Genomic DNA, 72,089 nt, shown 5'->3' on the forward strand with positions numbered 1-72,089 from the left:
AGGACAACAGTGTGACGACCGGCAATGCTAGCCACGGGCAGTGCACATTCCTATCACTTGAACAGCACCACCATCGGCAACACGTATTTTCTGTGTCGTAGGCAGCGTTATAATCTTCCGCAGGTGGTGGCGTGAACTGAGGGTCGCTCATAACAGATAGGGGTGCGCCATGTACCGATGAAGGTGGTTTCAGGAACGTTCTCGACTTTTACTTCTTGGAGGCTATGGTGAGCGGGAAGCGTCAGCAGAGGATTTGCGGGAGACAATAGCATTGCAGCTTCATTTCCATCAGCTGAACGATCTAGTTTTCGGGCTGCAAACGCCCAGAGAAGGTTGGCGAGGAACAGCGGTGAGGCTGCAGTGAGCGAGCTTGGCGGCGTTGAGACGACGGGAACAGGAGAAGCGGCGAACAGCAGGAGTGGCCTCAGAGGTAAGAGACCACGCGTCTCTTAGGGCGCATGGAGGTCGGGAAGGTCTGGCAAGGCGTGTAGGTCCAACGGCGACGGCAATAACGAGCAATGTGCCCGGCCTGATGACAGAAGAAGCAGATGGATTAATCGTCGGGCGTTCTCCGTTCCGTAGCATTGCGGAAGGGCAAAGGGTACGATCATCGAGCGGTTCGTGTAGAGCAAAGCTGAGGATCTGGACGAGTCAGTGGGTACGATTGACAGAAGGTCGAGATTGGCGAGCTCCTGTCTGACTACAGCCTGGATAAGGGACACTGATGGCGGAGATGGGTCACTGGTAGGCGTTGTGAATACGGAAGGATGAAAAGGTGCAGGGCAGGCAGCTTCAGTCTCGCGACGAACAATGTGCGTGACGTTGTCATAGGTGGGCGGCTGACGAGCGGCATCACACGATGAAGTTGCGGCCGTATTTGGCACCCGTGTGAATCTCTGGGATATACGGCGGCTATTGGCTTGTTCAAACCGCCCGCAGTCTTTGATGGTGGTGTCGACGGTATCAACGTGTATGTAAACGAGCAGGTTAAAAGCATTGTCGGCGCTATCTTTCAGCACGTGAGAAACCTTCTCGGAGTCAAGTGTGTGCTCGCCAACATCGGCAGCAAAGAGCGATAGCGTCTTGAGTGTAAGCGACGTGTGACCTGGTATATATGTCTGAGTACGAGTCGCCAGTTGATTCCGCGCAGCAAGCTGCTGACCAGTGCTGTCACCGAAAAGGTTGCGGATCTCTTTGAAAGAGTCCCAGCTTGTAATGTCGGCCTCGTGCGACTCGACCCATACCCGTGGTGGGCCATCGAGGTAAAAAAGCGCGTTGGCAAGCATAATTATGGGTCGGGTCCCGCTTGCAGATAGCGATGATCCGTTCGTAAAGATTGAGCCATTTTTCGACGTCAACCGCATCCTTGCCGGAAAACATGCCAGGATCACGAGCAAAAGGAAGAACTATGTAGGCGGGAGTCATAGAACGAGCAGATGGCGAAGACATTCCGGTACCGAGTGACATACTCGGAATCGTGATGAGGCAGCCGTTGCGGAGCTCCGTGATGGTAGGGTGGCTAGAATTCCAGCCACCCTAGTGATGGGTGCAGGTAGCGTGTTTCTATTTACGCCCAAGCCCAGCGCTCGACCGCTGCGCCACCATGCGCCACTCGCGCGTACCACGTTTCTAGGTACTTTTTCCCCGAAGCGTCACGGCGAGCGCTCCCTAGATCCATGTAGTGTTAAGAATGGCGAGCTGCAAGGCAAGGTTGCCACCCAGTTACGACTGGGGGACACGACGCGCATCCCCCACTCACCGTCGCTGCAGCTAGGAGGCGTTCGAAGAAGCGGCCTTTGTGCTGAAAACCGCCTCCTTCCACCAGCCCCATCGACATTGTGACGGAACGAGTTCGGTATGCGAACAATGGTTCCGGAGTTCTCCAGCGCGGACCTGATCTGATACGCATGAACAAGCTGCCGCGGGAAAGCCGTATTTTGGTGCTTCCCATGCCTCGGCCAGACGCAAGACAACGAGCTACCCACGATTGGCACCGATACTTCCCGGAACGGCACCCCTCCAACGCCATCGTCGGGCATCGGAATGTGTGTGCCTTTGTGTACGTAAACTGTTCTGCGGAGGGGCGGCAGGTTGGCGATGAGTAAACCAACAGTCGCCGCCTCGTATGGCCGGCGGACCGAGTGTATAAAAACTATTAATGTGCGAATGCTGGACACACTTCTCTTGAGCAGTCATGTTAGACTGATACACTTCTCTCGTGCAGTCATGTTGGACTGACACTCTTTTTCTCAAGCAGTCATGTTAGACTGATTTAATTTCTGTAAATAAACCCTTATTCCTCGTTCTCGATGAGAAGCAGTTCTTCACTTCATCAACGTCCTCAGCGTAAATAAGTTGGACGACGGCATGGGCCAGCTACCTTCGAATTCATGCCGTACTCCAATCTTGGCAAAGGACCACGGGCGATAGGGATTGAGCCCCCAATCCTGACAGTAGGTACTCGACGCGGGACTGGGGAGATGTTTTGCCTGGGCGCACAATCTGCTCACCCAGCTGTCACCAAGAAAAAAATAGGTTTTTCAAAACAAGCCGCCTAGGCTGTTTCGAAATAAGAGTTGCGTGCGGAAGCTGACGCAACACTGGACGAAATTTTTCAGTTTGGGTAAGGGGATAAAGGGATGTGATAAGAAGTTGGTCGTGGTGTGCGAGGCGCTTCGATCTACAAAAGCTGGGATAATCGTGGGGCATGGAGGGTTTGTCGCACCACCAGCCACATCATCGCTGCGCTCAAGCTTCCTTTCCTTCTTGAAATCACTATCTCTCTTCCAGCAGAAACAATAGCAAGGCGCTGGCGCCATACATGCAGTACGCATATTAAACGTCCAGGAACAAGAAAAAAAATCACGCAGAAACTCCTCTGGGAGTTAGACTATGCTTAAGCATTGTGTCACTAGATCTCCGCGCAGCCTGGTGTCGTTACCAATGTTATGTAACTTGATTAGGCCATTACTAACGACAGCTCAGTGGCGACACGAACTGGTGCCGACGGTGGCACAAGGAGCATTGACGACGCAAGCAAAGTATTGCAGGTGGAGGCCCGAGGTGTGCTGATGACGGTTCCGATCATTTTATAAGCCGTTATCGCTCTTCAGCGCCTTATTCATCCGCGTGAAACCATTGGAGACTTTAGCGTTTCCGCTATTCCGCCAAACGGGGGTGGTTTGGGCGGATTGCCGGATGAGCCAGGACAACGTGAGCGGCCGGAGTGGTGCAGCCGCCGTGCTGTTGTAGAGCTCCACCAGACAAACACAGAGGTTAAATTGCATTAAGCGACTATCTTCTGCTTCACTGCTGGTGCAAATTTTCGGCAGTTGCGTAATTGTCCACACGAGCGCGCCGCTGTCCAAAATTTACACCAGCAGCTGAGCAGAATATATCAATTGGCTCCGTGTTTCTGTGGTTGAGCTTTGCACCAACAGCTCGCGCCACCAATCTGGCTGCTCACGTTTACGCCCCCCCGTTCACCCGGCAAACCACCCGCGCTTGTCCGAATACTGGACGCACTCAAATTCTGTTATTGAGCCATGAGCGTACTCAGGCGGCGGCTTCTTATGGCAATGCCGCGTGGGCCGCAGCTTGAAAGCGATTTGCGATGCCCACAATATACATGGGTTGCACGACGTGACGTCAGTTCCGGCTTGCAAATCGCGCGTGCGCCATCTTTAAGAACGACCGCGTCTGGACGCACGCTTATACCGCCTACCGCCGCGCCTGAGCTTGATGTCGTTCGGTTTATCTTTGCGACATGACGAAAGAAAATTTGCACGCGCTTTGTCCATCATACTCTGAAGAGCTCGTAGGACCGACTCGTGCACGTTACAGAGCGGAGATCGAAATGTGTGACGGCATCGACCCTTATGAACTGTGCATCGGCAAGGACGCTACGCCGAACGTCGACTTGCTGCCCACTGTGACGCACGCCGACATCGTCAATTACTTGGTGCTTTCAACAAGTCACGTTACTTTGCAACAGATGAAGGCGTACAAATCCTTAGAAGGCCATAATTATTTTACGAGCGGATGGGTCAAGAGCATCGCAGCAAAGCAGCTGGCATCAGAGCGCGTCATCGTTTTGAGCGAGGTTAGTAAATGATCGATCGTTAAGCTCCGCATTTTTTTTCTTATTTCTCCAAATTTACGCTTTGTGTTCCTGTATACAGTCTGATTTGTTTCTTTTTTGTTTTTGAGCGAAACCATTTTGTTGCCTAGCACGCGTACAGCGGCAACTTGAGAACAAGTGGTTAGAAAATGGTGCAGAAATTGTTAACATATGACCAGCAAAGCATCACAACTGTCACAACTGTTAGAAAAATTACTTTCACAACTGCTTACTTTAGAGCGAGCTTTTCTGAACCTTGTAAAGCGCAAGTGAAACCATGGTGCTCCTGCCACATTTTGTGGATACAGTGGCGTACAACCACACAACAAACTGCTGCTGCTGCTCAGCAAAGTGGTCGTATGAAAAAGAGTATTTACTGAGGTCATTTTATTCGACATTTCACATTTCGAAAACAGTATTGGTGGAAATCAGTTTATTTGACATTTCAAAAACTGTATTTCCTGAAATCATCTTGTTTGACATTTCAGGTCAACCACTCTCAGAGCCTACGGGATGTACCCCTTAAAGTGTGGATTCTTGCCAAAGCAGATGGAACTGCCGGGACAGTGCATTGCACGTGCATGACAGGTGTAGGCGAAGCATGCTCGCATGTTGCTGCTACACTTTTTGCCATAGAGACAGCTGTGAGGCTGAGGGACTCCGTTACTTGTACTGAAAAGAAAAATACATGGCTGCCAGCTCATAGCCGGAATGTTGAATTCCGAAGGCTAAGGGAAATCGACTTTTCTTCGGCAAAAGCAAAGAAGAAAAAGATGGACAACATTATAAACAGTACTATTCCTGCACATGTAGCCCCTTCATCACATAGGCTACTGCCAATCCCAGCTGCGACAGATGCAGAGCTTGAGCAGTGCTTTTCAGCAATAGCAGATGCGGGAGTGACGCCAGCGTTGTTTACTCTGCATGAAAAATACAGCTCTCTTTTTCATCCACCACGAGCAAAAGAGCCTTTACTTCTTCGAACCCTAATGTGTGAAGAGGCCGCCTCTGAGGATTTGCCTGCTCTGGTGAGCCGAGCCGAAGAGTTTTTGAATGAAATGGTGATAACAGAAGATATGGTGCAGCATGTCGAAGCCGTAACAAGAGAGCAGCCAAATGTGCAAAGTGGTTTGCATTTAGAGCTGGACGAGTAACAGCTTCGGTTATGAAGAGTGTGTGTAAGACAAACGTGGACTACCCGTCAATAAGCTTGTTGAGAAGAATCTGCTACCCAGAGAAAAACAAGTTTTCATCTGAATCCACAGAATGGGGACTCAAGCATGAAAGTGCTGCCCTCTCCAAGTACCAAGCAAATGCAGTGCAATGCCACAACAATGTGACACTAAGAAGGGCCGGCGTTTGTTTAAGTGCCAAATATCCCCACCTTGCAGCATCCCCAGATGCTATTGTCAGCTGTCTATGCTGCGGTGAAGGCATTGTTGAAGTAAAATGCCCTCATTCACTTGCAGTACAAGGACTAGAAGCAGCATTGAGCAACAAAGATTTCTGTCTGGAAGCTAGTTCAGAAGGAGCTCGCTTAAAGAGGACGCATGAGTATTTCTACAAAGTCCAAACACAGCTGGCAATGTGTGCGGGGAAATACTGCGACTTTGTCGTTTGGACGCCAACCTCTGTACATACTGAAAGAATAGTGGAAGATTGTGCTTTCTTTCAAGGAATTCTGGAATTGGCAACACGATTTTTCACACATGTTGTGCTACCTGAAATGTTTTCACAATACTTCACCCGAAAAGATACGCCAAAGGCTGGCACTAGTGCTAAAAGATCTGTGTGCTGTTATTGTCGAGGCCCAGAAACAGGAAAAATGGTGGCATGTGATGGGGAACACTGCCCATACAAATGGTTCCACAATTCGTGCATTGGAATGAAGCGGGCACCAAAGCAGAAGCACTGGTATTGTGCAGACTCTGCTCAACTGAAGAAATCTGAGCAGAGTCCCTGGAACAAAAGCCCCATGCTTTCAGAAATATGTTACCATGAGTTCTGTGTCAGCAATTGCAGAAGATACTTAAAATCAGACTTGTAGCTAATGAAGGATTTATCGCATGGTGACAAGCTCTCATCAGCTACATACAAATGGTATGGGAAAGATCACATGTGGAAAAGGAAGAAACTCCTAAAGAAGTTTGGCCACATAACCAGCCACTGCTACAATGCTCTACTCGAGTGGCGCTATGCATTCCGAGATGGTGTCTTGTGATCTGCTGTGCAATGTCTCTTGGAACACACACCGAAACAGACGGTCATACTCATCCGTCACACATGTGGGGACCAATCAAACCATTCTATGCCCTAGTACAAGCTAGGCGAACGACAGAAGGATTGAAAGACAACTGTAACTCTAAATTTCCATGGACTTTCCCCTTCAAGTTGCAACGGTGGTATCAGTTGCATTTGTCTTTGATGTGATGCAGATTTCAGAGCTCATTAGGCAAGGCTGCTTTGTCAGTGCGGTATAAAGAGAAAGCTTCAATCAGTATATCACACTGCCAACAATAAAGAGTTTGGGTAGTTAACGCCCGTCCTGTGGTATGTTTCTTTTGTGTCCTTGTTCCTTAGTGCTGAATGAATGTTATTTATTCATACTGTCAGCATTGCCAAGACAGGAGTTGCGATTACATAGCAATATAAAATATAAATACAAGGTGGAATGCAAGAGGCTCGTGTAGTGTACGCTGTCAGTGCACGTTAAAAAAACCCCAGGTGGACGAAGTTTCCTGAGCCCTCCGCTACGGCGTCTCTCATACCCTGAGTCGTTTTGGGACGTTAAACCCCATAAACAAACAAATAGTGTAAAATCAGACATTTGATAATTCAGGTCATAGAATTTAGGTTAAAAAAGTACAACTTAACAAAACATTTGAACAAAATTGGTTTCCTTGATACCATTCACAAATAAAGCCATACTTTAACCAGAAGTAAGATCCAAAACATCAACGTATCATCACATCAGTAGGAATACAAATAATATTTCAAGCGAAGCAACTAGAAACAGTATAGTGCTCCCAGTCAGGTGCAAACAGCAAACAAACAATTGCAAGATAGATTCCGATAAAATTGCATATTATATGGGTCACAAACACAAATTCAAAACAGTCAAAAATATTACGCAAGGGCGTTTTCAAAACTTCTAGGTCGAAACACTGAACAATCTCTTCTGATAATTTCAGTCATTGATAGTACGAACCAGAAAAAAATTTTTGAAAGAGTCTGTTCTAAAATCAAGCAGTGCGATGTTTGGAATGTTTTGTTCTGCTAAGAGAGAACTGGCAGCCTCTATGCTGAGTACAGTAAAAAAATTACAGGTAAAAATTTGTTACAGGTAAATTGCACAGTGTATGCAAGAATCGTGATCAGCCTGGTTACGCCCACTGCAGGGCAAAGGCTTCTCCCATACTTCTACAAATACCCCGGTCATGCGCTAATTGTGGTCATGTTGTCCCTCAAACTTCTTAATCTCATCCGCCCAACTAATTTTCTGCCACCCCCTGCTACGCTTCCCTTCTCTTGGAATCCAGTCAGTAACCCCTAATGACCATCGGTTATCTTCCCTCCTCATTACATGTCCTGCCCATGCCCATTTCTTTTTCTTGATTTCAACTAAGACGTCATTAACTCGCGTTTGTTCCCTCACCCAATCTGCTCTTTTCTTATCCCTTAACGTTACACCTATCATTCTTCTTTCCATAGCCCGTAGCGTCGTCCTCAATTTGAGTAGAACCCTTTTCGTAAGCCTCCAGGTTTCTGCCCCGTAGGTGAGTACTGGTAAGACACAGGTATTATACACTTTTCTCTTGAGGGATAATGGCAACCTGCTGTTCATGATCTGAGAATGCCGGCCAAACGCACCCCAGCCCATCTTTATTCTTCTGATTATTTCCGTCTCATGATCCGGATCCGCCGTCACTACCTGCCCTAAGTTGTTGTATTCCCTTACCACTTCCAGTGCCTCGCTACCTATTGTAAATTGCTGTTCTCTTCCGAGACTGTTAAACATTACTTCAGTTTTCTGCAGATTAATTTTTAGACCCACTCTTCTGCTTTGCCTCTCCAGGTCAGTGAGCATGCATTGCAATTGGTCCCCTGAATTACTAAGCAAGGCAATATCATCAGCGAATCGCAAGTTACTGAGGTATTCTCCAATAACTCTTATCCCGAATTCTTCCCAATCCAGGTCTCTGAATACCTCCTGTAAACACGCTGTGAATAGCATCGGAGAGATCGTATCTCCTTGCCTGATGACTTTCTTTATTGGGATTTTGTTGCTTTATTTATGGAGGACTAGGGTGGCTGTGGAGCCGCTATAGATATCTTGCAGTATTTTTACATACAGCTCGTCTATGCCCCGAGTCCGTAATGTCTGCATGACAGCTGAGGTTTCGACTGAATCAAACGCTTTCTCGTAATCAATGAAAGCTCTATATAAGGGTTGGTTATCTTCCGCACATTTCTCTATCACCTGATTGATAGTGTGAATATGGTCCATTGAGTAGCCTTTACGGAATCCTGCCTGGTAACGGACAGTAAGCTGACCGGTCAATAATTTTCCAAGTCTTTGGTGTCCCCTTTCTTATGGATTACAATTATGTTATTCCAAGATTCCGGTACGCTCGAGGTCATGAGGCATTGTGTATACAGGGTGGCCAGTTTTTCTAGAACAATGTGCCCACCATCCTTCAACAAATCTGCTGTTACCTGATGCTCCCCAGCTGCCTTCCCCCTTTGCATAGCTTCCAAGGCGCTTACTTACCCACTTCCACTTCTTACTTACTTACTCCCACTTACTTCTTCCGGCGTTACTTGTGGGAGTTCAAATCCCTCTAGACTATTCTCTCTCACATTATCGTGCAAGAATAGCCTTTTCCAAATACCACGCATACTCGGCAAGCTTAGCTACATGGCACTGGATTTGCAGGAACAACAGATTGACAGAAATTTGTCAGTGCACAGCAAACGTTGACGATTTTATCTAGAGGTGTGAACTGGTGTCCCTGTTTGAGAGTCGCATACTCTAGTGACAGAACGGATTTCATCATGACAAACTTGTTACGAACCAAGCCGATCACCCTCTCAACATGAATTCTGACATTTGCAATATTTCTCGTTGCCTCGACATCCACTGCTGACAATTGTCTTTTGCCTTTGGTGAATGCAGGTATGTGGAGCTTTGCACAGTACAAGCCTACACTGTCGGCAATATCAAAGCCTCTGTCGGCCAATACCACATCACAATGAGATAAATGGTCAAGAATGCATTTGAACCATAGACTTTTTCTCCCGGTATATTTCCCATTTACTGTTTACTTCATCTTGTGGCAACTGCGCCTTCTTTGCCTGCCTGTGCTCTCAAGATGCTTTCTGTCGTTCGGCGATCGCTTCTCGTACCTCCTTGTTCCACCAGCTTTTCGGTTTCTTTTTAGAGCGCAGCTCTTTGGCGTCCGTTCCTGGGTTTCGCGTCGTCGTCGGCGTTGTCGTCGGCCTCGTAACCAGCTCGCCGACGAATCTGCTCCGCCGCCGCGCATGCGCGCTGTCGGCTCTCCGGGCAAGGGAGGATGATGGAAGGGAGGAGGAGAGACTGTGGAGGAGGGCTGGCTACACAAATGGCTCTTTGGCGTCCGTTCCTGGGTTTCGCGTCGGCGTTGTCGTCGGCCTCGTAACCAGCTCCGCCCCCCTTTCATCCCCCCAGCGCTAGCAGCGACCGACTGATACCGCTTTCGTGAGTCCGCTACCGCACTCACGAAAGACGTCGTGCACTTCCTGCAACTCTCATTAACCGTCCATCGATCCACACCGATGTTAGTAGTGGGGGACTTTAATGTTGACATAAAGACAAACAGCAATTTCCTAACACTTATGCGGGAGAACATCCCGTTCCTCTCGCTCGTAACGCGTCCCACGGCTGTGACAACCTCGCGAGGCACTTGTATAGATCTCGTCTTTGAGAATCAAGCATTGGTGTACCAAGTCGAACATATATCAGTCTATTTCTCCGACCACAAAGCTTCCTTCATGACTGTCAAGAACTGTTAGTGGAGTCTTTGTTAAAGGAATACGTGTGAAAAATAAAAAAAATTCTCTGATAGCGCATACATGTGTTGCTCGATTTCTTTGCATCAATCTATCGAAAAGGTGAAACAGCTTATTTGCTGCGCTCAAATTTCGCATTAGGAAGTAACGTAATCGTCGGTATTTTTTTTTTCCTTTCCAACGAACATGGTGTTTCTCTTTCCGTATTTCTGTCGTTATTACACTTAGAAGCTCACCATATTCCCACTCTTTACTTGGCCATTTGCCAAGTTCTTCCTCAACTCTAGTGACTGTATTTGCTATTTGTTCAGCGTTCAAATTTGGACTGGCCATTTTGCTCTCCTTGCTCTCTTTCCCAACTACATATCCCATTTTCAAAATGATGCGTTTATGGTCACTCCCTATGCTGTTAAACCCTTGCTCATCGATAAACATTTCTCTCAACTTATCGTGAATTCCTTCTGTCATCAGACAGTAATCAATAGTCGATTGCCGGTTTCCCACTTGTCACGTGATCTGCCCTTCACATTTAAACTCTGTATTCACGATCGCGAGGTTATGTTGCTCACAAAAGTCTAGCACTGAATTTCCGTTATTGTCGGTATAGTCATCTAAATCCTGTATGTGGGCATTCACGTCACCTAGTAGGACAATTTCAGCACCATTCCCTAAACCTTTAATATCAGTGCTTATGCACTCCACCAGCTCTTTTTTTCCCTGTCCATTTATTTCCGGTCTACAAATACGTAACGCCCAGTGAAGTTTCTTTCCCACTCATTGTACCTGATAACCAAAGATGCTCTATAGACATTATGAATTTACCCTTTTCCATTTGGTTCCCTGATAGATGAGCGTTCCGACTCCCCCTCCCTTTCTTTCCGACTTAGTTCTGTTGCGCCCTTCCCAAACATAATTCTGAATAACTGGCAGCTCTTCTGAGTCTCTAAGGTGCGTTTCTGTAACCGTATACACCCCTATTTGTTCTCTATGTAACTGCTCCTCAATCTCTGCCCACTTTTCCTTTCTTCTGCCGCCCTGCATGTTTATGTAGCCTGTTGCATGGCGAGCTCTTTTTCTTGCTTTCCTAATTTTTCTGTTATCGACGGCGATGCTCTTCTGATGTTCCTCTAGGGGACCTTCTTCATTACTATCTACTCTGACCTCCTGAGCGCCCACGGGCCCCCGAAAAAAGTAACAGCGCGACCACCAAGTCGCCAGCCCACTTCTCGTGCTAGCCTGTAATTGAAGTGGATCGCGTCTCGTTTAAAACCACCACAACTTCTCACTTCCTGTTTACTTCGACAACCTCGAAGCCTTTCTCTCGGCTCATTTTCCTTAGCAGCCACTATGGCTCTTTGTACATGACTGTCACGCACAGGCACCTCCGGCACCGTGCACACCACGATCTGCACATGAGGAGATAGCTCACGCAAGTCGTCCACCCCCTTCGCCAAGCGCTGGGCTAGTTCTGGCCCTTTCCTGTTTAGGACGTCATTTAGCCCACCTGCTACTACGACAAGGTTGCGCACGTGGGCATTTTCCGTGAGCTTTTCTTTTGCTTGCTCCATGACAGAACTCAGTGTCCGCCCTGGAAATGTGCCCACCGCCACTCTTTTGTCGCCTTTCACCCTCTCCACAATTGCTTTTGAGCACCCAGCCAGGTTTGAATCGGCAGCGATAATCACCCTTTCGCTCTCTCCTACCTCTCCCTGCTTCCCTTTGTCCTTTTCCGCGTGATTCGGACTCGACAAGGAGCATTGTCCCCTGGGCTCCTGCTTTTTCCGCGTAGCGGCTTCAAGGTAGGTGCTGCTCTTTCCAGCTAACCCTCATCACCCTGCCTGCGTTCCACGCATTTCTCTGACCCTCCCGCGCCTGTCGCGTCGGGGGTCTGCGTTCCTTTGTCACGCACATTCTCGTTCACAATGGCGGCCCTGTTCGGCTTTTCCTCGGCTGCTTCAAGTCTGTTTTCAACTCCCTTCCATGCCTTACGCTCTCTGTTTAGCTCATTTTTGAGCTCTTGCACCTGTTTAGAAGCTCTTACTGGAAAGCCTCCATTTTCTGCAGCCTAGTATCGACATCACATTGTGTGCCGCTTGATTCGACGCCCTCTCCATTCTCACCCGCCTCCTCATGTGCCTTGAGGGACACCCCCCCCCCCCCCCGTACTGCCTGCTTAACCGGCTTTCTCGCCATGTATTGCACGGCCTTTTGCAAATACTATAATACTACATCAATGCAGAGCACGTGCCTTTTAGAAAAAACCGATTCGCACAATATCCAAATCCTCAAAATGCCGCAAAGCAACTCTCACCACTGTTTCAAAAACAATCGATGCCGCGGAGACCGAAGGTATGACCCGCTCTCGCACACGCTCAACCACGAGGCAACGCTCTCACTTTTCTACCAAACACGCACAGTAAAACCACTAATAGCTATTTGTCTTACCACTTCCAAGCTACTATTTAAAGACTACAAACACTCAACGTCCCACCCCGCTGCACGTGTTGGAACACGTGGCACGAAAGGACGTTCTAATCATCCTGCAAAACAAATGTACACGAAGCACACCCGCGCACCCGAAATACGAGACAAAAAAAGGAAAGAAAACGAACACCCCCCAATTACTTTTTAAATGCAAAACAACAGCAAATGAATACAGAAGCAAGCTCGAAGCATGCACAAAAACTTATGATTTCGTAGTCGCCACGGAGGCCCGAAAAGCACGTCTATTCGCCACAAAATCCAAACCAGGCAGGCGTGGGAGAACAGCACCGCTCCGCGGCGCGCGAGGAAACTTCTCCGATTACACCTCTCCAATGGGGTGCGCGCTGAATGGGACGGCCGGACTGACCACAGCATTTGCCAAAACGAATGACAGATGGCGACACCGCCCTATCTCATTGGCTTGCAGCGTAGATCGCGGAACGCGTGAACGAGAATAAAGCAGTTGGTCACCGGAGAAGGCCCGCACACTCTAAAGTTCAACGAATGGCCACAGAGGGCGAAAAAATCGACCGCGCACCGCTGCTAATAAAACCAGCATAGTATAATCGCTTAGGGATGCAATTCCAATATTTCCCGCGAGAGGATCCGTATTAAGCGCAATTAGTGTTAAATAATCAGGTTTTATGGTATTCAATGAAAACAGTGAACAGACAGTGGAGGTGCAGGGCCAGGAAATACCTCGACTAACAGAATATACATATCTCGGTATATGGATAAACGAAGGCAATAGATATATGGAAACAGAGGAAAAAAACAATAACAGCGAAGGGGAAGAAAAATGCAGCCATAATGAAGCACAGAGCGCTATGGTGATGCAATAGGTACGAGGTCCTCCGAGGTATGTGGAAAGGTGCAATGGTTCCAGGACTTACTTTTGGAAATGCGGTTGTTCGCTATAAATCAGGGGTACAATCAGGACTCGACGGGAACCAAAGGTCAGTGGGTCGCCTCGCATTGGGCGCCTACGGCCCCGTGCGACCATGGAACAGCCGCTTGATGTGTTCGCAGGCGTGCGTTCTGTGGAGCCTTGCCGACCCTTGCAGCGCTAACCTTCACTTCCCTGCGCTTCTCGAGCGCACAGATAAGATACGCCTGCCGTACGCAGGGAGGATTCGTTCCTTAAGTCAAAGCAGCCGCTTCTTTCCCATCTTCCAGGATGAAGCGTCGGCTGGCAGGCGCACGGTGCCGAGGGCAGCAAAATGCACATATTCTGCGCAACGCTTTATCAGCACGTGTATTGAGGTACACCTGTGCAGGTGTGCATGAACCTCGAATGCGCTCTGCTTAAAAGACTTCGTGCTGTCGCGAGTACTGCGAGGAACGAGCAACAGTTAAGCAACATGTGTTTTAATATGTACAAAAGCAAGTTGCTACTGAACATGAACTATGCATTCATAACGTACGTATACGTGCCGCAAATGCACCATATGCGCTGTCAAAAGCAGGAATCACTGACCTGCAAGCAGTGGCGTAGCTACGTCGTCCGGCACCCGGGGCCCATAGGTCTTCCACAGGTCATTTTTTAACGCGCACCGATTATTTTGCTCTATAAGCAAGAGAACCCACCACGTCAGTGTAACGCATCTTGTACATCACACTAATATGTGCTTTAATTTACCAAGTGAGATGAGTTACTTTTGTGGCTCATTCAGTCATATCACTGCAAGCTGCATTCATCAATCTTCAATTGGATTTTGCAAATGTTTAATGAAACATGTTTCCCTTTTATGCAGATATGCAATGGCAAGCCCTTCCGTGTGTTCCAAAGGTAAAATTGAAGCTCTAAATTAAAGAAGACATTTCTAGTCAGAAACAATCAAAAATGGTGAATGCAGACTATCAGAAGCCCAAGGTACAGAATTCATGAGAAGTGTCGAATGATTGTAAGGAAAGAGTCGTATTTGAAAATGCAAGACTCTTTAGTGGAGGTCAAGCAAGTCAATATAGGTAGAATACTCTGCAAAATTATGCGAGTGAGGGGATGTCAAACAATGGGTCAGGAAGTGCGTTGTTTTTCTGCAAAACAAAAGCTGATTGCCATTACATAAGTCACTTTAGCATCATGATACTGCTGCTTGATAAATTCAGAAATAAACCAAAAAACAAGACACACACAAAAAAAATTTAATGATGCTCTCTCCACACTGGGATAAATAAAAACAAACACATCACATCTAATGTGGACATATCAGATGCCTTGTGAAACACTAAAGAAAAAATTCAGTTTCGAGCTATGGCACTTGCCGCATATATGTGGGGGGCCTTGCACTAATAGTGATAGTTACCACTGCATTTAGAAATTGAAAGCATTCATGCAGACAAGGATGAGGCTTTATATTTTTGGCTACCACTTCGAATGCCTCCACCAAGTGTTACAATGGAGCACGCAGCCATACTAAGGATCTCGCAGCAACACCTGCAGGTAAAAAGCAAAAAGCAGTCAAAGTGCTGGTGTGTACCGGACACTATGTTTGAAAACATTAAGGCAAGAAGCGTGCAAGAAGCAGATACAACAACTGCATTTATTTCCATAATTCCCCATTTGAATGGCCTTTTCTTTTTGCTTAGACAATGCCTACGCCTAGCCACAGCAGCTCTCTCATACAGACTACGCAAGCCAAGAGGCCGTGGGGGCAAATGCAGGTAAGAGGCAAGAAGCAATAGCACTGGTATCGACATTCAACTAATTTCTTTCTTTTTCTTTCGTTTAGGCAGCCAGCACACCCCGAACAGCCACCTTGACTGCGGGTGTGTCACCCTAGTCACCAAGGAAATATTTGAGTGAAAGCGACAGGCAATGTGAACAGCCACTTCTCCATGTAAACTATACTCTTTCTCTCGGATGATGCCTACGTCTCACTACGCCAGCACACTTTTGCTCAAAGATGCCGCGGAGGCACGTGCAGGTCAGAGGCAAGAAGCAGTGGCACTGGTGTCGACATTCACCCAATTTCTTACACCGAGGCAGCCAGCACACCTCGAACAGCCACCTCGACTGCGGGTGTGTCAGTAGATTACTGTTGTACATATGCTCATAATAAACTTCAGTAAACTTGAACTTGATAATAAACTTGATGGCAAATGGGACATTGATGCATTGTTTTTTAAACATTTATTGTACACATACAATATATGTTATACTTTGCAGTGCTACAGAGCGTATTTTGAAGCTTCCCCCTATATTTTGCACCTTTAATTAGGTATCTGTTGTGTGGCCCTCAATGCAGTTCATGTTGTAGCAGCTGCTTTGTCTGTGCATCGCACATTGGCTTGATATCCACATACTTCTCTCACATATACAAAATAAAGTTCTATGTAGTCCCCAGTGTTACAACAAAAAATGAAAGTAAGCAATCAGATTGTGGAATTGTTTTTATTACAGTGATTCCTATGACAGTTACTGGCAAGTTGACAACTTGAACTGGTCAATCCGTCCATAGCCTCCTCTATTTTTCAAAAATAAAGGAGGCTATGATCCGTCATGGCAAGGAATAGTATGTCTACATAAAAAAGGGGGTTGAGTGTGTGTGTTTGTAGTGGGGGGTATAGGATTAGGGCGGTACGAAAAAATGTACCAACACCGCCCTCTACACCCATTCCGTAAAGGTACCGTAACAAAGCGTATTATGCATAAAGTTCATACAACCAACTCTGATACTACTACACACGCCAGGCGACGCGAGCTACATTTGCCGTGACGCATTCGCGACTGCACCGGATGCCCTCCATATTATTCTCGTTAATCGTGTTCACTGCACCGAGGCAAAAGAAAGATCATGGGCGCAGGTGCCTTTAAAGTATCTCGACCTTGCGAGGCACTGCTGCGCGTGCCAGGGGAGCTGTCCGTGCGAACACTCCCTGGCACACACCTTCCTCGACGGCCCCAACCTACGTACCATTCTGCTTCGAGCTTCGATCCCCCCACTGTCCCTTGGGTGCCCTGAAGTTCCTGCGCCACCTGCTTTATTATAATCTCAGGTGCTCTCCTGAGACTTCCGTTTGTCGGTTACATGCGCCCTACAGCTGGATCAGTATTTATAATAATAAAAAAACCCCAATCTATCGTCGCGACGATAGATCGCGAAAGCGGCTTTTGCAACATACCGCGTCCGTGCGAAGAGAATTACGGAACGCCAACAAAGAATCTGACCACAGCTTCAAGCTCGTAACCTCGTCGAGTGACACTCCTGCAACACGTGTGACCGCTGAAAACCGCATACCGCCGGAAACTTCAACAGGATCATCCCTCGGTTGCATAACTGCCACCTGTACGGCCAACATGGACCACACCCACACCGTCCCGCAACATAGAATAAAGAACCAACTTAAAAAGCCCAAACACACGGCTACACGCACACATCAGGACACTACAACGGAGACGCCATGCTGCTACGCAGCTACGGTTGCCGGATTAAAATTGACTACTGCCACCAAGTCTAGCAAGCGTCTCAGGAGCTGGCAACCTCGGCACGTAGCAACATGGCGGCGCTCTTGCGGTTCCCGATTTCAATGCATGGGCCCTATGGGTAGCTTGTCCTCTGGAGTCAGTATAGTAACTCTATGTGTACCAGGCCCCGCACACTCTCAAGTTCAACAAATGGCCTCAGAGGGCGAAAAATCAATCGAGGCGCGTTTCAGCGTAAGCGCGCAAGTGGAGCTACATACTGTAATTCGGTCGCATACTTTAGTTTGTGCTTTCTTTTCTAGGGGCGCTGAACATGCTGAATTTTTTACTTTACACAAACGATTGACGTAAACAATCCAGGTGTCTGAGGATGTTTTTTTATCTGAGGCAAATAGGCAGTTGATTTTTTTTTTAATTTGATTGCTGAAGCTGCTTTTTAGTCAAAGCGTCAAGGTTTTTGTACTTGATTAACCACCGACAGCCGACAGCCTATGGGTATCGCTGTGTTTCCTGGCCGTTGGAGTTCGAATACTACGGCGGTAAAACACGTTGGAAGGAAACTCAGGAGAGGCCCTGACGTCACTCTTTGTGAAGCGAAAGTGAAACCGGAAGTTAGCGTTGCTCATGGCGTTGCTCCGCCTATCGGGCCAGCTCTCCTCTCTTGTTTACATTTCTCGCGAAACCACGCCGCGCTGCGCGCAACCGTGCTGCTCAGACCCGCGCGCTCCGCAGCAATACTAAACAATCGTTAGCACGTTAGCATGATTCCGCCGAAGAGGGCAAAATTTTTCCCGGATATTCCTTCGTCCGTTGCCTACGGAGCAACACGTGTTAGCGCACAAAACAATAACAAAGCCGCCATTGTGGTCCGAAAGGCGGGGCCACTACAGCAAAGGAATAAAAAAACAGCAAAACAAAGGAGAACCTACTCCGTCATTTCCAGTGCACTTTTCTCTTAGCGCGCGGAGAGGGTAGTGCGCGTGCCTCTCCTCAGTTTCCTTCCTCCATGGCAGTAAAACATTTTCGAAAAGCATGCTGGTTGCGTCTCCGAGTCATTACATAGACTTGCTATAAAGAGGTCTACTCTTGGCAAAAAAATAGTGCCTCATTTTGTTAAGGCGTCGATTATCATAATGAATGCGGCGGAGGTTGAGGGAGTACGCTTGAAAGTACGTTTTTATGCCGTTGATCTCCATAAATCGCAAGTACGGAAACCATGTCACAGAACACCCGATGCATCATTGTGTGTTCTCCGTCATCGCTTGTTTGCTGTACGCCTACTAATTCTTCATTTCTTTTTCAAGTGTTGTATCCTCCTTTTGCCCTTGTTCTCTTGTGCTTCACTTACAGTACGTCGTTCCGTCAGCTGTAATACGCATTTGCAAAACCAATACATGTTTGATAAAGAGCAGTGGTTATCATAATTTCATTACACATGTATATGGTTCAGATACAGAGGCGGACTTGAACAACGTTTATGTGGAGATTAGGATAATTATGACACCCGTAGAAAAGAGGCCGCTGACGGCCGTAAGCTGTTGCGTTCTTTCCGCCAAACTACCCGGCCTGCTGGTGCTGTAAAGATGCTGTATAAAAGTGACACGTGGTGACAGGGAAATTATACTTAGCAGCCGACCGTACGTTTTGTAGCTTGGGTCTTCTTTCTTGTACGTTTGTGCTACCCTTATTAATCAGCAATTTCTTGACTATGTAACCGCGTTTCTGTGGATGCGTAGACGTGTGTTTTTTTTTTGTACTTTTAAATGGAAATAAAATATTTTCAGGCTTACTCAATATTTGGTGTCGTGCGCGTTTATTCCAGTAGAGGCCATCGCGCCACCTGGAAACGGCATTCTGTCATTAGCCCTACACGAAATGCAATAGCTGGAGCGCGGCGGCAAAACTCGGGGTAACGGCGGCGTAATAAACGAAAAACTGCTCGGGATCCCTTAAAAGTCAGTTCAGACTGTGCCTTAACTCGATATGACTCAACGCTACATATATTTATATGTGTAGGCGCTGCGTTTGCCACACAGCAACCAAACTGGCGGGAGCACGATCGAGGCGCAGCAGTCAGAAACCCAGTAAAGCCACAGAACACCTGGTAAAGCGGCCATACTTTGCAAAACCCCGTTTCCGGATGGATGAATGGATGGATGTTATGAGCGTCCCCTTTGGAACGGGGCGGTGGGTTGCGCCACCAAGCTCTTGCTACAATACTGCCTAATATTCTACCTAGTTTAAACAATGAAAAAAAAGACAAAAAAAACACTATGAACTACCACGCCCAAATTTTCTGATCTCCTATTGTGAGCTGTGTTTTTGTACGTCTCCGTCTTTTGTCGTTTCCCTACTTTTCTTCCACCAATCCTCCAGTCGCCTCTTACTAATGTCTATTGCGGACATGTTTGCTTTACCACTGCTCCCTCTGAACCCAAGGGCTTCAAGGAGGCCAGTGGTGCCTAGACGTCTTCACATTCTAATAAAACATGCTCCGTAGTTTCCCTAGCTTTACCACAGCAAGCACATGCTTCCTCTTCCTTCTTATATCTCGCTTTATAGGTGCGTGTTCTAAGGCATCCTGATCTCGCTTCGAAAAGTAATGAGCTTCCCTTTGAGTTATCATAAATGGTTTCTTTCCTGATATCGTTTTTTCCTCTTAAGTAGTTACCTATGGCAGGTTTCTTTTCCATTGCCGCCACCCATGAGATTAATTCAGCTTCTCTGACTTTCCGCTTGACCTTTGTTGTTGTGTTGTCCACCCTACAGGCCGCATACTTGCTGCTAAGCTTCCTAGTTTTTTTCCTCCACTGTGAATCAATGTTTTTCCTGTACAGATACCTGAACACTCTCCCAGCCCATTTACTTTCTTCCATATTCCTCAGCCGTTCTTCATACTCAGTTTTACTGAGAGCTTCCCTAACTTCAAAACTAGTCCAGCCCATATCACCCTGCACAGCATCATTTGTTGTCTTCCCGTGAGCGCCCAATGCGAGGCGACCCACTGACCTTTGGTTCCCGTCGAGTCCTGATTGTACCCCTGATTTATAGCAAACAACCGCATTGCCAAAAGTAAGCCCTGGAACCATTACACCTTTCCACATACCTCGGAGGACCTCGTACCTATTGCATCCCCATAGCGCTCTGTGCTTCATTATGGCTGCATTTCTCTTCCCCTTTACTGTTATGGTTTTTTCCTGTGTTTCCATATATCCATTGCCTTCGTTTATCCGTATACCAAGTTATTTATATTCTATTACCCGAGGTATTTCTTGTCCCTGTATCTCCACTGTCTGTTCACTGTTTTCATTGAATACCATAACACCTGATTTTCTAACACTAAACTTCAAACCTAAATCGTTGCCTTCCTGTCCACAGATATTAGCTAGACGTTCCAAATCACTTTGCTTGTTAGCTAGCAACACAATGTCGTCCGCATAAAATAAACCTGGGAGTTGCTGCTCTATTACTGTACCCGCCTGTTTATGAGAGATTAAACCCGATATTACTTCCTTCTAGCGCCCTCTCCATCCTGACCATGTACATCATAAACAACAGCGGGGATAAAGGGCACCCCTGCCTCAGTCCCTTGTTGATATGAACTTTCTCCTCGCTCCTCATCCCTTCCCATTCTACGCCAACGGTATTTTCTAGGTAAATCTCTCTCAAAAGCTGTATACAATCGTTACGTAAGCCTTCCCCTTCCAGGATATCCCAGAATATGTGGCGCTCCACGTTGTCGTAGGCTCATGTAATGTCTAAAAAGGCCACATACAACGGTCTGCTTTCTGCTTTTGATATTTCAATAAACTGAGTAAGAACAAACAAGTTGTCATCCAAACGCCTACCTATTCTGAAGCCATTCTGAAGCTCTCCCAAAATGCCATTATTCTCTGTCCATGCTTGAAGCTTTAATTTGATTGCCTGCATTGCTAGCCTGTATATTACCTATGTAATGGTCAACGGCCTATACGAGTGAATTCTGTCTTTCTCCCAATCTCCTTTATAAATCAAATTCATTCTACTTTGTCGCCAACTGTCTGGTATTCCTCTATCTTTTAAAGTTCTTTCCACTGCTTTTACCAGAGCTTCCTTGCTTTTTGGTCCTAGTTCATTTATCAGCCCAATGGGAACCTCGTCTAGCCCTGTGGCTGTACGCTTAGGAATTTTCTCTTCCGCTTTCTTCCAGTTTAAATTTGTTAGCACCAGCTGCTTTTCCCCTTGGGTCTCTTTCATGCTCTTTTTTTCAACAGGTATAACCTCGTCATTGCCTTGGAAAGATTCGGCTGTTGCTTTTCGGGTGTAATTTATTGCCGCTTCTCCTTCGAGTCTGTTTTCATCTTCGTCTAGGATATGTTGTTGTATTGTTGTTGACTTCCTGCCTAATAATATTATGTGGTTCCAAAATATTCTAGGTGCGGCCTTCTGTTTCTGGCGTATTTCTGACAACCAACGTTCACTTTCACCTTTTAATTTTGCTTGCACCAGTATTTGAACCAGAGACTTTTTCTCCCGGTATATGTCCCATTTATTAGCTACTTCATGCTGTGGCAACTGCGCCTTCTTTGCCTGCCTGTGCTCTCGAGATGCTTTCTGTCGTTCGGAGATCGCTTCTCGTATCTCCTTGTTCCACCAGCCTTTCGGTTTCTTTTTTCCTTTCCGACGAACATGTTGGTTCTCTTTCCGTATTTCTGTCTTTATTACACCTATAAGCTCGCCATATTCCCACTCTTTATTTGGCCATTTGCCAAGTTCTTCCTCAACTCTAGTGACTGTATTTGCTATTTGTTCAGCGTTCAGATTTGGACTGGCCATTTTGCTCTCCTTGCTCTCTTTCCCAACTACATATCCCATTTTCAATATGATGCGTTTATGGTCACTCCCTATGCTGTTAAACCCTTCCTCATCGATGACCATTTCTCTCAACTTATCATGAATTCCTTCTGTCATCAGAGAGTAATCAATGGTCGATTGCCGGTTTCCCACTTCCCACGTGATCTATCCTTCACACTTAGGCCCTGTTCTCACGATCACGAGATTATTTTGCTCAGAAAGGTCCAGCATTGACTTCCCGTTATTGTCGGTATAGCCATCTAATTCCTGTATGTGGGCATTCATGTCACCTAATAGGACAATTTCAGCACCACTCCCGAAAACATAATATCAACGCTTATGCATTCCACTAACTCTTTATTCTTCTCTGTGCAATTTTTTCCGGTCCACAAATACGTAACTCCCAGCCAAGTTTCTTTCCCACTCATTGTACTGATAACCAAAGATGCTCTTGACATTGTGAATTTACTCTTTTCCATTTGGCTCCCTGATGGATGAGCATTCCAACCCCCCGCTCCCTTTCTTTCCGACTTAGTTCTGTTGCACCCTTCCCATACATAATTCTCAATAACTGGCGGCTCTTCTGACTCTCTAAGGTGTGTTTCTGTAACCGCATACACCCCTATTTGTTCTCTATGTAACTGCTCCTCAATCTCTGCCCACTTTTCCTTTCTTCTGCCGCCCTGCATGTTTATGTAGCCTATTGCATGGCGAGCTCTTGTTCTTGCTTTCCTCCTTTCTCTGTTATCGACGGCGATGCTCTGCTGATGTTCCCCTAAGGGACCTTCTTCATTACTACCTACTCTGACCTCCTGAGCACCCGCGGACCCCCTAAAAAAGCAACAGTGCGACCGCCAAGTCGCCAGCCCACTTCTCGTGCTAGCCTGTAATTGAAGTGGATCCCATCTCTTTTAAAACCACCACACCTTCTCACTTCCCTGTTTACTTCGACAACCTCGAAGCCCTTCTCTCAACTCATTTTCCATATTTCCTCATTGGCAGCCATTACGGCTCTTTGTACGTGACTGTCACGCACAGGCACCTCCGGCACCGTGCACACCACGATCTGCACCTGAGAGGATAACTCACGCAAGTCGTCCACCCCCTTCGCCAAGCGCTGGGCTAGTTCTGGCCCTTTCCTGTTTAGGACGTCATTTAGCCCACCTGCTACTACGACAAGGTTGCGCACGTGGGCATTTTCCACGAGCTTTTCTTTTGCTCGCTCCATGACAGAACTCAGTGTGCTCCCTGGAAATGTCCCTACCGCCACTCTTTTGTCGCCTTTCACCCTCTCCACAATTGCTTTTGAGCACCCAGCCAGGTTTGAATCGCCTCCACTATTCACCCTTTCACTCTCTCCTACCTCTCCCTGCTTCTTTTTGTCATTTTCCGCGTGATTCGGACTCGACAAGGGGCATTATCCCCTCGGCTCCTGCTTTTTCCGCGTAGCGGCCTCAAGGTAGGTGCTGCTCTTTCCAGCTAACCCATCATCACCCTGCGTGCGTTCCACGTATTTCTCTGACCCTCCCGCGCCTATCGCGTTGGTGGTCTGCGTTCCATTGTCACGCATATTCTCGGTCACAATGGCGATCCAGTTCAGCTTTTCTTCAACTGCTTCCAGTCTCTTTTCAACTACCTTCCGTGCCTCACGCTCCGTGTTTAGCTAATTGTTAAGCTCTTGCACCTGTTTGAGAAGCTCTTCCTGGGAACTCTCCATTTTCTGCATCCTAGTATCGACATCACATTGTGTGCCGGGTGAGTCGACGCCCTCTCCATTCTCACCCGTCTCCTCATCTGCCTTGAGGGTCGCCCCCCGTACAGCCTGCTTTACCGGCTTTCTCGCCTTGTATTGCACGGCTTTTTGCAAATACTATAATACTATATCAAAGCAGAGCACGTGCCTTCTAGAAAAAACCGATACGCACAGGATCCAAATCCTGAAAATGCCGCAAAGCATCTCTCACCATTGTTTCAAAAACAATCAATGCCGCGGAGACCAAAGGTATGACGCGCTCAACCACGCGGTCAAGCTCTCACTTTTCTACCAAACACGCACAGTAAAACCACTAATAGCTATTTCTCTTGCCACTGCCAGGCTACTACTTAAAGACTATAAACACTCAACGTCAGACTAGGCTGCACATGTAGGAACACTTGGCACGAAAGACACTCTAATCATACTGCAAAACAAACCTACACGAAGCACACCCGCGCACCCGAAATACGAGAAGAAGAAGAAACTTTAGTAAAGAATAGTCCGACAGTTCTTGATGTGGTGGCCTCAGGTGACGGCTCGAAGTTCTTGGACTCGAGCGGCATCTTCGGCTTGCCGGACGGCCCAGAGCTGGTCTACCAGCTCTGAACTTCTGATAGCCGCCTCCCAGCGGCGGCGACGCCTACGGAGAAGGTCCCCGGCGGCTCCCGCATCCGGGGCGGCGTCGGGAAGAACGGAGCTCGAGCCTTCTACTCTGGCAACAGCCGCGATTATGTACGCGTCGCCAACGGAGCTGCTTTGATTACCGTTGTTGCCGGTACACTCCCAGAGCATGTGGCGCAAGACAAATAAAAAAAAGGAAAGAAACGGAAAAACCCTCAATTACTCTTTAAATGCAAAAAAACAGCAAATAAAAACAGACGCAAGCTCAAAGCATGCACAAAAATTTATGATTTCGTCGTCGCCACGGAGCCCCGAAAAGCACGTCCATCCGCCACAAATCCAAATCCAAACCAACGGTATCACGCGCCGGTGCAGCGCCCCTAGCGGGAGGAGCGGGAGTCACGTGGTGGCTCAGGTGGTGGCGGATGGATGGATGGATGGATGGATGTTATGAGCGTCCCCTTTGGAATGGGGCGGTGGGTTGCGCCCCCAGGCTCTTGCTACTATGCTGCCTGATATCCTACCTAGGTTAACCAATGAAAAAAGAAAAGAAAAAAAAAACACTATGAACTAACACCTCCAAATTTTCCGATCCCCTATTGCGAACTGTGTTTTTGTACGTCTCCGTCTTTTGTCGTTTCCGTACTTTTCTTCCACCAATCCTCCAATCGCCTCTTACTAATGTCTATTGCGGACCTGATTGCTTTACCACTGCTCCCGCTGAACCCAAGGGCTTCAAGGAGGCTAGTGGTGCCTAAATCGACCGCTGGGTAGCCGTCTTCACATTCTAATAAAATATGCTTCGTCGTTTCCCTAGCTTTACCGCAGCAAGCACATGCTTCTTCTTCCTTCTTATATCTCGCTTTATAGGTGCGTGTTCTAAGGCACCCCGATCTCGCTTCGAAAAGTAATGAGCTTCCCTTTTAGTTAGCATAAATGGTTTCTTTCCTGATTTCGTTTTTTCCGCTTAAGTAGTTACTCATGGCAGGTTTCTTTTCCATTGCCGCCACCCATGAGATTAATTCAGCCTCTCTAACTTTCCGCTTGACCTTCTTTGTTGCTGTATTGCCCACCCCACAGGCCGCATACTTGCTGGTAAGCTTCCTAGTTCTTTTCCTCCACTGTGAATCAATGTTTTGCCTGTACAGGTACCTGAACACTCTCCCAGCCCATTTACTTTCTTCCATATTCCTCAGCCGTTCTTCATACTCAGTTTTACTGAGAGCTTCCCTCACTTCAAAACTAGTCCAGCCCATATCCCCCTGCACAGCTTCATTTGTAGTCTTCCCGTGAGCGCCCAAATGCGAGGCGACCAACAGACCTTTGGTTCCCGTCGAGCACTGATTGTACCCCTGATTTAAAGCAAACAACCGCATTTCCAAAAGTAAGTCCTGGAACCACTACCCCTTTCCACATACCTCGTAGGACCTCGTACCTATTGTATCCCCATAGCGCTCTGTGCTTCATTATGGCTGCATTTCTCTTCCCCTTGACTGTTATGATTTTTTCCTGTGCTTCCATATATCCATTGCCTTCGTTTATCCATATACCAAAGTATTTATATTCTGTCACCCGAGGTATTTCTTGGCCTTGTATCTGCACTCTCTGTTCACTGTTTTCATTGAATACCATAACACCTGATATTCTAACATTAAATTTCAAACCTAAATTGTTGCCTTCCTGTCCACAGATATTAGCCAGACGTTGCAAATCACTTTGCTTGTTAGCGAGCAACACAATGTCGTCCGCATAAATAAACATGGGAGTTGCTGCTCTATTACTGTACCTGCCTGTTTGTATGAGAGATGAAACACGATATTACTTCCTTCTAGCTCCCTCTCCATCCTCACCATGTACATCATAAACAGCAGCGGGGATAAAGGGCACCCCTGCCTCAGTCCCTTGTTGATTTGTACTTTCTCCGCGCTTCTCATCCCTTCCCATTCAACGCAAACGGTATTTTCTAAGTAAATCTCTCTCAAAAGCTGTAGACAATCGTTACCAAAGCCTTCCTTTTCCAGAATATCCCACAAAATGTTGCGGTCTACGTTGTCGTATGCTCCTGTAATGTCCAAAAAGGCCACATACAACGGTCTGCTTTCTGCTTTTGATATTTCGATACACTGAGTAAGAACAAACAAGTTATCATCCAAGCGCCTACCTATTCTAAAGCCATTCTGAAGCTCTCCCAAAATGCCATTATTCTCTGCCCATGCTTGAAGCTTTAATTTGATTGCCTGCATTGCTAGCCTGTATATTACCGACGTAATGGTCAACGGTCTATACGAGTGAATTCTGTCTTTCTCCCCCTTACCTTTATAAATTAAATTCATTCTACTTTGTCGCCAACTGTCTGGTATTCGTCTATCTCTTAAAATTGTTTCCACTGCTTTCACCAGAGCTTCCTTACTTTTTGGTCCCAGTTCATTTATCAGCCTAACGGGAACCTCGTCTAGCCCTGTGGCTGTGCGCTTACGAATTTTCTCTTCCGCTTTCTTCCAGTTTAAATTGGTCAGCGCCAGCTCCTTTTCCACCTGGGTCTCTTTCATGCTATTTTTTTCCTCAAGTACAACCTCGTCATTGCCTTGGAAGGATTCGGCTGTTGCGTTTCGGATGTTTTTATTGCCGCTTCTCCTTCCAGTCTGTTTTCATCTTCGTCTAGGATTGTTGCTGACTTCCTGCCTAATAATTTTATGTTATTCCAAAATATTCTAGGTGCGGCCTTCTGTTTCTCACGCATTTCGGACAACTAACGTTCACTTTCACCTTTTAATTTTCCTTGCACCAGTATTTGAACCATAGACTTTTTCTCCCGGTATATTTCCCATTTACTGGTTACTTCATCCTGTGGAAACTGCGCCTTCTTTGCCTGCCTGTGCTCTCGAGATGCTTTCTGTCGTTCGGCGATCGCTTCTCGTATCTCCTTGTTCCAACAGCTTTTCGGTTTCTTTTTTCCTTTCCAATGAACATGTTGTTTCTCTTTACGTATTTCTGTCGTTATTACACTTAGAAGCTCACCATATTCCCACTCCTTACTTGGCCGCTTGCCAAGTTCTTCTTCAACTCTAGTGACTATATTTGCTATTTGTTCAGCGCTCAAATTTGGACTGGCAATTGTGCTTTCCTTGCTCTCTTTCCCAACTACATATCCCAGTTTCAAAATGATGCGTTTATGGTCACTCCCTATGCTGCTAAACCCTTCCTCATCGATGACCATTTCTCTCAACTTATCATGAATTCCTTCTGTCATCAGACAGTAATTAATGGTCGATTGCCGGTTTCCCACTTCCCACGTGATCTGTCCTTCACACTTAGGCCCTGTATTCACGATCACGAGGTTATGTTGCTCGCAAAGGTCTCGCATTGACTTCCCGTTATTGTCGGTATAGCCATCTAAATCCTGTATGTGGGCATTCATGTCACCTAATAGGACAATTTCAGCACCATTCCCGAAACCCTTAATATCAGCGCTGATGCATTCCACTAACTCTTTATTCTTCTCTGTGCAATTTTTTCCGGTCTACAAACACGTAGCGCCCAGCCAAGTTTCTTTCACACTCAATGTACCTGATAACCAAAGATGCTCTTGACATTGTGAATTTACTCTTTTCCATTTGGCTCCCTGATGGATGAGCATTCCGACCCCCCCTCCCTTTCTTTCCGACTTAGTTATGTTGCACCCTTCCCATACATAATTCTCAATAACTGGCGGCTCTTCTGAGTCTCTAAGGTGTGTTTCTGTAACCGCATACACCCCTATTTGTTCTCTATGTAACTGCTCCTCAATCTCTGCCCACTTTTCCTTTCTTCTGCCGCCCTGCATGTTTATGTAGCCTATTGCATGGCGAGCTCTTGTTCTTGCTTTCCTCCTTTCTCTGTTATCGACGGCGATTCTCTGCTGATGTTCCCCTAAAGGACCTTCTTCATTACTACCTACTCTGACCTCCTGAGCACCCGCGGGCCCCCTAAAAAAGCAACAGTGCGACCCCCAAGTCGCCAGCCCACTTCTCGTGCTAGCCTGTAATTGAAGTGGATCCCATCTCGTTTAAAACCACCACAGATCCCATCTCGTTTAAAACCACCACACCTTCTCACTTCCCTGTTTACTTCGACAACCTCGAAGCCCTTCTCTCGACTCATTTTCCATATTTCCTCATTGGCAGCGATTACGGCTCTTTGTACGTGACTGTCACGCACAGGCACCTCCGGCACCGTGCATACCACGATCTGCACCTGAGGGGATGGCTCACGCAAGTCGTCCGCCCCCTTCGCCAAGCGCTGGGCTAGTCCTGGCCCTTTCCTGTTTAGGACATCATTTAGCCCATCGGCTACTATGACGAGGTTGCGCACGTGGGCATTTTCCGCGAGCTTTTCTTTTGCTCGCTCCATGACAGCACTCAGTGTCCGCCCTGGAAATGTGCCCACCGCCACTCTTTTGTCGCCTTTCACCCTCTCCACAATTGCTTTTGAGCACCCAGCCATGTTTGAGTCGCCAGCGATAATCACCCATTCATTCTCTCCTACCTCACCCTGCTTCCCTGTGTCCTTTTCCGCGTGATTCTGACTCGACAAAGGGCATTGTCCCCTGGGCTCCTGCTTTTTCCGCGTGGTCTCAAGGCAGGTGCCGCTCTTTCTAGCTTCCTGCGGCTGCAGCGTCGCCTCACTCGGGGCGTGTTGCGCTGCTTCACCGGCGGCGAGCTGGCGACCGCTTGCTTTGGCTCCCTGCCTCCCACTTCGCCTGTAGGGTCTACCCTACTTTCTGAGTCTTTGCCACCGCTTTCGTCTCCTGACCCGACATTCTCCGCTGGACGCGTCTCAAGTGCGTCGAGCCGCTTTTTCAGTTCGGCGCTCGTTTCTTTCTCTTCGTCAAGCTCGGCCACGGTCCTTACTAACTGCGCGGCCTGTATCGCTTCCACCCTGACCAACTCGGTGACTTTCGCCTGCAAAGCTACCCGCTTCTCCCGCTCCTCCCTCAGGTCTGCTTTCAGCTCTTCCAACTTGGCTGTCCAATTTCCTTCCAGTTTTTGGACTGCTTCCCTGACCCCTTCGCACAGCGTGCACGTAAAGCTAGACTCCTCCGCGTCTGCTAAGCTCTGGAAACTGGTCTCGTCGAGGGAGCACCAGCGCAGGCACTCGTCGCACTGCACTTGCTCCGCGTCCCCCGCGGCCTTCCCTTTCTTCGGTTTCATCGCTAGGCCTACGTCCTTAGGCTCAACGAGCACGTCCGCCAAATCACTCACGCAAAGCCGACCTCGACCACTATCCCAAACAAAACTAAAGAATTATCACTCCCTACTCCATGTAAGCATCCGAAGAGCTAGCTGAAAGAATTAAATAAGCCTATCAAATAGGTCCCTCCTACCACCTAGGCCTAACGGGGGAGCCGTCAGACCTAGACAAAGCCGGTACGTTTACTCACGCGTTTACTACTCCTACCAAGAATTCAAAATTTGCGCCCCTACTCCATGCAAAAGAAAACACTTCAAAACACTAGCTAATAAAGATAAAAGAGTACTTAGCTACAAACGAAGTCGCTGAAGCCTCGTTCACAGGAGCGTCCGCGAGCCACTTCCGCCACGTCCCGGGGTAGTCAACCTTTTCTCCTCCTGCGTTTCCTGTTGTACAGCGCCATCTGTGGTCGCATACTTTAGTTCAGGACACCACCGCTACGCTTATTTCCGTTGCACTGTGGAAGGTACAGTTTCCCTTCTCTAAGTTTATATAGGTGTTCTGTGGCTGTACATGTTGAAGATGGAGAGGGCGCTAGAAGGAAGAAATATTGGGTAATCATGAATGAATGAATTGTTTATTTCATCATCAGTTCAGCATACATATCCAGTGGTACACGTAACCAGCATACGTATCCAGTGGTACAGCGGGAAGGGGTGGCGAAAATGCCTGACAATGCGCCAATCGCCGCCCAGACCACGACATTGCACAACACTCAGCGAGTCACTAGATAATACATCAATGTAGTAAAATAGGAAAAAAAACAATTATTGCAGTACACCCAGCCTGTAATACATAAATATAACACTACATAATGACACTTAATGTAACACTAATACATCATGTAATACATAAATGCAGAAGAGAAAAAAAAGAACTAAGCCGTGGTTTTAATAAGTGAACTAGAACATAATTGATATGAAGAGCTTATTGACAAGAAATTTTCATGGCTGAATTTCGAGGCACAATGCAGTTCTGGAAGAAAGCTTATACAATATAAGGAAGTCTTACACGGAAGAGAAAGAGAAAAAAAATGTCATGTTTGAAGCGCCATTAGATAGGCATGTATCTTTTTTTGGAAAATTGCTACTGATCGGCTTTCATTCACTATGCTAATGGCCGTCATGTTAGAGTTTAGAAATGAAGGTATAAGGTGCGTTAGTTTTTGCTTGCCGTAGTTGGTTCGAATCCTTTCACTGAATTAGGTGGTTTTCCTAAGATTATACGTGTGTGTTTTCCGCGAGTAGGTATCCTGAAATATACCTGCGTCCGATTTAATTTGATTGTAGATGACTGTCGCTAGTTTTTTATGGAATATGTTTTCGAATTTGATTGATCGGTTTTTCAAATTTATCGGTTTTGATCTCTCATACAAACCGGCGGGAACAGTAGCAGAGCAGCAGCTTCCATGTTTATTTTATGCGGACGATATTGTGTTGCTAGCTAACAAGCAAAGTTATTTCCAACGTCTGGCTAATATCTGTGGACAGGAAGGCAACAATTTAGGTTTGAAATTTAGTGTTAGAAAATCAGGTGTTATGGTATTCAATGAAAACAGTGAACAGGCAGTGGAGATACAGGGCCAGGAAATACCTCGGGTAACAGAGTATAAATATCTTGGTATATGGATAAACGAAGGCAATAGATATATGGAAACACAGGAGAAAACAATAACAGTGGAGGGGAAGAGAAATGCAGCCATAATGAAGCACAGAGCGCTATGGGGGTACAATAGGTACGAGGTGCTCCGAGGTATGTGGAAAGGGGTAATGGTTCCAGGACTTACTTTTCGAAATGCGGTTGTTTGCTATAAATCAGGGGTACAATCAGGACTCGACGGGAACCAAAGGTCAGTGGGTGGCCTAGCATTGGGCGCTCACAGGAAGGCTACAGATGAAGCTGTGCAGGGTGATATGGGCTGGACTAATTTTGAAGTGAGGGAAGCTCGCAGTAAAATTGAGTATGAAGAACGACTGGGGAATATGAAAGAAATAAATGGGCTGGGAGAGTGTTGAGGTGTCTGTACAGGAAAAACATTGATTCACAGTGGAGGAAAAGGACTTTCATTTACAGCTTACCAGCAAGTATGCGGCCTATAGGGCGGGCAACACAGCAACAGAGAACGTCAAGCGGAAAGTCAGAGAGTCCGAAATAATCTCATGGGTGGCGGCAATGGAAAAGATACCTGCCATGTGTAACTACTCAAGAGCAAAAAAACGAAATCAAGAAAGAAACAATTTATGATAATTGAAAGGGAAGTTCATTACTTTTTGAAGCGAGATCGGGATGCCTTAGAACACGCACCTATAAAGCGAGATATAAGACGGAAGAAGAAGCATGTGCTTGCTGCTGTAAAGCTAGGGAAACTATGGAGCATGTTTTATTAGAATGGGAAGACGTCTACCCGGCGGTCCATATAGGCATCACTGGCCTCCTTGAAGCCCTTGGAATCAGCGAGAGCAGTGGAAAAGTAAACCTATCCGCAATAGACATTAGTAAGAGGCGATTGGAGGATTGGTGGAATAAAAATAGGGAAACGACAAAAAACGGAGACGTACAAAAGGAGACTTCGGAATAGGGGATCAGAAAATTTGGTTGTGGGAGTTCATAGTGTTTTTTTTGTTGTTTAACCTAGTGTTGGAATCTCAGCTCTGACGCCCGTTGTTGCAATCGCACCGCTGGCACGAGTTGTTGCAAATGGGTCGCAAGCCCCAAGGGTAGCGTTGGCCTGGCGGCCTGGGGCACAACTGGAAGCATTCGAAGGTCCCGGCAAAGCATGAGTCGACTGCTAACAGAACAACTTGTTTATTCTAGCATCACAAAGAGCGGCCGGTCAGGTCGACCGAAGTGGAGAGGCGATAGAGCACGCTACTCAACGGAAGAAATTGGAGCCTCTCTCTTGGCGTCCGGGGGCAGCTGCTTTTGTACTCTCGGAGTCGAGGCCAAGAAGGAAGGTCACGGGACGTGGTCACGTGACAGCGGGGCACGGACACGCTGAGAGACATGTTGAGACGAGTGTAGTGACGCATCCGCTGAGCCGGCGCCGGTCAGACCTCCTCGCGTCACACTTGGGGAGCTGCTCTCCCCGGCTGCCGCGCTTTGACAAGCGTGGGCACACACACACACGCACACACGAATACACGTGGCATCGAAACATGCCTGGACGCACTTGGCGGCGAGGCGTTGATGCAGCGCTCAACGGGCCAAAATGTCCGCCGCTTTGAATGAAGCCTCGGCGTCCGTTGCATCCGCGCCGGCTATACCGCGCGTCGTAGGCGAAACGTAACAGACCGCCCCGCCGGGGGAAGGAGATCCCGATGGTCAAGGGACTGCATCCGCTGTCCGGAGGGATATCGCTCGATGATGCTCAACCGAAGTCGGTCGTCCCTCGGCGTTTCTTGAGCGCAGCGCACAGAGAAGGCCTCGTTCTCACGTTCAGGTTCACACAGGACACTGCAAAGTGACTTCGGGAGAGTTGCCATTTTTCTCTCGTTCCCAGCAAGCGTTAGAACTACGCCGAAACTCAGCCGCTCAGTCAGCAAGCAAGGCACAACCCTCACTATGCCATGCCAGGCTCTTTCCCCCCCCCTTTTTTTTTCTACTGCCTAGTTCCTTACAGTAGTCTAGCAGCACCCAGAGCGCGTCCACAAATTGGAAAATTGCACTAGAAAGCACGTCATCATTTTGGAACACTAAAGAAAAGCAATATGTTAAAAATCCTGCCTCAGGAAGAAAAACATCAGTAACAAACAACTCTGAGGCTGATCCCTACGTTAGGGGCTTCGACTTAAGCCATCGGCGTTACCGTTGAGACTCCCCTTTTTGCAACGCACCTCAAAGGAATATTGTTGCAAAGCGAGGCTCCAGCGCAGGAGGCGGCCATTTGTGAAAGAGATGGTCTGCAGCCATTGGAGAGGGCAGTGATCCGTTTCGAAGCATGCGAAGCGGAGATCGCAGCGAGCGACCGTACACCAGCTCAGCTGGCGAAAACCCCGTAGCCGCATGCGGCGCGGTCCTCAATGCTAACATCACCCCAGGCAGACACAGCTCCCAGTCAGTTTGTTGTTCAAACCACAAAGCTCTCAACACGCGCTTCATGACGGAGTGGAGCTTCTCAACGGAATTCGACTGCGGGTGGTACACTGAACTATGTAACAGGTTTACCCCACACCTTTCGAGAAAAGTTGTCGTCAAAGCGCTGGTAAACACTGTGCCCTGATCTGATTGGATTTCCGCAGGAAAACCAACTAGCGCAAATATGGACAGTAGTGCATTGACTATCTCAACTGAGTTGAGTTCTTTAAGCGGCACTGCTTCAGGGAACTTTGTCGCTGGGCAGATCACAGTCAAAATGTGTCTGTACCCCGTGGTTGTTACCGGCAGAGGTCCCACTGTATCAATAACGAGCCGTCTGAAAGTCTCCGTAATGATAGGTACCAACTTCAACGGCGCCCTCGATTTGTCCCCTGGTTTGTTCACTCGTTGACAGGTGTCACATGTCTTCACAAAGTGGTCTGCGTCCCGAAAACACCCTGGTCAATAGTACTCTTGCAAGAGACGGTCCTTAGTTTTCTTAACTCCTAGGTGTCCGGACCACGAACCCAGCGCAAGCGCAACAAGATCCTGACGGTAGCACTGAGGCACGATCAGCTGATCGAACTCCTCCTCTGTGGTCTAGATACTTCCGGTACAGGACCCCACCTCTTTCCACAAAGCGAGCATTTTTCTTGGCGATACCTTCCTTGATAATGCAGCGTATGTTTTCTAGGCTGCCATCCTTCTTTTGCTCGGCTATCAAAGCCGCCCGGCTGACCTTCAGAAACCTATTAAGTCTTTCTGACGTAGGCGCGATGAGCAAATCTGCAGATAGCTTTTCTAACTTTCCCTTGTCGGGCATTTCCTCTCCAGTATCTGGTGCCTTCAATGCTACAGGCTCAATTTTATTCAGTTTGGACGTGCTCTGAATATCAGCTTGCTGCGCCTCTGACCCTTTCTCATTGGTCGACAACGTCGGCCCCGCAACTACCGCCTTTGCTTCGAGCTCCCGAACCTTCGATCTGGTTAAGGCCTGAACGCTAGCCTCACCAAACAAAAGCCCCTTCTCGCGCAGGAGGTGATCGGACCTGTTCGAAAATAGGTACGGGTACTGGGGGGGCAGCATAGATGACACTGCCGCCTCCGTATCAAGTGCTCCGAAAGGTCCTTCAATAAGCACTTTTGCTACGGGCAGACACACGCTATGAGCTTCCACGGCTTGCTTGATCCATGCGCACTCGCCCGTGAACACATCGGGTTCTACGTAAGAGGGGTGAACTACATCCATTGTAGCTGTGGAATCGCGAAGCACTCGGCACTCTTTCCCGTTCACGAGGAGGTCTCGCATGTAAGGCTCGAGAAGCTTCATGTTCTCGTCAGTGCTGCATAATAACAAAAACACGACTTTTGTTTCTGGACACTGCGCCGAAAAGTGACCCGGCTTCTGACATTGATAACACATGCGCACTTGCCTCGTCTCGAACCGCTTTCTGCGTTCGGCTTCGGCTGCCGCCATCTTCTTACGTTCGGTCGGACTGCTTTCACTCGCATCCGCACTACGTGTGCCCCCTTTGCTCTCATGGGTGTGAACTTCGGCATCTCAAACTTGGAGCCAAATTCACCCTTTTGACCGTCCTTAGCTCCGCGAGCCCGACGCGTCACCAACTCTTCGGCTAGCTCAGCGGCTCTAGCCACCGTACTAACGTCTGGCCTATATAAGACCCAGTACCGCACGTTCTCAGGTAACCGACTATAAAACTGTTCCAGCCCGAAACACTGCAGAACTTTCTCGTGGTCACCAAACGCTTTCTCTTCTTTGAGCCACTCCCGCATGTTTGACATAAGCCTGTAGGCAAAGTCTGTATATGACTCACTTTTGCCTTTCTCATTTTCCCGAAACTTCCGACGGAACGCCTCCGCTGACAGCCTGTACTTTTTTAGCAGACTCGATTTCACTTTGTCGAAATCCTCTGCCTCCTCTCTCTTCAAGCGAGCGACTACGTCGGCCGCCTCGCCGGGTAACAAAGTGAGCAAGCGCTGTGGCCACGTTTCCCGAGAGAACCCGTGCTTCTCGCACGTTCGCTCAAAGTTAGCCAGGAACAAACCAATGTCCTCTCCAAGCTTAAATGGCCGCATCAGGTCAGTCCTTTTGAACAATACTCGTTCTCCTGCACCGTGGGCCTGACTTCCATTACGAGCGCGTTCCATCTCTAACTCGAGACGCTTCATTTCCAAAGCGTGTTGACGGTCGTGCTCTTTTTCTTTCTCTTGTTGCTCTCGCTCTATCTGTTCTTTACGTTCGCGCTCCTGTCTTTTTGCCGTCTCCCTCTCCTCAATGGTCTCAAGGCATTCCGACAGCTCGTCATCCTCAGCTTCTAGCTCAAGAATAGCCCTTAGCAGCTCTGGTTTTCTGTGTTTGTCTGAGACATCCAGACCCAACTCTCTTGCGAGCTCCAGCAATTTCGGTTTGCGCAGCGACTTCAAATCCATGGCTGCTCTGAATGCTGCTTTCTCTACTGCCTACTATTGTCTTGCCGCAAACTAACCCGGCAGCAATGACAACCACAATTACCAGCTCTGTTTCTGACACTAACAAAAGCCTGGCAAAACTCAGAAGAAGAAAGTCCCGCACTCACCAACCCTCGCAGCCAAGAATTCAGCGCAGTCGTTCCGCTGCAGGCAACCAGTCATCACACGGGGCTCGTTGCACTGCTCCCGGATGATCGTTGTGCTGCTCAGCATACAGTCAACCGCATATCTTCGCTGCTGGCCTCCGTTGTCGCGATCTCACCGCTGACAACCAGTTGTTGGAATCTCAGCGCTGACGCCCGTTGTTGCAATCGCACCGCTGGCACGAGTTGTTGCAAATGGGTCGCAAGCCCCAAGGGTAGCGTTGGCCTGGCGGCCTGGGGCACAACTGGAAGCATCCGAAGGTCCCGGCAAAGCATGAGTCGACTGCTAACAGAACAACTTGTTTATTCTAGCATCACAAGGAGCGGCCGGTCAGGTCGACCGAAGTGGAGAGATGGTAGAGCACGCTACTCAACGGAAGAAATCGGAGCCTCTCTCTTGGCGTCCGGGGGCAGCTGCTTTTTACACTATCTAAATGGGGAATTGAAATGACAATCCATGCAGCAACTCGCGAAGAATTCCTATCTCAACGTCTTGTTTCATCCTGCATTGATCACGTAAATGTTAGAGCCCATAATCTGGAAGTAAAATCTACCATTGCACAGGTTAAGCTTTCTGACCACTACTTCGTCTGCTGTTCACTGAAACAGACTGTGAATCCTTTGTTATCGGAGGCTATTAACTCTGTCAAACAAATTTGTATAATTGACCCAAGGTTTTTTGATAAACTAGTCCAGAAAAATGATTGGGATAATTTTTTATGCACTGTGTCACCGGAAAACATGTACCGTGAATTTGTAGCTGTGTTTGATGCTTTTAGACAGGCGGCAACACGCATTGTCAAAGTCAGGCAACGTAACCTGAGCCAGAAATGGATGACCAGCGAAATCCTAGCTGCTATAAAGGAAAAAGATTTGTTGTGGACCAAGGCCAAGCGGTCATCAAACTGCAACGACACGCGCTTAAGATATAAATGTGCGAGAAACAAAGTGAATGCAATGATCATACTTGCGAAGCGCGTTTGTTTTAGAAAGAAATTTCAAGAAGCTCGATCTGACATAAAGAAAACATGGTCCCTAATCAATAACCTTAGAGGCGGCAACATTTCAACGCCTAAACAGCGTCTTGCATCTTATTTTTCTGCAGACGAGGAAACTGTGGCAAACTTATTTAATCAGTTCTTTTCAAGTGTCTCGGGATCGAGGACACGGCAACTATCGGTGTGTACTTTAACAGATAGCTTGCTAGATTCCGCATATCTTCCTTTACTATCGCTTGAAGAATTAAGGTCCGTTGTCTTCAGTCTTAAGACGAGCTAATCACCTGGCTTCGACAATATTTCTGTCAGTGAACTTCAGAGAAATTTTGACGCAATTAAACATGTATTGCTATCCCTTTTAAACTTTGTTTTGGATGGTGGTGTGATTCCAGTTGATATGAAAACCGCAATTGTAATTCCGCTTCACAAGCAAGGTGCACGCAATAGTATTGAAAATTACAGACCTATTTCGATAATTCCCTGTATAGCTCAAATTTTAGAAAAACATGTGGCTCTTACGGTAACACAGTTTCTAGATAAACATAATGTATTGTCATCACATCAGTTTGGATTTGTACAGGGGAAAGGTACACAAACGCTGTTAGAAGCTTTCTCTGATCTTTTAAACTTAACACTAGACCGTAACCGGGTAGCATCTGCCCTCTTTATGGATGCCTCTAAGGCATTTGACAGTGTTTGTCATGAGATTTTGTTGCAGAAACTGTCTCTCCTAGGCTTTCGTGGGTCATTCTTGAATTTACTAACAAACTTTCTGCAGGATAGGTGACAGTGTGTAAAGGTGGGAGATAGTTTAAGTGTTTTTACCAGTATTCATTCTGGAGTGCCTCAGGGCTCAATATTAAGCCCCCTGCTTTTTAACATTTATGTGAATGATTTGTCCAATGTAGTAGGTAATTATATATATCAATATGCCGATGATACTGTTCTTGTATCTTGTGCAACTAATTACTCTGATGCAATTAGCTCCTTACAAAATGAGGCAACTAAAGCTATGGACTGGTTTGCGGCTAATTTAATAAGCATCAACCCTTCTAAAACGCGACTTGTCTGTTTCCATAACCCCATGAAAAAAATCCTGCCTACGACACCATTATTCTTGCACACATCAGACTGTTTTGGATGTACATGTCAACCTGTTAAAAATGCATCTTCTGTTAAGTATCTTGGGTTGCTTTTTGACTGTGATCTTTTATGGAACTCGCAATTATCACACATCTGTAAAAGGCTGCGCGCGGTCTCCTGTGTATTATACATTATGCGATGTCTTATGCCAATCTCCGTTCGAAAAATTATTGTGCATGCTTTAGCCTACAGTGTGCTACGTTATGGCTTGACTGTGTATGGCCATTGTACTCTTAGGTGGAGCTCAAGAATTAATTCAATTTTACGTTCACTGCTGTCAACAGTGGCTTACGATTTGTGTCCAAAGCAAGATACAGACGTCTTTAGGTTGTTGAATTTGCCAAACTTCACTTCTCTGATTATCGAAAGTGTTGTAATTAAACACTTCTGGAATAACGATTTTAAAACACGATATACGCCTGTCCGCGCCTTAAGACCGAAGGAACCCTACGTCATCCCCAAGACTGCAACAAAGTACGGAAGGAGAACACGGCAATACTATGTTCCAGCCATATTTAATAAATTGCCAGCGTCTGTGTTAGAAGCAAACACAAGACGTGAGATTAAGAAACAACTTAGAATTGTCCATGTTTGATGTACCATTTTGTATAACTGTTCAACATTTTGTTCCGACCAGCTAATAGCTAACTCCGCTATTAACCCTGTGCAATTTTCTGTGACCTGACTGTCAGGCACTGCCAGTCAAGCCCTCTGAGGCTTTGGTAGGCATGCTATATGTACTTTGTTTTCCTTATGCACAATAAAGATTGTATTGTATTGTATTGTATACTCTCGGAGTCGAGGGCAAGAAGGAAGGTCACGGGACGAGGCCACGTGACAGCGGGGCACGGACACGCTGAGAGACATGTTGAGACGAGTGTAGTGACGCATCCGCCGAGCCTGCGCCGGTCAGACCTCCTCGCTTCACACTTGGGGAGCTCCTCTCCCCGGCTGCCGCGCTTTGACAAGCGTGGGCACACACACACACACACGCACACACGAATACACGTGGAATCGAAACAAGCCTAGACGCGCTTAGCGGGAAGGCGTTGAGGCAGCGCTCAACGGGCCAAAATGTCCGCCGCTTTGAATGAAGCCTCGGCGTCCGTTGCATCCGCGCCGGCTATACCGCGCGTCGTAGGCGAAACGTAACACTAGGTAGGACATTAAGCAGTATAATAGCAAGAGCTTGGCGGCGCAACCCATCGCCCCGTTCCAAATGGGACGCTCATAATATCCATCCATACAGTTTATTTTACAAACTTTTTCTTACAAATACCGATCATCTTTTTTTTCATAAAGAATGAGGGTAAATTATAATTGCTAATTAGATATTGCACGATTTATTAGTAAGTTTATTGTTTCTTTGTCACTATAAACGCAAATAGCGTTCATCATCCTCGATCTTTCACGTGACTTCTGTCCTGGATTTAAAATTTTTACCGGTATTGTCGAGTGCACGGCGGCACGGATTCATTCGTTCGTACACTTTGCTTCTTTCTTGCTAAATCTAGTTCATTGCGCTTCGCTTCGATGTCTCGCGTTATTTAACTTGGGGTGAAGTGACCTGTTTGCAAGCGGACATGTAAGCCCGAAAGCTAGGTTTCGGTCGCAAGCCATTCGGAACACGTCTGCATCGAAATGGGAGCTGGATTCTGCTGCGGCTGACAACGGCAATAACGGTGAGTCGTTTAACACCGCTGCTTGAATGGTTATATAATATTCGTCTCATTAACTTACAGGCGGAGACACGTTAACGAATTAGATCCTGCATTACATATGAATAGTCAGGATGCTACGTTGCTGTTTCCTAAATAAACCTTTACTTGTGAGGCTGTCGTTATACACACACAATCAGGAAAGAAAGAGAGAGCGCTATCGGAACGCGCGTCGTATTTTTCATCTTATTGTAGCCGTGGCCATAGGTGACTGAGTAGCCTTATCAATATACATATAAAACTGTTTTTCGCGTCCGCCGTCAACTTCTTTCGTCCACAAAACCGAATAATCCTTTACTAAAATGTAGTGAAAGTACAGAATTTAATGTATTAAACAGATGCAAGCATGATAATTCACCCATATTTCGTACTTGTTGGTTCCAAATGTTCTTGCTATTCAGTTTGGTTTACCGCAGGACATTTATTTTTGCAGTAGCGAAGTGGTGTATCACGTTCGTGCAAAAAAAATAATGCATCTGTTCCAATACGTGCCTTGCACGTGACGTCACTTCCGCCCCAATCAAGCGCTGGCGTCCATGCTGGCGAACCATTCTTCGTGTCGCTGGTTCCCTAGCTGTCCGTCCGTGCCGTCAAGTGCCTTGCCTGTGACGCCTGACCGCTCCCGATACGCTGTGGATTATTTTATTATCCTTCCAAGCACGATGCCTCCTCCCCAGAGGAGTGAGCCATACAGTGCAAGCTATTACTGTGAACTTGTGGGATCGGCGCGCATACGCTATGAAGAAAAGGTGCGAATGTGCGACGGCGCTGCGACCGGGCGTCGACACGACAACGGACGCGAATGTTTTCCCTGAAGTGACCCACGTGGATATCGTAAACTATGTAGTTTACTGCTCCAGCTTTGTGACGTTGGAAGAAATGAGAGCCTTCAAAGCTCACAACTATTTCACCAGCGGGTGGGTGAAAAGCCTGTCTCCAATGCGTCTACGAGACGAAAGGGTGCTTCTCCTCGGAGAGGTAAGCTCAAGAACCTTTTCTGGCACGTTTCTCGAAAAATAGCCTGCCATTGTTGTGATTTACGCGGAGTGAAAAATCAACCGTGCGTCTGGATGCGGTGGCACCGTTTTTAGATGACGGGCGAACTTTAAAGACGTCCGCGTACCAAACTTTACCGAGCATGTCAGCAAACGCTACGAGGTTCAAATTCCGCCCCGATTAGTCTGCTTTCCACTGTAAAAATACAGTAATGAAGATAAACAATGCCTGTTCTTTTACACTGCTTAGACAAAGAAAGCATTTTCTGTTCGCGGCCAGGTTATCTGGTGTGCATACGCCCGTTTTGTAAAAAGTGCACGTTTGTGTACAGCCAGATCATCTGTTTTCGCAGGTCAACAATTCCCAAAGGCTCAGCAACTACCCATTTAAAGCCTGGATATTGTGCAAGGCAGATGGCAGTGTGCTTGCTGCCCATTGAACCTGCATGGCAGGTACAGGCGAGACGTGCTCCCACGTTGGAGCTTGCCTCTTTGTTGTGGAAACGGGCGTGCGCATCAGCAACTCTGTTTCATGCACCCAGAAAAACAACCTCTGGCTGCCTGCCTATGTTGAAAAAGTGCAATTTAAACGACTCAGGGACATCGATTTCACTTCATCGAGAGGCAGGAAGCAGCAAATCGATGGCACACGTGCTGAAGTATAGCAAGAGAAGAAGAGGTTGGAAATTTCAAGTCCTTCACCACAGGCGATGAAAGAACTTTATGACGACATAGCAAAAGATGGCATAGTACCAGCACTATTCTCTGTGCATAAGGATAGATGTGATGCATTTTAAGAGCCAGTTCAAATGCCAGCAGGACACCTGAGAAATCTCTTCAGGGATGATGCATTAGGCGATAGCTATGAGGTTCTCGTGAACAATGCAACCGATTTCATTTCTACCTTAAGTGTTTCGGAGGACACCGTAAAAGAAGAGTCGTTAACAAAGCAGCAAAGCCACTCACCGCGCTGGTTTATTTACAGAGCAGGAGGAATAACTTCTTCTGCTATGAAGAAAGTGTGTCGCACAAAGGTAGCAAATCCTAGTGTTTCATTAATTAAAGAGATTTGCTACCCAGATGTCCATGCTGTGAGAACGCCAGCTATCTTGTGGGGTATGAACCATGCGAAGTGCGCCTTAGATGCTTATGCACAAAGTGAAACCACGAGACATGACAATATCCAATTGTTTATGTCCGGCCTCCACGTCAGCACCAGTTACCCTTTTGCTGGAGCTACACCAGACGCTCTGGTCTCATGAAGTTGCTGCGGGAAAGGCGTGGCCGAAGTCAAATGTCCATACATGCTTAGGAATGCAACTGCATTCAGTGATAAAAACACTTGCCTAATGGAAGTTAATGGGACCATACAGCTTCAGAAAGCCATGCCTATTATTACCAGGTGCAGACACAGATGGCTCTGTGCCAAGTGAATTACTGTGACTTTGTGGTTTGGGCACGAAGCCTTATTCAGATAGAAAGCATGAAGTGGGATGAAGACTACTGTGAAATCATTTTCTCAATTTCGAGGTTTTTTGTGAGTAGTGCTCCTCGAGCTTTACGCCAAGTATTTCAGCAGGCAGAACAACAGTGTTGGCACAACTGCATTATGCCAAAAGTCATATTGTTTTCCTAATGGACCCAAGACAGGCAGAATGGTCGCCTGTGACAATGACGCCTGCACGTGCACATGGTTCCATTTTTCTTGTGTTGGACTGACACGAGCGCCTAAAACAAAGCAGTGGTACTGCCCACAATGCAGAGGAGAGAAAGAGAAGTGTGCTTAAGTTTGAATTCTTTGCGTCATTAGTTGTAGTCGTGGAGACTTTCAAGTGTTTTATATGTCGCTACGCTGCAGCTACAGATGGCAGATTTTTGCAAGGCTAACCGTACTGGTAGGTCAAAACTTCATTCTGCAAACTTTATGAACTTGCAGCTTAAATAAGCAAATATGTGGGATGGCAGCCATTCACTTCCTGTCATCAAAGAGCTGGTCATTTATTCTGCAACTGCAGGTAGCGTCGAACAGCGCAAGTATGTAACAGACGAGCAATGATGTTTGCTCTCAACTTCAAAAAGGTTTTTATTAACCTTTAAAGCTTGTAAATACTGTTCAAAAGTTAAATGTAGCATACCAGAGGGTTGCAACCATGCCAATGTCAATTGGCGCCACCGAATATTTCAGTTGACGCTAAGTCTGTACGATAAAGTTTAAAGTCTTGCACCACCTTGCGTGCCTACCTGTCTGAGTGCAACCTCTTGAATTCGAAGCTTTTACGTATTAACTACACATGGCAGTGTTTGAGGATGAAGTGGTTTCATACAAACATAAAATAAAGCAAACACGTAAGGAAAACATCTGTCAGCTACGGCAACTGCTGAAATTAATCCGCAAGTACCTGATTTGCGGCTGATGAAAAATAAACATGGATACAGGACACGGAACAACCATATACGCCACCAGAAATGAAGCATGAGGGGTCATGCACGCTCCACCCCTGAACAAATGCCAATTGAATGACTAGTGAGAGGAGGCAGAAATGAATTATTTTCGACGAATCTGCACCCCGCTAACTTTTGTCCATCATCCCATTTTTTTATCTTGTGCATAAATCACAAGCTATGATGGACACTCGTCAACACCTACAGGCATGTGCTCTATGCTTGACTCCTTCAACGCTGCGACAATGGAGGGGCGCAAATTTGACAGCGCACAGCAGACAGTCACTATTTTGTCCAGTGGAATGGGGTTATCACCTTGTCGGCATGTCACATAGTCGACTGGTACAACACACTTAAGCAGCAAAACTTTGCTTCTAATAAGTCCAATTACCCTCTCCACGTGAATCCTCACATTTGCGAGCCTTGTATTTTCTACGTCTGCTGCCGATAGCTGCCTTTTGCCTTCAGTGTAAACTGGCAGATGTAGGCGAGCACAGTAGAAATACACGCTGTCAGCTATGTTAAAACCTCCATCAGCAAGGACAACGTCACCAGGAAGAAAGTTGTCCAGTAGCCCGCAGTGCTCCGTGATGTGCTTGTCGCTTACACGACCACCCCAGCCTTCAGAGTTAAACGTGATAACACTGTGGCGCAATTCCTATCAAATACATTGCACTGTGGCTTCCCTTGTGTGTCCACCAAGTTTCACTCCTTGGCAAATATGATGATGGCCTTTCGATTTTAACCTCAAAGCAGTCAGCGATGACTGCCGCATCGCTGACAAATGAATCGCAGAAAGCTTGCGGCATGGTACGCTGGAGGGACTTCGTTCAGGCCACGGAATTTGAGACTCCAAACGGCAGTATGCAACATGAAGCCACTTGTCGAAAATCCTATAAACAGTTGATTCGGACACATTGAATATGAAGGCGAGGTCAGCATTTTGAAGATTTAACTTGATCTTCATAAGGAAAAGGAACAACTCTTGAAATTTTGCCGAGCTGTTGTTGACACCATGGGCTAAAATGGTTCCAGCAGTTTGAAAACCGCGAGCAGCACTGTTAAACTTGCCATCCCTGTGTAGTAAGCTACCTTAGGCTCCGAATGCCTGAATGATTCCTCTGGCATTGCAAGGTACTCGTTTTTAGAACGCGCAGTGTACAAGCAGTCATTTAGTCTGATGCATTCTTCTTCCAACGTCCTGATGTCGCTCATGGCCATGTCGATCTGCACATAAACACCCGCAAGAAAATGTTCCTCATTAGGGTAAAAGAAGGAGCCGTGTGAAAGAAGGAGCCGGCGAAGGGCCAGAATGTAAGACGGCAACAAGTTAAGGCTAGGAAGGCATGGTACAAGGCTGACTCACCAGTTTCTTCTTCTCTGGGAAAGTCCTGGCACGTAAAAATGGCGGCGATCCTGCGATTGTTGTAAAATGTTCTGACGACCTTTCTGCCCTAGCTCATTAATAAGAGATAATTTGGAGCTCAATAGAACCATTATGCACCTAGGCTATAAAACAAAGACCGAATGGTTCTCTACACTACGCGAACAAAAAAGAGGACTAAGCTGTGTACATCTAAGTGTGCAATCTGCCAATAATAAAACAGCAGAACTGGAAACCTTTTCAGAAATTGAAAACTTGTGCGATGTAGTTATGCTTACTCAAATGTGCTACACTGACGCTAGCAATATTTTTCAGTTACCTAGTAAGAAAGTTTTCTATTTAAACAGAGAATAACCGCGTGGGGAAGGTGTTTCCTTGTACATAAAGGAATCTATATCATGTGATCTATCTGGCAACTTCTCGTGTACGAATGAAAATATTGCGGTGCTATGTGTTGAAACCAATGATACTGCCACGTGGTGGCGACGTTGAAGAACTCAGTAGCAATACTGTGAACGACAAAACTAACTTTAATTGGCCGAACCTGTGCGCACAAAACAGGCTACACTTACAGCACAACGATAGCGGCGAACGCAGTCGGCGATCGTCGAAAATCCGATCAGCGGGTCAAGCGCGTCGGCTTTTATATAGCAGTCGTCGAACGTTCGAGACTAATCGTCGGGACCTGCGTGCTTTCCACAAAGTTCTACACGATTCGCGTCAGGCGATGAAATCAGATAACACAAGGTTCGGCGACAGCAGACAGCCAGATGGAAGCATCGATAACTTTCCAGAAACTTCGGATACATTTATTTATTTATTTATTTATTTATTTATTTATTTATACATACTGCAGCGCACTTTGCGCTATAGCAGGAGTGGGTTAAGAAAATGTACAGAAAATGCATTGGAGTATACAGGGGTAAACACAAGTGAACACTTTTAAAGAGCACAGATGAAAAGGAAAATACACAAAAATACAAGTGAACACTTTTACAAAAGAGCAGTGGTGAAAGAATACACAAGTTATACAAATGCTGCCAGGCATACCCATGCCTGATTATGCCCATACCCATACCCATGATTATGCATCTGGGATGGCGGTTGCAAAAATTTGGGATGAGCATGAGCGAATGGATCCAGGTAATGAATTCCAGTCTTCGATTGAGCGGGGAAAGAAGCTGAATTTGAACATGTTAGTACGTGCGTAGTAGGGTATTAAGTTTAGGTCATGATGTCTTCTCGTTGATGATCCCGGTGTGAAGTTAATGTAATTATCATTTGAGAGCCTAACTAAAGAATTGACAATGGAGTGCAAGAATTTCAATGAGTCGACACGGCGACGAGAAGAGAGCGTGTTTAGGTTCAAGGAAGAAAGTGCTGAAGAGGGCGAAAAGTCTCGATCGTAACGATGACATAAATCGCACAGCTTTTTTCTGTATAGCCTCTAGTTTATTAACGCGATAGCGTTAAGGAGCTCGTGTCGCAGAAAAGCCGGTGTCGTCGGCGTCGGTGTCGGCGTCGGTGTCGGCGTCGGTGTCGGCGTCGGTGTTTGCGGCGTTGACCGTGAGCGATAAATCACGGCAGGCGCTTCATAAATAAAAAGCAACTTCCAAGATTGGCCCGGTGGGAATCGAACCAAGGTCTCCGGAGTGTGAGACGGAGACGCTACCACTCAGCCACGAGTTCGATGCTTCCAAGCGGTGCAAACGCGCCTCTAGTGAATGCGGTGTTGCCTTCGAAACGAGCCGTGGTAAGTTCTACTGCGGTGTATATCGGTAATTATGAACATGTAACGTACAGAAGTCACAATTACACGAGTTGCGAAGTGCGTTTCCGCTGCATTTCTTCTGCGCTTTCCGCACACGCAGAGCCATCTCGCGGCAAACACAGAAGACCCCCTCCTCTCAATGTACGGCGCTGCCCCGACAGGAGGCGCGCCGCGCGCGCATTGGGACCGCTGCCAGGCGCGTCGCGGGACTCCCTCTCCCCTGACGACGCTTCGCCGTGCTCCCGGTTTAGATCACTATCTATCTCTCTGCCCGTGCCGATCACGACGTTTGGCTGGCGTAGGTCGTTTCCCCTCCGAGACACCGAGTTCTTTGGTTCGTTCCGTTCGCTCAGGCGCACGTTTCGTTGCCGCGCCGAACGCTGCGTTGCTCGACGCTCACCGCGTGATAGGTGGGCGCTAAGTCCGATGCGGGGTGCATCGTAAGTGATCGCTGTGCCGTAGCGCATTGTCGACCCCTTGGCGGGTCGACGGGAACGCTGTCGCGTCCCACTCTTGAAGGCGAAGCTTAAGCGTCCTCCAATTTTTAATCTCTAACTGCTTATGCGGGCTCCAAACTACAGATGCATAATCAAGAAAAGGGCGGATTAGAGATTTATACGTTAGTAACTTTGTGTCTTTGGGAGATCGGGTTAGCGTTCGCCTCAAGTAACCTAACTTTTTTAGTGCTTTACTGCATATGTAGTCAATGTGTTGGGACCATGACATGTTATGCGTAAAAATGACACCAAGATACTTATACTCAGAAACCTTATCTACTGTACGGCCATTGGACGAGTAACTGAAAAGGGAGGGGGAAGATTTGTTGCAGAAAGACATCAGAACGGTTTTATTGAAATTAATGTTCATTTGCCAAGTGTTACACCAACCGCAAAACCTAGAAAACGACTCTTGAAGGCGATAATGATCATTAGACGATTTAATCACTTCATATAAAACGCAGTCATCAGCATAGAGACGGATGTTAGAAGAGCAGTGAAGTGGCAAATAGTTTATGTATAATAAAAAAAGAAGTGGCCCAAGGACGGAGCCTTGGGGCACACCTGATGTCACATCAATAGTAGCGGAGTCACTCGAACTGTAAGAGACGAACTGGGAGCGAAATGAGAGAAAGCTTAAAATCCAGTTAACCAAATGAGGATTATTCAGTACAGCATTAAGTTTAGCAATAAGTTTAGAATGTAAAACGGTGTCAAATGCCTTCGAGAAATCTATAAAAATTGCATCGACCTGGTTGCCTACGTCAAGGTTAAATGAAATGTCATGCGTGTACTCAACTAGCTGCGTTGACGTGCTAAAATCGCGCCTAAACCCATGTTGCATGTTAGACAACAAATTGATTCCAGAAAGAGCGTGATGTGCTTATGAATGATGTGTTCCAACATTTTGCATGACTGTGACGTCAGTGAAATTCGTCTGTAATTCGACAAACACTGCTTATCTCCAGATTTATAAAGAGGGAGGACTTTGGCTAACTTCCATGAAGAAGGTACAGTAGAGGATGATAAGGACTTTCTGGATATGACTGACAGATATTTTGATGACCACAACGAATAACGAACAAGGAACGCATTGTGTATCCCGTCCGGACCGGTGCATTTCTTAACATCCAGGTTTAATATAAGGTTGAGGACGCCTTCGCAGTTTATCTCAACGTCACTGATTGCTTCAGAAGAAACTATAGTGGTAAGTGTCGGGATAAAGTTGTTATCGCAAACAAACACGGATTGGAAATACTTGTTGAATGCATCGGATATCACCGCCGGGTCGTTGGTGACGTCATTATCTATTCTGAAAGAAGTGGATGAAGCATCGCGAGGTAAAATAAAAGAACAAAATTTTCGTGGGTTAGTTCTTAACAAATTGTGCAGGCGAACGCGAAAAAAGAAATCCTTGGCATTTTGCAACATAAGATTGAGTTCTTTCTTTGCCTTAAGAAACCTATCCAATGCCATGGGATCAGTGCCTCTTCTGGAACGCCTTAACCTTCGAACGCGACGGGACAAACGCAAGATATCGCGAGTCATCCGAGGAATGTTAGAATTTTTTTTCTTAGTCTTAATGGGCACAAAACGTTCGATACATGATTTGACAAGACGCTCAAAGTAATTAGCAAGGCAGTTGACGTCCTGGTTGTCTGCAAGTGCACTAAACGTATCGAAATGATGAGATAAGTCATCGGTAATGGAGTTGTCGTCCGCACGAGTGAAATCAGGGAAACTAGTGAACGTGTAGGGGGATTTAGAAATTGGACAGGAGAGTGACACTAAAACGCCTCTATGGTCTGAAATACCATCACTTACGTCGCAAGAAAAGTCATGTTCGGCTAGGTTAGCGCTTAAAAAAACTAAGTCAAGGACGGAATTTAATCTGGTTGCACTAGGAACAACCTGGGTGAGACCAAAGGACAAGGAAATGTTGATTAGTTCTTTACAAACAGCTGTGTCGCGACCGACTGCAGACAATGACGGCCAGTGGATGCCAGGGGCGCTGAAGTCACCCATACAGATAAAATTCGACGAAGCAATGTGGATCTCGCTCATGAAGTTTGAAACAGCATAAAGAACATCAAGAGTAGAGCCGGGGGGACGATATATAACACTAATCACAATACACCGATTATGAAGGTAAATTTTACGCCACACGGATTCTGTTTCTGGAGGAGAAGGCAAGACCGAGAATCGTACATCCGACCGGATAAGCAGTGCCACGCCACCACCAGTACCGCTAACTCTGTCTAAGCGCACGGCAACAAAACCGGGTGGAGTGAACTCAGATTCATAAATACCATTGTGCAGCCAAGTCTCTGTGATGCCGATAACATGGGGGGAATGAATAGATATAAGGGACAATAAATCAGGAAATTTTTTGACAATACTACGAGCGTTTATATTCAAGACAACAAGGTTCTCAAAACGACCAGGATGAATTCAAGAAGTGGATGGCACGAAAGTCAAATGGCCAGACTCAGAAGAAACATGTTGAGCGGGTGCCATTACTAATGAGTTTGAACTGTCATCCCAGTTATAACGAACCTTGTTAATGAAAGCATGATCGTATCTCAACTTCACAACAGAACCGCTGTCCCGAAAAGAGGCTGATGCATCCCAGATTTTTTTCCGAATTAACCGAACCCTAGAAGAGAAGTCTTCTTTAATCACGAAATTTGAGCCCTTGAGTTTTGAAATGTTCCTAAGAACCTCGGTTCTGTCGCTGAAGTTAGAAAGTTTAAGAATGACGGGACGAATGTAACCAGTGCGTGCTCTACCGAGCCTGTGGCAGCGCTCAATACGAGGGCAGCTAGTATTCAGGTGCTGAGTAAACACAGATGAAACTGCAGTCATCAGGGTGGTAGCGTTTTTATCCATTACTTCAGAAATACCGTGTATTATCAGATTGTTTCTACGAGAATGGTTTTCAAGGCTATCATTTTTTTAAGACCAACTCCGTTACCTTAGTAGTCAAGGCATTTATTTCAGCACGTAAATCACGCAGTAAACTAGAGTCTTTGGAAATAGGAGTGGATTCTAGTGCATGAACACGTGACTCTAAAACATCAAAGCGACGCGCAACTGACTGTTGAAATGACTTAATTTCCGCAACATCTCGTGCCAACTGAGTCTGCCCCTCCAATAATTTAGAGAACATGTCGGATACCGAAGGGTCGTTTTTATCATGGCTATCAAAGGAAGGGCGAGCATCGTCATTCTCATCGGGAGCAGAACCGGATGCACGCATAGACTTAGACCGAGGGCCCGGGCCAGGGTTGATTTCCACATCTCCGCTTAAGAGGAGACAACTTGCGCAATACAATGCATGCGAACAGCAGGATACAAGACGTTGTGGGCAAGGGAGCAGCAGCAGAAAGCGATCATCAGATCAGATACACTCGGCATCAGAATAGTAACATACCTGCATGAAGAGCAAGCAGCGATTAAACATGGTGCCGGTGCCGCTGCAGCCTAGCCCACTGAAGAGTCGATCCACGCACTGGACATTTATACCGTCGGCTGCTGACGTCACAGACCGAGAGTTGTCGATGATTGGCTGATCAAAGGACAGGGCATCGGGGTGACTGGCATGCTGTAGCTTGAAGTGGGACACGCCGAGGTAATCGCATTTGGTAGCGATAGCGCACTTCTTGGGCAAGCACTCGATGACGTCCACGTGCTCGACCGCCGAGGGAGCCAAGTCAGACGAAGCAGTTCCAAGCCATGTGACGCCGCAAAGGGGGGGGGGGGGGGTACAGCAAGGAAGCCGAAGAACTGCATGAAGAGCAAGCAGCGATTAAACATGGTGCCGGTGCCGGTGCCGCTGCAGCCTAGCCCACTGGAGAGTCGATCCACGCACAGGACATTTATACCGTCGGCTGCTGACGTCACAGACCGAGAGTTGTCGATGATTGGCTGATCAAAGGACAGGGCATCGGGGTGACTGGCATGCTGTAGCTTGAAGTGGGACACGCCGAGGTAATCGCATATGGTAGCGATAGCGCACTTCTTGGGCAAGCACTCGATGACGTCCACGTGCTCGACCGCCGAGGGAGCCAAGTCAGACGAAGCAGTTCCAAGCCATGTGACGCCGCAAAGGGGGGGGGGGGGGGGTACAGCAAGGAAGCCGAAGAACTGCATGAAGAGCAAGCAGCGATTAAACATGGTGCCGGTGCCGCTGCAGCCTAGCCCACTCAAAGGCAAATATCGCAGGCGCGTCCCGCGCTGTGCGATATTTGTTAGGCGGCGAAACGTGGTCGCCCGATAAAGATAAGTACACGTGTCAATACGTTATTTGCTGTTTGTTACCGACCACCTGATGGCAGTTTGAATGCGTTTTTCATGTTTATGGATAATCTGTTGTCATTTGGCGGTGAAAACCGAAAATGTGTAGTTATTGGTGGCGACATGAATATTGATATGGGTTCTGGAAACGCAACGAAGCGCGAGTTTGTAAACACATTTGTCCAGAACGGTTCCAATAATGCCATATATTCAGCAACTAGGGTTACAGCTACAAGTGAAACTACGCTTGATCTCTTTCTGACAAGTTATCATCCTTCATGTATTAGCAGTTGTGTTTTGGCGCATTGCATAGGTGATCACACGCCAATTTGTATGGGCGTAGAAAGTGCAAATATTGCAATACGCAGCAACGCATCTGACATATTTCATCAGGACATTACCGAACAAACGCTGCAGGCATTTCAGGCAGAACTAAGCGAGGTAAACTGAGATAATATTCTTCAGGAAAATAATGTGGAAGTGGCTTACGCTAAGGTTATCACAATGTTTGTTGATGTGTATTCAAAACACTTCGTCTGCTAAAAACGTAAGCATAAAAATTTCAGAACGCCTTGGCTAACAAAATACCTGTTTAAGAAAATAAAGAAGCGTGACCAGCTTTATGGTAAATTTGTAAAATACCGTGACCCTGCTGACCTGAAGGCCTTTAAAGAGTATAGAAATAAACTAACCAAAGAGTTACGAAAAGCAAAAGACGCATATTATTTCCAGATGTTTTATTACTGCTCTCAGAGCCATAAAGTTTGGAAAAACCTGAATTTTGTATTGGGGCGACAAAGAAGGAGCGAGTCTATAGAACAAATTGCTTACAAACGACAGAAGTTATCAGGGCAGGAAATGGTCGTATAGTTTAATAAACATCTTGTGTATCGTGTTACCTATGTTACTTCTGCAAAACTTCCTGCAGTAAAACACGTTGTGGGACTAGTTGGTGCATAGCTTTCAATAGGTGAAGCGCCAATAGTGACGGCACCCAAGAAGCGCCTTGCCTTGTCTGTATTTCTTCTTGTGTGCCGTCACTATTGGCGCTTCACCTATTAAAAAACTTCTTGACCTTACTTTCCCTCCAAATCAAAACACGCTCTTTTTCCAGCCTACAAATGTTCATGAAGTGCATACAGTATTTTCTAGTTTTAAAAACTTGTCATGCATTGATCCTGATGGGATACAAATAACACCCGCAAAATTTGTGCTACATGAGATCACTGAGCTACTTGTACACACACACAACTTATGCATCTCAACTGGTGTTTTTCCTGCAAAGATGAAGAGTGCGAGAGTAACAGTACTCCATAAGAAAGACAACAAGCTAGACATAAATAATTACCGGCCCTTATCTGTAGACCCTATCTTTTCCAAAGCTTTAGAGAAAATAATATTTGTATGTTTAAACTAATTCTATAATAAGCAGAACTTAATTAGCAAATCTCAGTATGGGTTTCAAAAAGTCAAGTCCACAGAGTTAGCCCTACTGCATCATAAAGAATATAACCTTACCGATTTCGAAAACAAGCTCATCACTCTCGGTTTATTTGTAGATTTCTGTAAAGCGTTCGATTATATTAGCCACAATATTCTTTTTCATAAGCTCGATCGTTATGGAGTTAGAGGACTTCCTCCTGAATTTCTCAAGTCGTATCTTCAAAATAGACGCCAATATGTACAGATAAATAACTTCAGGTCCCAAGAGAGGTTTATACTTTCTGGAGTACCTCAAGGCAGCATTCTGGGTCCTTTGCTTTTTAATTTATATGTTAACAATATTGGAAATATTCATTTCAATGACAAATTTTTCATTTACGCAGACGACACCAATATATTTCTAACATCGCGTTCTTACACCGAGCTTATCACAATATCAAATGACTGCTCCTGAAGCTTAGCACATGGTCTAAGCAAAACTGTTTATGTGTCAACCCAACCAAAACTAAAGCTATAATTTTTCGTCCAAAAAGAAGCACCTCTCCTTTTCTACATGGCATAGCCTATAATGATGCTCCGATTGAATTGGTAGAAGGCATCAAAATCCTAGGCGTGCATTTTTCTTCACCGCTGCTGTGGAATGACCATGTAAACCTTATAACGCAAAAACTGAGTCAGATAACAGGTATAATAAGCCAAAACCGTTACCTTCTTCCTACATCAGTTAAAGTACTATTATATAACGCCTTATTCACCTCTAATCTCAATTATTGTCACCTCGTATGGGGCATTACAACTGATACGAATTTAAACAAATTATTTTTATTACAGAAAAGGATAGTACGCGTCCTCGCAAATATTCCCTACGATTCACACACCGAGCATTTATTTGACAAGTTTAAAATTATCACAGTGCACGAAATCTATAGGCATCGACTTTTGCAAAAGTATTACCACATGAACAGGAAGAGCGATCCATCCCTTGTTAAGTTATCATGTTTAGAGGAATGTGTCCCCTCACGTTTCACAAGAAACACAGAACCCTGGACAGTGCACCGTTTTACAACTAATTACAGCTCACAAATGCTAAAAAACAACTTATCAAGGATTTTCAATTCTTACAACAAATCTGGAACTGATATATGTACCTTTATCCCGTCAGAGTTTTCTCGACTTAGTCAGTGGGGCTAATATTCATGTTTATGCGGTCAGCTATTTCAGAAGTGCAGATTAGTTAAGTTTACAGCTTTTTGTTAACATTTATATTACGTATATATGTGTATATATGTGTTTTTTTTGTCTATAATTTGTGAAACGTTTTCTAACTTCACTACACGCAACTACTCACTTTTCACTTAGTGCTTCTCATGCATTCTTGCAAAACTGTGTATTTTTGTATTGTTAAAACCACGCGGCAGCTCCGTGCTGCCCGTATCTTGTGGTCATAGGGGGCAGGCTGTTTTTTCAAGCTGCACTTGCAGCTTTTCTTCCCTGTCTCCCCTAATCTGTTGGAAATAATGATATTCAAGGTGGCGCTGCGAGCAGCCGTCCCGATCAGACGCACGTTCGCATCGCTCCGACGTTTTTGAAGCTTCGGTCCCGGAAGTTTTTGGGCTAGGCTCCCAAAGATGGATGGGCCGCCACCTTCATGTTCCTCAACATCCCAGGATAACGTTTCGAACGTTTCCACGTCAACGACTGGTCCAGAAAACCAGTTGGAATCATCGGACACGCCCGCCGCCGCCGGTGCCAACATGGCTTCGGAGCAAGACGCGACGGCAGCATCGCTTCAGAGCGGCGGCACAGATAACGCGACGGAATCTTCCGAACTGCTTGACGCCGACGCAAGCATGACGGATGACGAATCCAGCCAAGTGGTTGCTGTTGTGTACTGATTCCGGCCGCTGAGTTCAGCGTATGACGTATCTGCATCAGTTAACCCCTGTGTTGAAGAGCGCCCTCTCCCGGCCTCAAGAATATATATTTGTAGCAGTTATCAAGTTCCCACTGTTCTGTGTTTGTTTTGTGACGGCAATAAAAGGTTATTGCCGATGCGCCTTGTCGCGATGGTGCCTCGCGATACGACCCACGCAGCAACATAACACTGGCGACGAAGGTGGGACTGAATGAGACCGCCGCAATAGGAAGCTAGCTCCTGTCCGTACTCGTTCACAATGACGGCCACCACAACGGAGGGGCTCGAGCCTTTCGACATCACCCACCCTGAAGAGTGGGAGGACTATGCAGAACGTTTCCAGTTCTTCCTCGAGGCGCAGGACGTTACGGACGCCAGCAAGAAGAGATAGACATTGCTCAGCCGCTGCGGTCCCACCACTTTTCAATTAGCCATGGGCGCTCGTGGCACCGGCCCAGCTGAAGGATACACCGTTCGAAACAATCCTCGCCGTTCTGCGTGACCACCTAGCGCCGAAACCACCGGAGCTTGCCAGACGATATGAATTCCATCGCCGCGACCAGGCACCAAGTGAGTCTGCCGCCGCCTACCTCGCTGCTCTTCGAACGACGGCACAGCACTGCAACTTCAACGACCTCGACACCGTGCTACGGGATCGATTCGTGTTCTGACTGCAGAACGACACGGTGAAGCGGCGACTACTGGCGAAAAAAGAGGTGTCTTTCACAGTGGCGTAGCAACAGGGGGGGCCGGGGGGCCGTGGGCCCCGGGTGCAAGGAGCCAGTGAGGGGGGGGGGGGTGTCATATACGTCTGAAGACACCCCTGTTTCCGCCGGCTACGCCCGGGGAGGGGGGTGACAGCAGCCCTATGGGCCCCGGGTGCCAGCCGACCTAGCTACGCTACTGGTCTTTCACTAGTGCTGTCGAGGAAGCAGTCGCCGCTGAGGCCATTGCCCGGGAAGCCAGCCTAGCCTCGTTTCAAACCACCAACGCGCCACGTTTCGAGCCCGTGCATCAAGGGACGACGACGGGCGATGATGGCGAGCAAGACACCGCCGAGGATGTTCTTCGGTTACGTGCGAGCCTCACTCAGCGACGGGACACCGAGAGATTGGTGGGCGGCCCCTGCGCCAGCTGTGGAGGCCCGCACGAACGCCGCCTGTGTCGGTTCCGTGGTGCCCAGTGCAGGGAATGTGGAAAAACCGGTCATATTGCTAAGGTCTACCGGTCCCGGAGGCAGCTTAGCCCACGTCGAAATGCCAAAGATCAAGCCCGGACGCAACAATTCAAGACCGCTCCTCGCACAAACATTTCATACTGCGACGACTTGGCAATTACTGCTATCAACGAAGTGTCTAAACCCGCCAAGAGGAAGATACATGTGAGTGTAAAAATCGAAGGCACACAGTGTCAGATGGAGGTGGATTCGGGATCAACTTTTTCCATTATCTCCGACGCCACAGCCAGACGCATTTTTCCAAAGGGGCGTGTCAGAAACCTACAGCCACTTGATGTTGTCATGAGGGACTATCAAGCAAACCGTATCGCTGTACGAGGAGTTGGTACCGTCCGAGTGCAGTTCAAAGATTTTGACAGCCCATTGCGCCTGGTCATTGTCAAGGGCGAGCGCCCAAGTCTTCTCGGGCTGGATTGGTTTCCTGCACTCGGTATCAATATCACGGGAGTGCAACGCATCGATCAGCAACCATCCTCACTTGAGAGCATATTCCGGGATTTTGCCTCTGTGTTCGACGGGACGCTGGGCTGTTACAAGGGACCGCCCGTTCAGTTTGCACTTGACCCTGAGGTTGTGCCTATCCGCCTGAAAGCAAGAAGGGTTCCTTTCGCACTGCGACCGAAAATCGACGCCAAACTGGACAAGCTGATAACACAAGGAATCCTAGAGCCGGTTGACCACGCTCGTTGGGAAACCCCTATTGTTACGCCACTGAAGGCAAATGGGGACGTCCGCATCTGTGCATACTACAAGTGCACCATCAACAAAGCCTTGCAGCAGCACTCGTATCCGGTACCAGCTGTCAACCACCTGCTGGCATCCCTCTCTGGTGGAACTGTCTTTGCGAAGCTAGACTTGGCACAGGCATACCAACAGCTCCTAGTCACTGATGAATCTGCAGAGGCGCAGACCATTGTGACGCATCGGGGTGCTTTCCGCGTTCGACGATTACAGTTCGGTGTCAGCGTCGCACCTGGCATCTTTCAGAGTTTAATGGAGAACCTATTGCGCGGACTACCAGGCGTCATTCCATATTTTGATGATGTCCTCATTTCAGGTGCATCGCACCAAGAACTACTTAGTCGCCTTCGAGAGGTCCTTCAGCAGTTCCAAGATGCAGGGCTTAAGGTCAAGAAGGAGAAATGCCAGCTAGGAGTGACTCAAGTGGAATTTTTGGGTTTCCGAGTCGATGCTGAGGGAATCCACCCCACACTGGCCAAGACGCAAGCCATCCTTAATGCACCGCGGCCGTTGAACAGAGCCGAGCTGCAGGCCTTCCTGGGTCTTCTCAATTTCTATCATGCATTCCTTCCACACAAGGCCACTGTCGCTGAACCCCTGCACCGTTTGTTGGACAAGAAGGTCCCCTGGCTGTGGGGAAACCTACAACAAACTGCGTTCGACAATGTGAAGAAGCTACTGGCATCCAACCAGGTGCTGACACACTTCGACGAGAAGAAGCCGGTAATCCTTGCATGCGATGCGTCCCCGTACGGAATAGGAGCAGTGTTGAGTCACAGAATTCCGGATGACACGGAAGCACCAATCGCTTTTTATTCAAGAACCTTGTCCTCTACGGAGCGTAATTACGCCCAGATTGATAAGGAGACACTCGCTGTGGTTGCCGGAGTAAAGAAGTTCCATGACTACGTATTCGGCCGCCCATTTCTGATCCATACAGACCACAAGCCGCTCCTGGGGCTCTTCACTTCAGACGGGCAAACGCCACAGATGCTTTCACCACGAATGTTGCGTTGGTCCATTTTTCTTAATGGATACCAGCATACTCTCCACCACCGACCAGGAAAACAGTTAGGCCACGCAGATGGTCTCAGCAGACTGCCTCAAGCGGACAAGTGCCAGGATGACCCTTCGCCAGCAGAGGTTGTCATGCTTCTGGACGTACTTCCAGAATCTCCAGTCCATGCAGACGATGTAGCTAAGTACTCCGCCAAGTTCCAAGTTGACACCTTTCATGTCCAGGCAACATGAACTGTCCGCCCAAAAGGGATGCTTACTGTGGGGTGACCGTGTGGTGATTCCACAGAAGTTGCGTTTCCGGGTCCTCGAAGCTCTGCATGTCGGACACCCTGGCATCGTCAGAATGAAAGCGCTTGCCCGCAGTTATGTATGGTGGCCCGGCATGGATGCGGCCATTGAGGAATGGGTCCGGCGATGTTTTCCTTGCCAGGAAACACGGCCCGAAATGCCTCGGGCACCTGTGCCCCCATGGGAGACGACCCGGACACCATGGTCACGCCTGCACATTGATTTCGCTGGCCCCTTCCAAGGACAGACCTTCTTGATTGTGGTGGACTCTTATTCCAAATGGCTGGAGGTCATACTAATGTCGTCAATGACATCGAGTGCTGTAATCACTACCTTACAAAGATTATTCGCAACTCATGGCCTGCCAGATACCCTTGTTTCAGACAACGGCCCGCAATTCACATCCACAGAATTTCGAGGGTTCCTGGATGCCAACCTCATCCGCCAAGTGACATCTGCACCGTTCCATCCATCCACGAACGGGCAGGCCGAAAGGATGGTACGGACCACCAAAGAGGCATTAGCTCGAATAATACGAGGAAGCTGGGCAAAGCGCTTGGTAGACTTCACTCTACAGCAGCATGTAACTCCGCACACAGTCACGGGGCACGCCCCGTGCGAGTTGTTGATGGGCCGCCGACTGTCTACCATGCTGGATCGGCTGCATCCATACCGGGCCCCTGACAAGTCCTCCCGGTTGGCAGAAGTTCTGCCGACACCACGCATATTCCAGCCCGACGACCCTGTATTTGCACGTAACTACGGCCAGGGCCCACCATGGGTATCTGCTGTGATTTCCAGAGCAACTGGCCCGATCTCTTATGAGGTTGCTCTTCCGGATGGTCGTGTGTGTCGCCGGCACGTGGACCAGCTTCGTCGGCGGAGCAGCATTCCCATGAGGTTAGCCGAAACTGTACATGAAGGACAGCCTGAGGTTCAGCCTTCGTCAAGCCCTTCACCTGGCGGAATGAGCAGCAGCAAGACACCAGATCCCAGTGAAACCGAGGAGCACCCGACAGCCATGCTACCTCCCGAGGCGCAACCAACAGTCATGCTTCGTTCGGACCAACGTTACTAGACTAGCTTCAGTTTTAAAACTCGGCGCCGTTGCGCGGAACCGCCACCTGCCCGCGCCTTCGTGGCGCTGCAGTCGCGCCCGGCTCCACTTCCTCACTAGCCGGCTACGCGGGCAGGCCGGACTAAGCACGCGGTGCAGCGTTTGTGCATTCTGTGGTTCGTTGTTGACAGCGAATTTCAGCAAGCATGTCATCCGTGGAACCGTAGCCTTCGCCGAGTTTCTTAAGAATATCAGCAGACGATGCCGAAGTGCTGCGTGCCTGGCTGCATAGGCCGCTATCGGAACGATGTACCAGAAACACCGATATTTGGCACATACATTCATTCAGAACAGGTTACGGACAACATATGCTCAGAAACACTCTTCCACATCTCTTAAACCTGTGCCAACATATTACATTTTAAATCTCCAACGCACCCGGTCAAAAGATTTGCGTCATCTTGTTTTAAGTGAAAGGGCGGCACTTTCTGTTTGAAATGTACGACATGATATTATGCACATCACTATGTTTTTTGGAATTGTACATTTTTGTAAAAATTGTCATTTGTGATATTCCTTTTTGTCTGTACTCGTATGCTTGTACTGTTTGCCTTTTTTTTTCTAAACATCATGTTTTGTATCGGGGAGGCGAGAGCCCGTCAAGCTGGATATGTAGCTTTTTCTCTCCCCCTCCGACATCCTTGGAATGGAAAATAAAGGCATTATTATTATTATTATTATTATTATTGTTATTATTATTATTATTATTATTATTATTATTATTATTATTATTATTATTATTATTATTATTATTATTATTATTATTATTATTATTATTATTATTATTATGTCGACAGTTCGGCGCACCACTTTTTCTGTGCTCTCAGCAATGCGACGCTTCGCTCGGCGTGGAACATTCCTCGTGCCGACCGCGAACTTTCTGCGAAATCCACGGCACGTGCTCGCGCCACTGCTCCCGCGTTCGTCGTCATCTTCCACAGCTGACTGCGTGGCCGTTCATCTTTCCACCGTAGAATTTCACTTCACTTCTGTCGTCGTAATGGGGAGGCCGCGTTTACGGAGGTATGAGCCATTGCTTAAGGGAGTATGAGCCACTCATGGTCTTACGTAACAGAACGATTTAATTTTGAAGAAATAATTTCGAAGAATCGCAAGCGGCAAATCGCAGGCGAAGGCTGCTAACCACGCCGCCGAGCAAACTCGAGACGTCGAACGCAAGCGACAACTGCGGACTGCGGGCATATACCGTCAGTGACGTCGTTCTCTCCGTCGCAGCCGATTGTGTGTGTAACCTCATGACTGAGAAATACTTCAATGAACCCTCGGGATTAACCCAGTGATAAACACTGGGGCCGCACGTTTCAGCTCCGCTGATTAAGCATCTTCCCGGAATGAAAAATCCAACTTCTTTATTTATTTATTTATTTATTTGTGGCTTGTGTGCACCAAGACTGACCTCATCTTTCTTTTTGCAGCGCTTCTTTGGCGTGGTGAGAAGCTTCGGTGGGGATGAAGATCATCCTACAATCACGCACTTTGGCCAGATATTCAGGCTCGTGAGCCTAAACTGCGCGAAATGTTAAGACGACAGGAAGAAACACACGACATTTAGAAACGCAGCTTCTGCGCTTCGCTGTATGCGTTTCTTCCTTTCGTACAGTTTACCCTTCCTTCAGTATTAACGAACTGTCGCGATAAATCTTCTTGCTGTAGGTGAATACCGCTTTAGTGGTATCACTAATTTGGACAAGGGTGAACGCCAGCGAGCGTGAAACACGCGCAAACTGCCTATCCGCACGAGCTCAAGGCTGTTCCGAGGCGTTTGCAGTGGAGCCCGATGGAACAGCGTTGCCACCTGGCGGCTGTCACAGAAGTGGCGACAGCGGCTGTAAGCGCGCGGGCGGGGAGTTTTACAACTGAAGCTAGTCTAGTAACGTTGGTTCGGACGACATAGCAGCACCTCAGCCAGCACCAACAGAGCAAAGTGTAGAATTGCCGGGCCCACGCCGTTCGCAGCGTTCCCAGAAGAAACCACAACATCTTCGGGACTTTGTGCTGGCATTGGCTGACTGTTGAGTACCAACTAAGGGGGAAGGAGTGTTGTGTACCGATTCTGGCCGCTGAGTTCAGCGGATGACGTATCTGCATCAGTTAACCCTGTGTTGAAGAGCGCCCTCTCCCGGCCTCAAGAATGTATATATTGTAGCAGTTATCAAGTCCCCACTGTTCTGTGTTTGTTTCGTGACGGCAATAAAAGGTTATTGCCGATACGCCTTGTCGCGATGGTGCCTCGCGATACGACCCACGCAGCAACATAACAGTTGCGACGATACCTGTCTCCAATCCCTTTTCTGTTCTTGCCACGGAAAACGCGCCTGGAAGGAGCCGTTCTCAGGTAGGATCTTGCAATTTTCCATCTGCGAAATTTGCCAAGAAATCAAGGGGGCCGTTCGGCGCTCCCCAGATAGTTCAACACAACGAACGCCTCGCGAGTAAACAGCACGGCGGGCCACTTAGCAGCTCCAAGGCAGCTAACAACGCCTGCAATGCGAATGCGCTTTTCCGAGTGCAAGGCTGTGCGACAGCTTCCACGGCCACTTTGTCAGGCAGGCTAGGTCACTTTGCTAATAATGGGCAAACTGAAGAGGATGACTGGCAATATGTCCGGCGAAAGAACAAAACTACATCCGCCGATCCAATCAGTGTTAAACACACTGTGATAATTAAGCTCACCTCGCCTGGACTACTAGGCACTTTGCCAGCACACTGGCTGCACGGAGCCATTGCTGACGAGCTACAGACAATTCATTTTCATTCAGGCTTTCAAGTACGCCCTCTTGAACGAAGCAATCAGTTTGCAGTTGACGTTTCGCACACTCATGCTAAAGACCACCTTCTCGGACTTCAGGCTCTCATAATTTCTGGAAGGGAAACACCAATACAGGCCTATGAAACCATTCGCCCGGGCCAGATCCGCGGCGTCATCTCTCGTGCCAATGGGCTTACAAGCGAACAGCTTATGGCCAACCTCAAGTGCTACTCGTGCAGGATAGTGAGTGCCAGGCCCATGGGTAAGAACGGAGCAGCTCTTATCACGTTTGAGAGCTCTAAACTGCCCCGCAATATCCACCTATACAGCACTCTCCTACCAGTAATACCTTACCATCCTAAAGCTGCCATTTGTGAGACCTGTCACAAAATCGGGCACCACAAAAATTCGTGCCCGGTAGTCGACCAACTTCGATGCTCGGTTTGCGGTCGCCCTGCACATGGCAACCTCGAGATCTGTCCGGCAGAACCCCTATGCCGCAACTGTGGAGGGCAACATGTAGCCACAGACCCGAAGTGCCCTGCTCGGCAACTCGCTACGAAAACCCTTAGGAACGGCATTCTGCGACGTATCCGATTGTCCCGACGAAAGGAGCGTCAGCAACGAGCCGAGCTTCGTCAAGGCAACCAAACGTTTACGCAGGCTGCGCAAAAGAGCCCTGCCAGAATGCAGCCATCATCCTCGGGGCAATATTTGTTTGCTCCAAAGGACTTCCCTCCGATACAAAACCAGCCACTGCCGAAGACAAACATTCACTTCTTCAGAGTGTAGTCCTTGCTTACCAAGCTTTCCCGAACATTTAGTTCACAGCACAAGCCTCTTACCTGTCATGAAGTGCGCTCCGCAGACACGTAAATTGGGTGTCTGAGGGTCGGCTCGATTAATGCGAGCCAGCCACAACGTGCACCGATTTGGGCTGAGCGTCTTACTCGCACCTGTCTACGACGATCTTCGGAATTCGGAAGAAGTTCGTGTTAGTAGGCTTCTTCTTTCGCCTGGAGCTGTCGCTACGGTTGTAGCAGCCAACGACTGCGCACAAAACCATATTAAAGCTGCGAGTGCTCGCGAACTAACACGATGCGAGCTGACAGAGACGGCAGTAAGCAAGGAGTGCCCCGGGAGCGGTTCGTCATCATGGCCGACAGGCATCTCACGGTGACCGGATGTGACGTCGGTGCACGCCATGTATAAATAGCTTCATGATCGACTTTCACGCATTTGTTTGTGGAACCAGCAGTGTAATCTCTTCTAGTGTATAAATGAGCGCACAAATGTTGTCATTGTGATCATAATAATACTTCAGCTGTTGACATGCATTGTAGTTAGGTAGACATCAATTTTATGGGCAATGGCAATGTTTATTTAACCTGCTGCTTGAGCACCCTAGCATATACAGTGTACATTTGCATGCGCTCTGCAGTCGCAAACCATTACAATATATAGGTCACACCTTTTTTGCACTTCATATTGCAAAACTGTGCTCTTTCAATTTCTTATGCAGTCAAAATTTCTGTTCCAGACATGCAGTAATGAGGACGGCACCAGTATAAGGCAACACGACTCCACGCACTAAACAGAAACTGCTGCCTGCTTCAACAAGGTCATTGTGTGGACGTTGGCTGCTACTACAAGGAAAACAACACGTGGTTCAGAAATAAATATACCTGATATATGCTGTATTGGCTTGCTAGTCTTGAGATACATGTCATTTGTTTGCAACAGAAATGAAAGTTTGTTCAAGTTTATTGTTCAGTATAATTGGTTCGAACATAAAAGAAACACACATGAGTTTGGCTAATCTGTGCTATATCTCACGTGTCACTCTTCTGCCCCAACAGAATCTATGCCAAGCATATCTTGGTCATCACAGGAGCTCCTATCCACACCAACAGAAAGGGGCTGGAGCCGAATTTGCAAGGATTTTAAACCACGAACAAAGAAGCGCATGCAGAAGAATTTGCATGAGATATCAAGTCTGCAGAGCACTGTGTCAAGACTGAAAAGAGCTTCAGCCACCATTCCACCAGCACGGACAAATTGGCTGAGTCATCCAGGTAACTCAAAAAGGACTTTCTAGAAATTCTTCGTCTTCAGATGGACCTACAACTTCTGATCAAGCACGGACGACGCTGGCCAAAAGAGTTCCGTCAGTTTGCCCTTAATCAGCTTCCTGGCCATGTCAATTCAATTTGTGCCAAGTGTAATTTTTGTTCTATAAATGCAAGCTTTTTATTGCCCATTTTCGTTAGAGATCATTCATCCTCATTCAAACATAAAGGTCAACCGATTCTTCGCTGATACTTAACAGTCACTGTTTATTAGCATAACATATATGTAGCAGTATCTTCTAGTGTATGTTGCCATGCACAATTCCTCTCCTGAAATAGCTGATGCAGCATCGGCATGTGTCTTGCATTAACCTATGCACCATGTCCTATGCACCATTTTACTTTTCGTGATGTTTTTAGCTTCAATGCTTGCAAAGCAGAGTGGCTTCTCTCTTGAATGCAAGCTTTCTCATTTTCCATATTCCTAGTCTCGTTGATGATTGCTCTTCTTCCTCGATAGCCTGGGTCTTTCCGCAAGCTACACTGAATGATTGATTGCAGAATCTGGTTTTGCTACCCCACTTGGTTGTGGTCGCCGTGTTACGTTTCTAGGATGTGGGGGCTTGGTCAGTTGCATTGGTAAGCAGTCTCTCGAGGTAAGCATCGGCTCCTGCAGTCAGCACAGTGACATAGACTCCCAGTGTACACGCACTGTAACTAGTGCTCTCCGTTCGTTCTTTCCTGCTGCAGCCATGGGCAAATTGTGTTTGTGGTCTACCTCGGCCATGATTTGCTCAGAACATAGACTAGCATATGTGCTTACATGGGTCGAAGTGTATGAAGTTGATAGCCACATGGGGGAAAATGCCCGCAAAAGTGGCTGTCGAAGGTGATGCCCACGGAACCGATTTCCCCATGTTGAGACAAAGTGGGGTACCAAGTGCGAGCCACATGTTAATGGCCCCCGAAAGAAAAAAAAAACGTGCAGGTCGGAAAGGAGTTAACGCTAAAATACCGGGTGTCCATGTCGCTGTGTTGGTTGCGGCAGCAGATGCCTGCACACTTGATTGCTTCGCAATGCAGGTTGCTCATTTTCAACGGCAACTGTCGGTTCAAACAGGTGCGACGCTCTGTCCAATCTGTTTGTACTGCTGGTTGTCGCTCGTTGCCAGACTACCACGTGCGACGAAGGCAAGCATTATGCCTGTAAGTAGGCGGCTGAATGTATCCTAAAAGACCGGTGTATGTGAATGCTCACTGTTGCCATATGGTTCGTAGCCAATGTATAATGTATTGTCTGAACCTTATGCGGTGATTGATTGCTGTTTAATTTCGCTGTTATCTCACTTGGTTACGGTCGCCGTTTTATGCTTCTCGGATGTGGCAGCCTGGTCGGTTGCATTGGGAAGCAGTCTCTCGAAGTAAGCATTTTCTCCTGCAGTCTGCACAGCAACGTAGACTCCCACACACCGTGATTCGTGCTCCCCGTTCGCCCTTTCCTGCTGTAGCCAGAGACAATTGAATTGTGCCTCTGGCCTTTCTCGGCCGCGATTAGGCATGAACGGAGACCAGCATGCGTGCTTACGGTTCAAAGTGTATGAAGTTGATAGCCGTATGGGTGGAAAGTCCCGCAAAAGTGTCTGCCGAAGGTGATGCCCACGAAAGCGACTTGTGCATATTGAGACAAAGTGGGACACCAAGTGTGAGCCACACATTAGCGGCCCCCGAAATAAAAGTAACGTGCAGGTTGGTAAGGAGTTAACGCTAAAATGCCGGGTAGTCCATGTTGCTGTGTTGGCTGCGGCAGCAGATGCCTGCATCACCCGATTGCTTCGCAGTGCAAGTGTCTCGTCTTTAACGGCGACTGCCGCTGCAAACAGGTGGGACACTCTGTCCAATCAGCTTGCGCCGCTGGTTGTCGTTCGTTACCAGACCGCCATGTGCAACGACGACGGTGAGCCGTTTACGAGCTCACTTCAATGACTCCAGCGTATCTCGACATGCAAATTTTATTTCTGCTATTGCACGAAGATGTACACTGCTTGTCTTCTGCCAATAAAGTCGCACGTTCTGTTCACTCACTTGTGGCTTGTTTGTATGGGCATCAGTAGAGGCTCTTTGGTCTCCTGGCAATTAGAACGCACCAGCGACGCGGCAGCCAAGGCAGTGAGGCATGCCGCATAGCCGGCAGGGCAAGCACGGCGCGTACCAGCGTACGCTACCGGCGAATAGCGGCCATATTTAATTTTGCTCTAAAAAACGCACTTCCACGTCCGGATTGAGCACCGTCATCTGGCGTCCACCTAAGTAAGTTTCATGCGCTGCTGCTGCTTATTTTCGTACCACTGCGGAAGCTACAGTTTCTCTTCTCTAAAATTGGTTCTTTATTCTATGACTAGAATCTGTGTCGGCTGTTTGCCTGCTCACGTCCTCCTGCTGCACGCGGGAAACCGAACGTTACAATTGCGACGAGGAAGACGCGTTGAGCTGTTCACATTGCTCTGTTTCTAGTGCCGCTGCTCCCTGAGCTGCGTTCACGTACATCGGAAATGCCAGGCGTCGGGAAGCTGGAGCCGTTCGACGCGCAGATGAGCTGGGAAGAACACCGAGAGCGGTCAGTGCAGTACTTTATTGCCAACGACGTGCCGGATGACAAGCAACGAGCTGTCTTGCTCACATGTTGTGGCCCGGCCACATACACCCTGATTCGGAACCTGCTGGCGCCCGTGAAGCCGTGCGAGGCAAGGTTGACCACCATTTTCGATATCCCCGGGAAGCATTGCTCGTCGAAACAGTCGGAAGTTGTTGCTACATTCAAATTCAACTCTACAACACGACAGGCTTCTGAAGCGGCTGCCGACTACTTTGCATCATTGAACAAACCAGCTGACGACTGCGAGTTTGGCACCTTTCGCGACAGAATGCTGCGTGACCGCATCGTGGCGGGAATTACAATGAAGCTTTGCAGAGGCGACTGTTGAAGCTGCCGGACTTGACGCTGGGCATGGCAAAGAAAACCGTTATCGCGATGGAGGCGGCAAGCAAGGATTTGCAAGCACTTTCGATGGCACCTGTGCCGTTTGACGCGCCGACCAACGTTGTGTCACGTGACTCCGCGAAGCCGAGGCGGCAAGAAGCGGCCATTTCGTGCGACGCAGTGCCGACACCGGAATAGTGTGTGCCACAACTGTAAGGTCAAGGGCCATCTCTCTCGTGTGTGTAAGGGGAGGAAAAACGTTGCGAACTCTAGAGGATCGGTGTCACCGGCTGTGAAGAAAAAGTCAGTGCATGCCGTGAACGATGCCATCTGCGACGAAACCGTGGATGAAACCGAAGAGCGGCAGCATGCGCCTCGGGTGTACGAAATGTGGATCCTGCAAGGCACTGCAGAAGTGACTCAGCCGTGCCGTGTGGAAGTCGCTGTGAACGTAACTTCGTTGCTAATGGAAGTTGACACGGGAGCAAGTGTATCCGTCGTGTCTGGGGTACATTTCATCGCAAGTTTCCGTCGGCGCGCCTGAAGCCACCATCTGTTATGTAGAAGAGCTACTCGAGTGAGTTGTCTCCTGTGCTAGGAAGGCTGCCTGTGACTACTCAGCCTGGGAACCACAAGTGCGAGGAGGTGTTGTACGTTGTTTCTAGTGCTTGCCCGTCCCTCATAGGCGTGGCTGAATGAAAAGCCTTAGTATAGAATTGCGCAATTCAAAAGAGGTGAACGCAGTTTCGTCGCTTCAAGATGTACTGGCTGACTACTCCAGTGTTTTTGAGGACGAACTTGGAACATTCAAAGGCGTGGCTGCAAAAATCACATCCAGGATAACGCTAAGCCCAAATTTTTCAAGCCTCGACCTGTGCCATTCACGACGATCGATCGTGTCAACGAGTAACTGCTCCGTATGGAACGTGTCGGAGTGGTCAAACCGGTGAGAACGTCGGAATGGGCTGCACCCATTGTGCCCATTTTCAAACGCAACGGACAAATCCGAATCTGCCGTGACGTTGAAAGTCACGGTGAACCCTGTGACTGTGTCTGAGCAGTATCTGATACCTCGTGTGGAGGATCTCTTTGTGAGACTGAGTGGTGGTGAAAAGTTCAGCAAGCTCGACCTCAAAGATGCCTACTTGCAAGTGGAATTGGACAAAGCATCGGCATCCAGCAGGGGCGTAGCCAGGGGGGGGGGGGGCTTATGGGGCTCCAGCCCCCCCCCCCCGAAATTTTTTCGTGCTCTCATGCGCCGCCGACGAAAACACCTCCCGGCGCCGGAAATCGTGCTCGATTTTGCCTAGAATGTCCTTAATTCACGCTCGAAAAAACATTTTAACGCAAACATTGAGAAATCGGGCTAGATTTCGCGGAAACGCCCATGCATCGGGACTCACATATCGTAACGCAAGGAGCCCCACCGAGCACAAAATTTCAAGGGCGTTATGATGGCGAGCGGGCTCGTCGCGGCATCTCGCGGAGGCCGCAGTATCTACGGAGCGCTTGGATTTCAATCCTGAAACTTTGCGGGTATAAAGTTCTCATAACATTTTGATGCGAAAGGTGCATTGACATTTCCAAGGTCGTGCTTTAGATTTTCAATCCCGGAACTTTGTGGGTTTAATGCTGTTGTAAACATTTGACGCCAAAGACTCCAGGCGCATTCATGCCGTTGCCCTCATGTTCCGTATAAATAAAGGCCAAGGGCGATGACATCGTGACCGCATGCTCTATGTGCGAGTGAAAGCGTGGGGGGAAGGGGGAGGGGTTGAGCCGACGATGGTGGCTCAGTCTTGTGTGCGCAAGGGAGAAAAGCGGGGAGGATGCGCGCCGCCTTCCGTCGCACGCGATACATTTTGGGAGTAGATGGAGGGGGGGGGGGGGGGGGGTGCTGTGATCTGTGTACCTGTGGTTGCGCAACCTGTTTATTTGCCTTATTTGATGCATTATATATAGTGGCTTTTTCTTAGGTACGTAGATTTATTGGAAACTTATACGTATATTTAAACATCTTGTTGCGAGGTTTTGTGTATATGCGAAGTGAACGTTGTTTCCAGTGACACTTTTTTGCCCTGTATCAAGCTGTATCTTCACATTTGTATATTCCATTGTATCTTCGCATTTCTAATGTACGAAGGCGAGTCAAATGAAAGTGAGACAACCCGTGCCGCGCAATAATGGTTCGGTTCATTATTTTCGTGGCATGCGCGTAGCACATACGCATCTCATTTACAAGTGACATGCAGAGGTGAGGTTAAATGTTCTTTAATGCTCTCATACACTGGGTTGAACATGACTGCGTGACATAATGGACCCTCCAAAAGTTGAACAGCTCTGTGTTGTGAGGTTTTTGACAAATGAAGATGTTTCCCAAAAAGAAATTATTCGCCGTATGGCTGCCGTATGGCTGCCGTATGCGTGGAAGATTGCGTTTCATTGGCCACGTTGAAGCGTTGTAGCAAACTGTTCAAAGAAGGACATGAAAGTCACAAAGACGATCCATGCCCGGACCAAAGCCACCGTGCAATCACCCTCAACACAATTGAAAAGGCCGTGGTCGCTCAGTGGCTATGGTGTTGGGCTGCTGAGCACGGGGTCGCGCGATTGAATCCCGCTCACAGCGGCTGCATTTTGATGGAGGCGAAAACACCCGTGTACTTAGATTTAAGTGCACGTCAAAGAACCCCAGAAGAGGGCGACGACTCTTTGTCTGCAATTATGACCGGGAATGACTCATGGTGCCGCTACTACTAGCCTGAAACACTACGGCAAAGCTTACAGTGGAAACATTTGAATTCACCACTCCCAAGGAAAACAAAGGCCGTCATTTCTGCCGGAAAAATGTTGACTTCTTTCTAGATCGTTAAGGGCCATTATTGATCGAATTTTCTAAACCTGGAGAGACTCTAAATCATTTCAGATATTGTGAAAAGTCGGATCGGCTGCGTGTCGCAATCAAGAACAAACGACGTGGAAAAATTGGAGGACGCTTAAGCTTCGCCTTCAAGAGTGGGACGCGACAGCGTTCCCGTCGACCCGCCAAGGGGTATAAGACAATGCGCTACGGCACAGCGATCACTTACGATGCGCCCCGCATCGGACTTAGCGCCCACCTATCACGCGGTGAGCGTCGAGCAACGCAGCGTTCGGCGCGGCAACGAAACGTGCGCCTGAGCGAACGAAACGAACCAAAGAACTCGGTGTCTCGGAGGGGAAACGATCTACGCCAGCCAAACGTCGTGATCGGCACGGGCAGAGAGATAGATAGTGATCTAAACCGGGAGCACGGCGAAGCGTCGTCAGGGGAGAGGGAGTCCCGCGACGCGCCTGGCAGCGGTCCCAATGCGCGCGCGGCGCGCCTCCTGTCGGGGCAGCGCCGTACATTGAGAGGAGGGGGTCTTCTGTGTTTGCCGCGAGATGGCTCTGCGTGTGCGGAAAGCGCAGAAGAAATGCAGCGGAAACGCACTTCGCAACTCGTGTAATTGTGACTTCTGTACGTTACATGTTCATAATTACCGATATACACCGCAGTATAACTTTCCACGGCTCGTTTCGAAGGCAACACCGCATTCACTAGAGGCGCGTTTGCACCGCTTGGAAGCATCGAACTCGTGGCTGAGTGGTAGCGTCTCCGTCTCACACTCCGGAGACCCTGGTTCGATTCCCACCGGGCCAATCTTGGAAGTTGCTTTTTATTTATGAAGCGCCTGCCATGATTTATCGCTCACGGTCAACGCCGCAAACGCCGACACCCGACGCCGACACCGACGCCGACGACACCGGCTTTTCTGCGACACGAGCTCCTTAACGCTATCGCGTTAAAATTGAGCATTGGGAACATCTTCCTTCACGACGTTGCCTGTTCCCACGTCGCTGATGTGGTTAATACAAAACTGGCAAAGTTAAAGTGGGAAATGCTGCAACATCCCTCATGCAGCCCAGACCTGTTGCCTTGCGTCTTCCACATTTGGTAAAATTTGAAAAAACTGCTCAAGGGAACCAGATTCGTGTAGGAAGATGACGTGTAATTATTTACAGATTTTCAGGCAGCAACCCAAGGAGTCTTATGAGACGGAAATTACGCGACTCGTTAGTAGGACAAGTGTCTAAATACTCATGGTGACTTCTTTTAAATAAAGTACCCCGTTTGTCATATATTCGCATTGGCTCGCTTTCATTTGACTCCCCCTCGTATATTTTGCAGAACTCCTGCTTTTTATATGTGGTCTCTGTTGCGGCTGTAATTGCGGAGCAATTACTCGCAATACACAACCGGTGACAGCTGCTCCTGCGCAATGCATTCTAACAAAGGAAAGCGTCATTTAGATTTACCTCTGGTCGTTGCATATGTACGAAAATGTAAACATGGTTGTTGAATGGCAGGTATATATATATATATATATATATATATATATATATATATATATATATATATATATATATATATATATATATATTTCCCTCGACTAATTCTATTAGGAGGAGGCCGAGCTGCAAAGTGAGCCCCCCACGAACGAAATTTCTGGCTACGCCACTGGCATCCAGCTCTGCAGCTCGGCATCTAAATACATGTAGAAGGAGAATTCGTTTTTATCGGCAACCACGGCACCAAATTTGACGAAGTTTGTTGCATTTAAAAGAAAATACTTGGGCGGGGGTGTTCTAGTGACTGCTGGTTTCGAATTTTGCATTTAGGTCGTCAATTTTGTATTAAAAATTGGCCAAGATCGCAAATTTTCAGAAAACGAGGCTATCAAGCGCTCTGTAACTCAACAATGAAAAATGGTATCACAATTCTGTGAATTTCATCTAATAGCACATCTATAGGGGACAAAATTGATCTGTTACACATGAATTAAAAAAAAATTGTATTATGGAAACACGGCTTTTGCAGAACCCTTGTACACAACGTAACCGAATCACGTAAGCTAAAAATTGACATACCGAATTTGTCCACTTTGACTGTTATAATAGATGCCGTTGACAAAACCACGATATTTGCTCTTGATGCAGAGCTGTTACTTTGTAAACGTCGTGC

The 72,089-nt window shown here is 47.5% G+C and overlaps 1 protein-coding gene and 2 pseudogenes across 2 annotated transcripts; 2 read left to right on the forward strand and 1 right to left on the reverse strand.

The window, feature by feature from the left end:
• Positions 1–3,766: 3,766 nt before the first annotated feature.
• Positions 3,767–4,949, forward strand: LOC135910912 (uncharacterized; annotated as a pseudogene).
• Positions 4,950–32,029: 27,080 nt separating this feature from the next.
• Positions 32,030–50,900, reverse strand: LOC135910878 (uncharacterized). Of its 2 annotated transcripts, XR_011511966.1 has the most exons (3): positions 50,606–50,900; positions 44,887–44,936; positions 42,886–44,747 (listed from the first exon to the last, which is right to left on the reverse strand). XR_011511966.1 is itself a non-coding variant. In XM_070533483.1 (2 exons), exon 2 carries the CDS (start codon positions 36,040–36,042, stop codon positions 34,918–34,920), a length of 1,125 nt encoding a protein of 374 aa, XP_070389584.1. In that variant the 5' UTR covers positions 36,043–36,469; positions 50,606–50,900; the 3' UTR covers positions 32,030–34,917. The 2 variants fall into 2 exon arrangements, 1 of the variants encoding a protein (XP_070389584.1); XM_070533483.1 differs by lacking the exons at positions 42,886–44,747; positions 44,887–44,936 and adding an exon at positions 32,030–36,469.
• Positions 40,345–42,040, forward strand: LOC135910879 (uncharacterized; annotated as a pseudogene).
• Positions 50,901–72,089: the final 21,189 nt, after the last annotated feature.

Source organism: Dermacentor albipictus, chromosome 2 (genome assembly GCF_038994185.2).
Source record: "Dermacentor albipictus isolate Rhodes 1998 colony chromosome 2, USDA_Dalb.pri_finalv2, whole genome shotgun sequence".
Taxonomy (NCBI): Eukaryota; Metazoa; Arthropoda; class Arachnida; order Ixodida; family Ixodidae; genus Dermacentor; species Dermacentor albipictus.

Excerpts from the sequence above, each read along its gene's own strand:
- LOC135910878 (XM_070533483.1), bottom strand. The coding sequence starts at position 36,042 with ATGGATTTGAAGTCGCTGCGCAAACCGAAATTGCTGGAGCTCGCAAGA.